This window comes from Arachis hypogaea, chromosome 9 (genome assembly GCF_003086295.3).
Source record: "Arachis hypogaea cultivar Tifrunner chromosome 9, arahy.Tifrunner.gnm2.J5K5, whole genome shotgun sequence".
Classification (NCBI taxonomy): domain Eukaryota; kingdom Viridiplantae; phylum Streptophyta; class Magnoliopsida; order Fabales; family Fabaceae; genus Arachis; species Arachis hypogaea.
In genome coordinates this window covers 3645366-3714698 of record NC_092044.1, presented here as the reverse complement: position 1 = coordinate 3714698, position 69333 = coordinate 3645366, and the positions used below count along the sequence as shown (strand labels likewise).

Here is a 69333-nt window from a genome sequence, read left to right as displayed (position 1 = left end):
TTACACAAATTTAATATTATCCTATTTTTTTTTTACGAAAGTATTATCCTATATTTAAATATAATATAAATAGTTAATACAATGAATGATGTGAATATTATAATTATTATTAATTAAATTATATTTTTTTTCATAAGTTAGATGAATATAATTAAAATAATTTTTTTATAATAATTTTTTTTTCGATTTACTTCTTATACGAAATTTCAAATCCTAGCAATAAATTATAACGCTCTAGAATAAAAATAGTTTTTATATTGGCAATTATTGGTTGATCAATTTTAGTTTAATCAATAATTATTAATTTTTCAATATGTGAATTATTTGTATTAAATTTAACGGTGAGACAATATTAAACTTGTTTAAAAATTTAAAACATTTTGAAATTAAAATAAAACGTTCATAACGTTATAGATTAAATTAGAATTTTTAAATATTAAAAATTAAAATAATACTTTATTTTAAAAAAAATATAAAAAAATATTAGAATTTATTTTTTTTATTATTGATCACTTTTAACTATCAATTTAATTCATTTAATTTAATAATTTAATAAAATATTTTAATCTATACTTTTAAATATTAATAACAAAAAATAATAAATTCTCATTGTTTTCAAGTATTTAAAAAAAATATCCATCATTATTAAATAAATACAACGACCACTAATCCTCTGATCGGTTATTTAATAATCTGGAGCTAATTATTTCTAATAATAAAATAATACTTCGCTATCCATGATTAAAACTAGCTAAGGCAATACCCTACAACCCAACCCCCCCCCCCCCCCCCCAACTTCTTAACTATATTTTGCATTCTAATCATAAATAGCCGCAAATCATTAATGGCATGGAAGTGATAGAAGAAATGCACTAATTAAAACTCTGTTGATCAATACTAATGGTTATCAATTACAGTAACGGTGAGATTTGTTAATCCATAGAATCTATTTTTTGTTTCTAAACGGTATCTCTCGATCCGACAAGTCAATCACTAAAGCTATTTTGAATAAACAAGTATCTTTCAATCCGACAAGTCAAGAACTAAAATTATATTGAATGAACAAGTATATAACTAATATAAGTTCCTAACTTAAAAAATGATATAAGTATGTGAAGACAGATGGTTGTATATATAAAAAAAAGCCCCAAAAAAATGACGTCATTGTATAATTCCATGTAAATAATAAAACAAGAATTTGATGAGTCCATGGTTAAGTGTTTATAGTCGCAAGAAAATATAACTTCTTCTCTTAAATAAATTAAACAATTAGTGATCAATTTATAATTTACAAGTGGTTATTTATTTATTTATTTATATTATTTAGTTTCTATCCAGGTGTTTACTAAGTTATATTATTTTAAATATTTAGATCAAAATTTTTTAAGTTTAATTACTTTCTTAATGCCTATAATTTTATTTTATTTTAATTAGGTCATTATAATTTATCTAATATATAGACTTAATTACAAATTTTTAAATTATAAAAATTTAATTAAAAATTTGATGAAATTATAACCATTAATAAAGTAAACATTTTTACATAATCTGGCCTGTAAAAGTTTTCACAGAGGACCATACAAAACAGAGTAATTTAATCATTTCAAGTAATATTATAAGTAAAATACCAAATTTATAAGTACACTCTTTGTGATTATTTCACAAAACCTCTTATTCATTTTTAACACAGATCATGTAACCTTACACAACCCCCTTAGATCAGAGTTAGGGAGACTGAATTCACATGGCCCCATATGGGAAGTCATATGGCCATATTTGCAAGTTAATCATTTAACTTGTAGTGTTACTTTAAAAAATTTGTAGTATTTAGCAAAAAATTGTAAAATTTGTAAGGCTCTATTATTTGTTTATAGAGATGAAATACTGAAACAGAAATACAAAAATACAAAATCGTATTTGATAGATAAAATATGAATAAAGATATTGTATTCAAAAACATTGAATTAGTATTTTTGTGTTCATCCTAACAGAAAGAACACAAAAATAATAAACTTATTTTTTTATTTTTTTTATTATTTTTATTAATTTTTGTAATTATATTTTTTATTATTATATTTTTATCTTGAATTTTTTAAATAAAAAAATAAAAAAAATTAAATTTTTATAATTTATTATAATTTATTATTAAATAAAATATAAAATTACAAAATTTTATATTTATTTTTTGTATTTTATTTTCAGTATCTTGTCCTATTATCCTATAAGCTAAAAGTTTGTGTTCGAAAATTTTTATCTACCCAATGAACTCTGATGTTAAAAGCATTTTGAAGATATGTTTTTGTTAAGGTTGGGTAGAATTGAGAAAAGTACATCCGGCCCATTGAACTCCACAGAAGGTACAATCTGGTTTGCAATTTAGCCCAAAGTGTTAGCTGGATCGAGACCGAAAAACAAAAGATTCAACGTGTAGATCATTGAACTCCAACAGCTAACTGTCCCAAAAAGAAAATCCAACAGCTAAGGTTTTAGGTGAGTAGTTTCATCATCATGCACTTTTCTTTTTGGTTGTCCATATACTCCATAGTATCGCTGAATTAATTCGATAAGTTAAAAGGACTAATCCATCACAAATTTAAATTATATTTAAAATTGAATTTAAGTCTCGTTAGAGACCGTGGATAAACTCTCAATAGAAAATGATTTAGGAGTGAATGTAGATCAGATTAATATAATTAAAATTTTGATTCGATCTGCATTAAAATTATTGGATTAAATTTAATATCCGTGATTTTTAAATATGGATCTGATCCGTACATTTGCAGATCTGATCGGATATCGAATATATCTGTAAAATACAAATATTCTTAAAAATTTATTTAAATATGTTTACTTTTAAAATAATATTAAATATATATTTTTTTAAATAATAAATTAAATAATACAACATATATGATAATTATTAGTTGAAATAAAACAAAAAAATATTTACTTATTTATTTCTTTATTTTTGCAAATACATGGATATGCGAATACTTACACAAAATTCGCAATCCAATTTAGGTCCAATTTGAGTAACCAACTTAATTAACATTCTTTTGATAAAATAACTTAAACAATAAATAATTCTGTTAAAAAGTAACTTATAAATAAGTTATTTTGTGTTTGGATTTTTAATTCTAAAAGTGCTTATTTTATAGAAATATGATGAAAAATAGAAATATTATGAAAGAAGTCATTTCTTTTAACTTCTCTATAAGTTCTTAAATAGCTTTTTAGAAAGTTACAATTTGATTTTAAAAATTATACCAGACATTAATACTACTATTTTTCATAAGTCAAAAATTAAAAAAAGTTACTTCTAAAATTTCTCAAATGGACCCTTATTAGTGTGTAGATCAGATCTATATCTACAATTTTCAAATCAAATTTAAATAATTATCGCTGATATGCAGATCAAATTCGATTCATGAATACTTATCCAGAGTGTGTGTATCTGAGAGTATAAATGGGTGTGAGTTGTATCACACAAAAAATATCTCGGAAATATAAGATCCAATAATAATATAAAAAAGCTAAAAAAAATAACTCATAAATGGAAAACAAAACACGAACAATATGCAGGATCCCGTTAAAGGGTAAAAAAAGAGAGGTTAAAGGCCTATTGTGTTATATTTTATAGAATGAGATTAAGCTCCTCTAAACTCTAATATGAGAATATTATTAAAGAAAAAAAAATTATTTTTAAATTAAAATAGTAAAACTTATATATGATAAAAATTATAAATTTAATAATAATAAAATTCTCAGCTTTTTATTTTACTATGTTTTCACTTAAAAGAATATTCTTTTACAAAATTTGATAATTAATTAAAGAGTAATATTAGATAATTAACTTTTTTTAAGTCAATATATATTAATTTTTTTAAATTATTTTGTTAATCTTAAATTTAAATTATAAAATTAATTAATATAACTAATTAAAATTTTATTGTCTATATTTTTTAATTAAAAATGTATGTAATTTATATTTGAGAAAATTTTATTTTCTTCTTTTAAAAGATACTAAAATGACATTTTTTATTTATAAAAATATACAACCTTTTTTCTTATAACTTTTAAAAAATTTTATTTTTAATTTATTTTAATTAAATTTTTTATGTTATCTAACATTAATTTTATCTATTTAAAAAAAATAAATTATTTTTTACAAAATACTTTTTAACAAATTTATTATTAAATTTTATTTACCAAAATATTTTTTAATAAATTATTTTTTTCTTAATTAAATTATATTTATACCAAAATTTTTTTTAAAAGGTTTATTAAAATCTAAAAAGAAAGCCATCTGGACAAAGAGAAATATAGATCCTGTAAGGAGCCTTAAGAAATAAGGGTAATTGTCATTTGTGTTTTTGAAAAAAATAATTTGATCATTAAAAAAATAATTTGTTATCTTAAAAAGATAATTTAATCATTAAATTTAAAAAAAATTTGTAAAAATATAATTTAATCAATAAAAAATAATTTATTGTAAGGTATTTTCATAAACAAAATTTAATAAAAAAATAAATTTTTTGTTAAAAGATATTTTTTAAAAAATATTTTTTTTAAATGAGTAAAGTTAATATATATTAGTCAACATAAAAAAATTAAAATGAATTAAATAGGAGATTTTCTAAAAGTTATAAGAAAAAAGAATGTATATTTTACAAATAATAAAGAAAAAGTGTCATTTTAGCATATTTTAAAAAATGTAATTTTTTTATGTTTTAGCAGTAATATTGAAGGAAAAAATGTTTGTGGGACTAAAGTGTAAAATTTAATTTTCTATAAATAAAATGTTAAACTCAAAATATGTATATATAATTAATCTCTTGAGAAAGTGTCAGAAAGGGAACAAAATATATGTTTTAAATTACAATAAAGTTCAAAGTCCAAATAATTTAACCAATCAAATTTAACTAAATCTTTTAGATCTATCCACTTCTTTTTTATGTTTTCTTCTTCTTTTTTTTTTAAATTCACGCATGTATATTCTTTTTCACCCCTAATGTTATGTCTTTTTTTCGTCTTTTTTTTCTTTTTTATTATTTTTTAATTTTGTTGTCGTCGTCACTAACAGTATCTTCTCCTCCTCCTCTTTATTCTCCTTCTTTTTTTATTGGAATTTCCTCTGCTCCTTCCTTTTCATCTTTCTCCTCCATTATCATTGATGGAACTGCTTGAGCTTGAGAAGTGGGGTTGAATCAAATTGGCTCAAAATTAACTTTTCAAGCTCTATTTTTGCAGAAGCTAAATATACAGGAGATTTTTTTGTTTTGTCTCATGCTCAGAAATGAAACAGAGAAAGAAAGAAGAGATAGAGACCAGCATGTATCCTGATTCGGTTTCTAAGTGTCGTGAAACCTACATCTAGTCTCCACCACAACCATGGTGGAATTTTCACTATAATCAAACAGACTACAAACACAAATACTAATGAATTACAACCCAATTCATCTAGTATCTTCCACTAAGCTTTTTACCCGAAAGCCTAGCAACCCAAGTGCTGTCCCAACTTGGAAGGGGAACCTAGCCAGATTCAGAAACACCAAGTAACCAAATTACACAGAAAGAATTCATATGGCTTTTTCATGCATCTCTCTTGCCTCTTCTCTCGTGCCTTTTTCAATTCTCGTTCTCAAGCCTTTTTCTCAAATACAGAAAGATGCATTAGATAGCCATAGCAAAGAAAATCTAAAATGAAGCACAAATTGAAGAAAAATTATTTCAGCTCAAATGTTTTGAGATAATGCTCTTGTATCATTCTATTTTCCTTGCTTTCAAATGTTGAAATGAGGTTGTTTTATATCTTCAGCTTGCTTTCCAATTTGCCTCTTCTAATTCCTTGTCCATCAACCCGTTGGAGCTGTCTCTGCTGGCATCCAGTCCTTTTTCCATCCTGCTCTACTAACGCTGCTTGTTGGAGGGTCTAATCCACCAACTTCTGTTGTCCTTGGAGCTGCTGTCTTCCTTGGCATGCAAAGCACTTCCAATTTTGAGTCATTTCCACTGCTGTCCATAGCTTTGTGTTTTTATTTTGCTCTTCTAAATTTTACTTGTGATCTTCTGCGTTTTGATTTGCCGATGTCCTTTGTGTAGTGACATTGTCCTTGTGTGATGTTCTTTTCCTAGAGCCACAACTATCTATAATAGTGCCAAATGTCCCATTACTTTTTTTCTTATTTTTTCAAACCATGAACTTTCGGATCTCTCTCTTGACTCATAGGTTCTGATTAGTTTCTTCATTAACATGTGATGGGCTAAAGCTTTGGAGTTGTAGCACTTGAAGTTGCTGAAGCAACATTAACTTGTGCTGAAGCAATATGTAAATGGGCCTACATCACTTAGCACACACATTAAATAAACTTGGGCTTCAACCCAAAGAATGTTTGTCATCATTTATAAAATCCAAAATCAAACTTAACTCAATAATCGTCATGATCATCATCGTTATCGTCATTGTCTTCTTCTAATACGTATCGTCGTTATTGTTATCGCCGTTATTGCTATCGTTATTATCGAATTTTTGCCATATTGATGACATTGTCTGATCCAAAATTGATTTGGATGTATTTTTGTTCAAAATTGACTTGGTGTGTGCTTGTTTTGAAATAAGTTTGTTTGTGCATCATCATTATTAAATAATTTCGCTTCATTTGGAATTTAATTTTCAGTTCATTTGAGAATTAATTGGGATTCACTTGATGTCACTGTTAACTATTGACCAAATTTTTTATTTCTTAAGAAATTTCGGTTCATTTCTTAGTTTAATTTATGTTTATTTAGTTTTGTTTTGCTTCAATTTGTCGAACTTGTTCATGTGTGGTTGTTTAGTTAGTTTTTGTTCAAATTCGAACTAATTTCGGTTCATTTGTAAATTAAGTGAGGTTTACTTGATGCTGCTGTTAAGTATTGACCAAATTTTTTATTTCTTAAGAAATTTCGGTTCATTTTTTAGTTTAATTTATATTCATTTGGTTTTGTTTCAGTTGAATTTGCTGAACTTGAGTTCATGTGTGGTTGTTTAGTTAGTTTTTGTTCAAATCAGAGCTAATTTTGGTTCATTTATGAATTAACTAAGGTTTGCTTGATGCTTCTATTAAGTATTGACCAAATTTTTTATTTCTTAAGAAATTTCAGTTCATTTCTTAGTTTAATTTAGGTTCATTTAGTTTCGTTTCATTTGAATTTGCTGAACTTGTTCATGTGTGGTTGTTTAGTTTATTTTTGTTTAAATCTGAACTAATTTCGGTTTATTTAATTGAGGTTCACTTGATGCTACTGTAAGTATTGACCAAATTTTTTATTCTTTAAGAAATTTTGATTTATTTCTCAATTTAATTTTGGTTCATTTGTGAGTGAATTAAGGTGGTCTCGTTAATTGTTTTGTACAATTCAAAACTCTTTCTTCTTATCTTCTACTGTTTTTTTTTTCATTTTTTTTCTTCTTCATCTTCTTATTTCGTTTTATTGTAATTCTTCTTATTTCATTCTATTGAGAGGAATAAAATCAAATAAAGAAGAAGAAAAAACACATAATGATACAAAATCATCAAGGAAACGAGTAGGAAAAGAAAAAAAATATAGCAACAATAGTTAATAACAATAAAAGAATGACGATGAAGAGAAAGCACGCAAAGAAAAAAGAACACAAAAAAAAAGGAACGCAAAGAAAAAGAAGACGACGACGATGACGATAACATAAAATTTCTTGTGTGAACTTAAATAACTTGATTATAAAATTGACAAGTATATATATATATATATATATATATATATATATATATATATATATATATATATATATATATATATATATATATATATATATATATAATTACATTTTTTTAACAAAAGTAATTTTTATTAATGTTGAATCTACTTAATTGGTTGAGCTTTGATAATAATAATTCTTAGATATATAGCTGATTTTTTTTATTTATTACACTTTTTCGATTACGAAGACATCCAAATTGTGAACATGTGTGTATGTATATGGAATTTGTCATTACATAGCATGACATATGTCTGGCAAAAGTAACCTATAATATATTGTATTAGATTTGAGATTGACTCGGTCTTATTATTTAGAGACTTATATTTTTTAGTGGATCTGTAATTAGTAATACGTTTTTTTTATCTATAATATATTGTATTAAATATGTTTTTATATTATATTAAAATTAAGATTGGATAAGTCTAATTTAATTATTTCAAAACTTAATTTATAAGTTGAAAAATATTTCATACTTATAAATTATTTAGAGATTTTATTTTTGAATGACGTAAAATAATTTGTAATATATTGTATTAATGATTTTAAGAGAATACTCATATAATAATAGATTTAGATTTTATTTTAGAGAGTAAAATGTAATCTTCTATTCTTGAATAATTTCTCTTTCATATTTATTTTTGGTCCTACCTATGAAATTAATAGTAAAAGATCACACTTTACTCTCTAAAATAAAATTCAAATTTTAGAGAATTCAAATCTCATAATAATATCTTCATATAAAAATAATATTATAAATTTTTAGATTATTAATTAAATATATTTACTCAAATATATAAATTTATTTAATAATCTATAATATTATCTTAATATAAAAATATTATTATAAAAATATCCACCATAAATTTATACCTAACAATAAGATTTTTCTACCAAAAAGGATTGATGACTTAAGTCAAAAACTCATTAACTGTTGAGGAGAGAGATGAGAAGGTACACAACACTTTCCCCTAAATTCACCTAACGTATACATTATATTGGTACCATCTTAATTGGAGATACACTTCTTCTTATCCATAGAATAAAGTTATGGGTAATACTTGGTAATTAATGAATTTTTTGAATAATATAAATAATTATTAATTAAATAAAAATATATTATATTTTTAAATTATTTATTTAAATTTTAATATTAAAATAATTATTCGTATCTAATAAAATAAATATCTAATATATTTATTATTTATATTATTTAATATTTTTATTGTTTATTTATATTTTTTCTAAAATTATTGCAGAAACGTGTATTGTCTAGCGTTGACCTAATAACTAAAACCCTATGCATTGTGAATTATTCTCTCATGGTATTTATTTGTACTTTCAATATATATAGCAGCCATAATTAACCATGGGACTAGTACTTAACTACTTATCATGGATCTCTACACAACCCCTTTCCTTCACACTAACCTTTCCTCTCCAAATTAAAGAGAATGATTTATATTCTATTTTTTTAATAGAGAAATTAGATAATATAATTATTTTACATGAAACATCACTTATATATTACAAAAAACTAAAAAAAATATAGGTAGAGACACATAATTATATCCTCTAACATTTATGTTGAGCTCTGATATATGAAATTGATGGGAGTAAATGCTTTCGTTCCACACACTATTGCATCCATATTTTGTTTATATATATAATTTACGCTAACAGGATAAAATAATTTTACACGTTATTATAATATCATATCAATAAAAATAATAATTTTTTATTAATAATATAAATAATTATTTAAAAAATCATATATAATTATATAATTATATAAAATATTTTATATTATCAATATATCATGATTAAATTCCTATATAGTATATATCTAGCATCTTCATAAAAAGGAAACTGTGTTTGCTCCTTGATCTCTCTTTAATTTACTAATTAAGTAATCATAAAGCTTAAAGGGACTAAAACTTCTTTATTAAAATGTTAGACATATTGTTAGGTACATTTATTCTGTAGAGTGGAACTTTCTATATTACCATATCATCATTTTTATGTTGATTAGGTTTTAAGTATATTTTATAGATGTTTAAAGGATTAAAAATTTTTTTTTTAGATGTTAAAGACACGTGTAAGTTACAGGATGACACACAATGAATAAAAAATATGAAAAAATTGAGTTTTTGTTTTGTAGCAGATTATGAGTTCCACAAAATAGTACCTGTTGATTATTTACACACCTGTTTATAATTATAATATTAGATTAATTTTTACAGTAACTAAAATAATTAAAGTGTGTAATGTAAATATACTGTTCTGTAAAACTCATAATCTACTACAAAATAAAGACTTAATTTTCTCATATTTTTTTATTTTGTGTGTCATTCTGTAACCTATGCATGTATTTGCAGCACCTAAAAAAAAGAGAAGCTTTTAGCATAGTCCCAATATATAATATCAACGTGAGATGAATAAAATTAAGTAATCTATTTAGTAATCTAAAAGAAAATCGCTAAAAATAACCTCATGTTCCTTCACGAGACTTTCATTAATTATATCAAATTAAGCTCATTGAGTTTTTGATAACGTGTCTGTGATTCATTCGGAACACAAAAAAGAAATCATGGCACTACTATATACATATTTATATATTCATTACTCTCCTTTTATTTATTTCTATTTTTATTTTATTTTTTTTCACATGATATCTCCAATAATATATGAGGCACCATATATATCCAAACCCTATTAAAGTAAATTGAAAGGAACCAAACAATGTCTTGATAAGTCTGATGATGATAACAACTGGCACCGACTTCAATTCCTTTTTGGTGTCAATTCTTGGAGCTGGAGATAGATCCAATCTTATGATAGATCCACTACTCTATAAATCACGGCTTTAATTAACATCAATCCATCTAATTAATATGCCTATATATATACATACATTAATTATGCAAACTTGGTTCCAAACCATAATTAATTAATTGAAACTTTATTTTATGCTAGGGCACAAGTGGTAACTGATGATCATGCCTAATCAATTTGAGATGTTTAAGTTAATTAGTTTATTTATTATCAAAAATTTAAAATTTATTTTATGTATATAATAATTTAATAGTCAATTTTTTTTCCAACAAATAGAGATCCCACATCCAAAGGTGTTTGATTGATTGTGTGCTCATTTTTAGCTAAAACTAGCAAATTGGGCAATCAACATTGTCAAAGTAATTTAATTTCCAAATTAAAATGTAAAATAAAGAACAGTGTATATAGTAATAATAGATCGAGTTTCATTTATTTTCATGGAGCCCACCTAACAGCAAGAGTATAATTTAAAATTAATTAGCAAAACTAACAATAATATTTTAAGGATATTAGGTAAAGAATTAAAATATAAAATTTTAACTCTTGTAGTGTATTATTAATGCATTCATGAAATCTTAAAAAAGTTACTTTTTGTTGTTAAAATTTCTTATTTATTATATCTTCAATTAATACCTTTAAGACACAAGTTTATAACGCTCTATTTTTTTTTTTTTGCATAATATCCTCTAATCTAATAAAGTAAAAATTAATTTACCATTAATTTAAATTTCATATAAGAGAGGATTAAAATATTTTATACTTATTTAAACAGATAAATAAATTCATTATTCAACCGACCTAAATGAATTGTTTTGACTGCTATTTGTTTTGTAATCTAATTTCAATATCCAATTATATGACTGACTTTGGTCTTTTAATTCTAACGGCGGAATAATGAGTTGAGAACTAAACTGAATTATTATATTAAATTGAGAAAATTAAATTGATTTAATCGAAACACTAAAAAAAATAAATTAAAGGTTAGTTTGGTAAAATTTTTACTTCTTAAAAGTAATTTATGAGCAGTATTTGTATTTAATAAAATCAAATTAAAAATGACTTTTAATAACTACAAGCACTACAATTATGTTTGGTAAAACAGCTTTTGAAACTTAACAAAATTATAATAAATATGTTTATAATTAGGGATAAGTATTGTTTTGGTCAATTACGTTAAGGGTCAGAATCAAACCCGTTTCTAGTGTATATTTTGATATAAAATTGTCTTTAATGTTATATTTGGTATTAAAATTGTCCTTTTTGATCATTTTACCCTTGTATTCTCTCACCTTTCTAACTTCAAACCCTATTTTCTTCATTCCACCGTTACAACAGAAAACACGCAGCGCAACTCCTTCTCATTCTTCTTCTTCACACACAACAATCACTCTTCTTTTTCTTCTTCACACACAACCATCACACACCACCTTCTTCTTCTTCTTCTCCATCACACACAACCGCACACACACTTCACCTCGACGGCAACCTCCACCCCGACGGCACGGCGCTCCACTCCGATGGCGTGGCGACCTCCACCCGACGGCGTGGCGATAAGAGTAACAACAACGACCTCCATACTTTTTATAATATAAAGTTTCATTCTTTCTATTTTAAAAAGAAATTGAATATGTTGTTGTTGTTATATTTGGAGAATTTGATGTTGTTCATCATAATCTCTAATTTCCTAATTTTTATTGTTAGTTTTGTTTTTATTCTTATTTCTGGATTTTTGGATTTCTGGATTGCTGTTGTATTTTTGTTTTTGAATTTTGTGTTTCTCTCTAACTTTTGTTCTTTTTTCTTGTATTTGATTGTTCTTGGTAATTAAAATGATAGATTTTTTATTTTTATAATTGAAGATGAATTTGAGTATTTTTAATTTTTGTAATTGGATTTTGTTAACTGTATTAAGATTTGAAGTTTTGAATTTGTTAATGGAAGAATTTCTTCTATCTTCTGGAAGAAGAAGAACAAGAACATAATTTGTTCTCCTGGAAGAAGAAGAACAAGAAGAATGAAATGGTGAAAAAAAGGGTATTTTTAATTCTTGTAATTGGATTTTGTTAACTGTATTAAGATTTGAAGTTTTGAATTTGTTAATGGAAGAATTTCTTCTCTGGAAGAAGAAGAACAAGAACAGAATTTGTTTTCTTGGAGGAAGAAGAACAAGAAGAATGAAATGGTGAAAAAAAGGGGTATTTTTGTCATTTAGAAAAAAAATTTTAAAAGACGATTTTAAAATCAAATACAACATTAAGGATGATTTTAAATCAAAATATACACCAGGGATGGATTCGATTTCGACCCTCAACGTGAGGAACCAAAACAATACTTATCCCTTATAATTATAACGAAGAATTTTTTTTTTCAAATTCTTTAAAATTTTATATAATATTTTAAAATAAAATAATTTTAAAATAAAAAATTTTTTATATATTAACTCATCTTTACCGATCACAAAAAATTGGACACATATATCAAATAAACTACTCTTATGATTATATATCTATATTTACATATGTATATACATGTTATTATAATTTTGACTAATATTTATGCAAGAAAATTTTTATGAATAATTTTCATAAACCAAGTCAACTTCTTCATATTTCAAAGAATAGATAAAAAACAAACAAACACATCATAGATCTACTAAAAAATATAAAAATAACACACAAAAAAATAATATAAATAGATAGAAGTTCATATCTAATATGTGATAGAGATGTATTTGTGTTGAAATTTGTGAAGATTAAGTTAAAAAATAAAAATATATAAATATTATGTTAGAATTTGTGAAGGTTAAAATGAGAAGTTAGAAATATATGAGAATTTCAATGGCAATATAATAGCGAGAAATATGTTTAGAAAAATAAATAAAATTTGATAAATACAAGTCAACTTTAAAAAACTCCCACTTAAATTTAAAAATCACAAACACAAACACTTAAACTTTTAATTTACCCAATACAAAATAAAATACTTATATTTTTTAAAAATACAAACACCTCTTAAAAAAACTTTACCAAACCAAACTTAAATCTCCATAAAATTGGCCATAGCTACGGACCCTGGTCTTTTGCAAATATTTATCATGGTTTATTTCCTTTTATTGAATGATAACACCATAAGGTTGCATGTGTCAGTACGTAGACAAAGGAATAATTAGAATATGTATGTATATTCCATGGATAGTTAATTATTTATGAAAATACCATAAAAATACAGCTACTATGGTATATTTATTATGTCTAATTCAATGAGAGGTACAACATTTTGATGATAACTAATTGCATTCTCCTTTAGCTTCTTTGGGTTTAAAGATAGACTCAATTCACGTATTTTTTTATTTGTTTAAAATTCGATTCTTGTTTTTTCTAAAAAGATAAGTAAATAATTAGAAGAATGCATGTATGTAAAAATTTACATAAATCCAAAAAAGAAAAATTTACGTAAAAAAGTGCTAAAAATACAATATGCATAGAAGAATGGTATCACGACAACAATCACTATTAATAAGTAAATGGGAAAAAATCTTTGTTTATTAATTAAAAAATAAATAAATTTTCCAAAGAAAAAAGATAAATATAAAAATTTTATAAAAAAATTCATATAAATTTTAAAAAATTTTATATTAAATATATAATTATTTATGCAATTTTTTGAGAAATAATATTATGAGAATCGCCGTTAGGTTAAACATTTCTTTTCTTGGTTTATTTATTTAAAAAAAAAAACGAGAGAGCATGCAAACTCAAAGGTTGACACGCCAACTTACATGTAATGATGTAAATGTAATTAAAGCGAAGTCAGTGTACGAATTCAAATTTTTGTTCTAATGAACAACCGAAATAATTCCTGCACATGCAACTCTAGCAGTGTATGCCACCACATCTTTTACCTACACAAATCTCAACTACTCCGAAGTCCAAAGTAAATGAAAGAAGCTAAAGTCAACATATAATTGTTTATTAATTTATTATTTATTTTTTTAAAGTGGGAAGTGAGACTCGAATTTAAGACTTCTAGATAAAAATAAAAAATTATGTCATTTAAACTATTGTTCGATGTCATTTATTAATTTTTTTCTCTAAAATTATGAATGAGATTTAAACTCAAAATTTTTAAATAATAATAAAAAGACTATATCATTTAAACTATAACTTATTAGCCATTTATTTATTTATTAATTCATTTGATATAAGCTTCGTTCATCAATTTTATGTATATAATTTTTAGCTTTTTTTAAATAAAATAAAAAATCTTAAAACTATTTGATTTTTTAAAATTAATTTTCAAAACACAAATTTTTTATTAATATATAAATCGTTCCAAAATAATGTGTTTTGAATTATATGTTAAACGTTATATTTTATAATGATTATATTTGGAAGTTCTTTCAAAAATTGCTTATAAATTGTTCTAGAACAATGAATTTTTTAAATTGAACATAAATTGTTTTATCCTGCGATGATTTACACTTTTTATTCTTAAAATACAATAGTTTGAAACGATTTATGTTCAAATTTAAACTTTAGGAACCTATGACGATTTACGCGTTGGAGGCTAATCCTCAAGATCCTGTGACAATTTACGTGCGGATAGATAAAACTCAAGACTTTGTCGCTGATGTGTGAGCATCTTTTCTACATTTTTTAATGAATTTGTTAAGTTTAATCAAGATTTAAGTATTTTTGAGCCATTATGAATGCTACTTTGAGTTGTGTGCAATTTGATTAATTTCAAGTAGCATTCGGACGGATTTGACAGAGTTTGTGTAGAAGAAAAGGAAGAAAGTGGATGATGCTATTAACCTTGACCTCCTTGCACTCCAATGAACATAACTTGAGCTACAGAGGTCTAATTGACACAGTTCTAATGGCATTGGAAAGCTAACTTTCAGAGATTTCCAACGATATATAATAGTTTATACTTTTCTTCTGAAATCACTGTCTTGGTGGCGCCAAACTTAAGATTCTCCAAATTTGAACGTCAAAACTCCAATTTCATGCTGTCTTGGTGGCGTAAGTTTGACGCCAAGACAAAGAAAAAGTGAGTATTTCATGCAATTGAAGTGGCGTCAAACTTAGTCCAACCCAAGTTTGGCGCCAACCTTAATGAACTTGGTGGTTCCCACTTCCTTCAGGAGCCAGCTCGAAAATCTTTTATATTTTAGTTAAACTTTATTTTATTTACAAATAGAAAAAGATATTATTTAGTTTTAGAAAATATATTTTAAATTAATTAGAATTAGATATAAAAGGGAAAAGATTCAGCCTTTCAGGCTCTTCTCTTTTACGTACTTCATTCTACATTTTTCAGTTTTTCTGAATCCTAATTTTCTCTTGGAGTCATGAGCAACTAAACTTCCACTGTTAAGGTTAGGAGCTTTGTTTATTGTATGGATCGATACTATTACTCTTCTATTTTAATTAATATTTTTATTTAAATTTCAATAATTTGTTTTCGTTTTTCATTTTAAGGATTCGGGTAAATCGGAAGATAACCCTTATTCTATTTGAGTTCTTGTGAACATTGGAAAAGCAATCTACTTGAACAACAGTTTGAAAACAATTTCTCCTAAACCACTAATTTATCTGGACTTAACAGGATATGTGACATATAATCCTCTTATATTTGGATAATTAGGGTTTATGTGGCTAGTAAACTATAACTGAACTTCACCTTCTAATTGAAATTAAGTGACCAAAGAATTGGTGGTTAACTAGATTAGAGGAGACTAACTTGCTAAGAAATTAGGGTTTAGTCACTTATAGTTTGCCATGAATTGAATCTTGCATGATTAAAATAATTGATAAGAAAAGTTAATCCGGAAGATAAACAACTCCAAAATCTTAACTATTTTCTCATATATATTTCATAACCCATTTACTGCTTGCTTTCTAATTCTCTAAATTTACTGTTTAATGCTATTGAACTCTCGACATCATTTTCTATTTGTCTGACTAAGTAAATCATTCGATCATTGTTGCTTGATCTATCAGTCCTCGTGGGATCGACCCTCACTTATGTGAGGTATTACTTGGTACGACCTGGTGCACTTACCGGTTAGTTTGTGGATTGTAAATTTTGCACCACTCACGATTAACGTTGTAGTCAAAGAATCACCATTGTCGCCGTATCGAAGCTTTTGGAGAGAAAGTTGAGGAAGAAGAGGGATATCTGCAGCAGTGGATGAAAGGGTAGTAAGCTGCAGAGTGCGGCATATAGCGGCTAGGTTGTGTTACGTTGGAGTACGGTATAGAGTGGCCACTTTCTTGTCTTACCGCTGCCACTGAAAAAGATGTATCCGTACATAAATCGTTACAGAATTTTAAAGGAGTTAGCCTTCAACATGTAAATTGTCACAAACTCTTGAAATTTAAGTTTGAACATAAATCGTCTTAGACTGCTGTGTTTTAAGAGTAAAAAGCGTAAATTATCGTAATGTGAAACGATATACATTCAATTTAAAAAACTTATTACTCTGGGACGATTTAAAAATAATTTTTAAAAAAACTTTTAAATATAAATCATCTTAAAAGATACTGTTCAACATATAATCCAAAACACAGTACTTTAAAGAATTATCATCGGTTAATAATAAATTAATGTATGCGCAAAATAATAAAGCAAATTAATTGCTCAACTAACACATAGTTAATTTGCTGAATTATTTATTTGACATATAAAAGTACCGAAAAACTAAGATTAATTATTGTGATTAATTGAAAGAATATATATCAATGAAAATAATCGATCATCTGAGGAAGTTAGAAGTTTAAAAAAATTAATTTTAAATTTAAAAACTTGATCAAAGTTTCATTTAAATTAAATTGAATATGATAAAATAATATATTTTTTTTATCTAAAATTTATATTTCAAAAAAAATAGTTTGTTAACTGGCTTTTCAATAAAAAAAAATTACTAATTCAATCAATTTATTATTTTTTACCAACTTTTTTTGTGTCTAATTTTTTTATTTGAAAAGGATCAATTAGGTCATTAATTTTCGATTAATCTAATTCATCGACCATAGTATAATCTCATTTGTGAACTTTTAAGTTAAACTAGGTAAATGCCTGCGCATCGCCCAGGTTGTTTTACCAAATATATAACATTTAATTGTGTGTATATTTGTAAAGGAGAAAAATTTAAAACAGTTTTTGATAATTATCTCAAAAGATAACCAGATTTTTGATAAAAAAAAATATCAATTTGATTCTGAACTTTATTTTTATAGGACAGATTAATCTTGTATAAAAAAAAGTTAATGTTATTTTTTTTTACGGAAGCTAATCAATCCTAAAAAAAATATCAAGAACTGAGTTGAGTATTATTTTTTTAAGGTTTCGTTGTAAAGAGTAAAGACGCATTTTTATTATCCATTATTTTAAAAACTTAATATATATACTACTGTTCCTTAATATCTAAGAGCAATATATATAATACTATTCCTTAATGAATCCAAAGATATTAGTAGCATTATTGCTCCATCACAAATTTTCTTGTTATCATTTATTAGCACTTTTAAATCTCCAATCCAGCAAATTAAATTTCATTTTTCAATGCAATATATATATATATATATATAATGCAAAGCTACTTGCATTGAATCGACTCAACAAAATTAAACATTAAAAAAATTAACCTAACCAAAATGAATTGAGTTCTAGATTAACTTGGAGTTCAATTTTTCTTATAGATTTTTTTTTCTTGCTCTTAACCTTTTTCATTATTCATTCAAAAATAGTTTGAGCAAAACTATATATGCCTAATGCATAGGAACTACTACTACGCGTTCACATTTAATGGCATCTATCTAACTTCCACCCTCCTCCATGAATGTTCCAATTAAGAGCTAGCTAGGTCATTGTCTTGTCCATATAAAATTCCATTGCACAACAACAACAATGCTTCAAGAATACTATATACTGAGCTAACCCAAGCTCATTGCATTGTTAATTATCCATTTTGAAAAAAAAAATAATGAAGAACTTTGTTGTTGTGTTCTTTATTTATTATGTGTTGTTGATCTTGGCATATTCCGGATATGCGCAAGATACAACAACACTTGTTCCGGCAATCATGACGTTCGGAGACTCCGTCGTCGATGTCGGAAACAATGACTATCTCCCAACTATCTTTAAAGCAAATTACCCTCCTTATGGGAGGGACTTTGTTAATCACCAAGCTACAGGGAGGTTTTGTAATGGCAAACTAGCTACTGATATTACTGGTAAGTTTAAAAAGCGCTTTTAATTTTGGATTTACTTTGAATATTTAGTGATTAATAAAACTAGAAATTTAGCTGCACTTAATTTTATTTGAGGTTGATAAATGAAAATCGTTAAATGAGTTGACAGATTTTAACTAAATTATTATCTAACGACTCTTAACTATCAACTTCATATGAAATTAGCTGTACCTAAATTTTTACCGTTAATAAAACATGATGTGTTAAATACTTTTTTAAGGGTGTGTTAAAAAAAGTGTTTTTTTTCTTTCATGTGTTTTTTTAAATAAAAAATTATAAGTGACTAACATTTTTTGTTTAATTTGTTTTTGAACTAAATATTAATCAACTCTTCTATTTTTTACACTAAAAAAATTGGTCACTAACCTTTTCTTTTTTTAAAAAAAAAAAAATTGTTGGCTAGAGTAATAAATATTCATTTTTCTTTTTTGTTTTTTAATCTAGTGATCTTCGATCGGAATTTTGAATATGGAAGAATGTTTAGACAAAATTGTCCCTAGTGAAAAATATTATTTTGACAGATAAAAAGGTTCTTAAAAAAATTATAATTAGTGTCTTAAAATCAATTTTCTAAAAATGTTTTGTTCAACCACACCCATTAATTATCTGAAACATTAATTGTTGTTGAAATAATGTTTTTCCTTTAAATTTGCAGCTGAAACACTAGGATTCAAGAGCTATGCACCAGCATATCTGAGTCCAGAGGCATCAGGGAAGAACCTCTTAATTGGTGCAAACTTTGCTTCAGCTGCATCTGGTTATGATGAAAATGCTGCTATTTTGAATGTAAGCTAGCTGGCTAGTAATGAAAATATTTATTTTTTCTCTTAATTTTTTTTATTAACAATTAGGGACAGTTTAAATAATTCATTTCCTAGTTATTACTTGTCAAGTTAGTTTTAATTGTTAAAATAATATTTCTCAACTTTATATATTCATAATTAATGTGCATATATATTACATGAAAAATTCTGCTTTTTTTCTTTATTCTTTTTGGTGCAGCATGCAATTCCATTGTCACAACAATTAGAATATTTCAAGGAATATCAAAGCAAACTGGCACAGGTGGCTGGAAGTGCCAAATCAGCTTCAATAATCAAGGATGCATTGTATTTATTGAGTGCTGGAAGTAGTGATTTTGTACAAAATTACTATGTTAACCCTTGGATCAACAAGGCCTTCACTCCTGACCAATATTCATCTTACCTTCTGGATTCATTCACAAGCTTCATTAAGGTACATAATTAATTAAGCTGCCCTTGAAATATATGCATCATGCAGTGCTGTCATATTAATTAGAGTTGCTTAATTTCCAATTTTGGGTAGTTTTCTCTGGAAACTGGAATGAATTATTTATACCCTCTTAATTATTTCAAGGAATTTATTCTGTTAAGTGAGAAAACAAAGTTTAAGCTGTTGTTGAGGATTATTTGCTTCTAATCTATGATATTTACCAAATTGACCCTAATTATTAAATATTATATCATATAATTTAAATAATTATTTCTATGATTTTGAATATATTTATCATGCAAAATTGAATACTCAAACAAATATGCAGGGGTTGTATGGATTGGGAGCAAGGAGAATTGGAGTGACATCACTGCCACCATTGGGTTGTTTACCAGCAGCAAGAACTTTATTTGGTTTCCATGAGAATGGATGTGTGTCAAGACTCAACACAGATGCTCAAGGATTCAACAAGAAGATTAACTCAGCTGCTTCAAACCTTCAAAAACAACTTCCTGGCCTTAAGATTGTTGTCTTTGATATTTACAAGCCTCTACTTGACCTTGTTCAGTCCCCTGCAAAATCTGGTACCTACTCTGATCTAAATTAATATTAGGACTGCATTTCTTGCAACTTATTTTGCTAGAAAAAATCTTCTTTTTTTTTTCCAACTGAAAATATTAGATTTTTTTTTTCATTTTGGATTTTTTTTTTGAGAAATCTCTATTTTCTTAAATAATAAAATCACTCTTGATGTACACAAAAATAATGATGTATTTCCTTCAAATGACACTTTTCTTTTGTGATGTTAAATATATATAGGTTTTGTGGAGGCAAGGAGAGGTTGCTGTGGAACAGGGACAGTGGAGACAACAATCCTGTTGTGCAATCCAAAATCACCAGGAACTTGTCCTAATGCAACCCAATATGTCTTTTGGGACAGTGTCCATCCTTCACAAGCTGCTAACCAAGTTCTTGCTGATTCTTTGCTTCTACAGGGCATTTCTCTTATCTCATAAGGAATTTATATGTATAATCATTGTTACATTTTATCTATATATATCAAATTAAATGTTTTAGTGTTATACTACTCATCAATCATCATGTTTAAGTGATGTAAAAGTTTTATATTTTTCTGGGGTCTAGATAAATCTGCATTATATGTTCTGTATGTATTACAGTACATCTTATGAAATTTCTGGTAAGGTTTGTAAACCAATTTATAATTTTATATGATATAGAAATTTCTGTTATTATTCATGAATAATGTACTATTGTTCTAGTTATTTTTGGTATTTGAATTAGGACCATCCACCACCAACCATACAGATATAAAAGAAAATGCAATCATGGCAGAATCTAAAGTCAGACATGAAATGATCATAGAATAACCATATATGGAATAAATACATATGATGAATGCTGCATATGAGAAGTGATTTCTTTTTGAAAATATCCTTCTGAAATCTGAAGTGATATATTCTAAAGCATACTATACCCAATTACTGATTTACCCTTCCCAGCCCAAAACCTTTTCAACATTACTTTGCAATATAGTTAATATTTAGAAATTAAATTAATAATTGGAAGGAATAACAATAAAAGTTATGATCAGTACAAGTATAATTAAAATGATGTGATATATACTCTTAAAGTCTTAACTAAAACACTGTTCATGAATGAATGCATACAGCATACCAATCAATTTGAAATAATGCATCCTTATCTAATAGATGGTTACTATATGTTCTGAAATTTAATACTTAATAATATGCTAAATCAGGATTATTGTCTAACCTGTAATAATATTTACAAAAGAAAAGAAAAACCAAAATCTTTGGATTATAGGTTTTGTTTAAAATGAACTATATGTTGCCGATCTTCTATGTACAATGAGCCTTTTTGGATCGGCATTGGCAATGGCATTTGCATTTGCATTTCCAGGAGAATCTTTCAAAGCTCCAGCATATTTAACCAAATTGTTAGATTTCTCATTAACTGATGAAGATTCTTGTAAAGACTCATTATCTTCCTCTTTGGAATCTCGACTCCTCCTATCTCCTTCCTCCTTCAAACTCGTCGTCCTTTCTAAGTCCAGCGAATTTCTACCCGGAGTTGCATACTCACTTCTCATTCCGTCGGCTCCAGCCAAGCCGAAGTTCGGAGAAATAGTGCCACCATCTAGAGATTTAAATGATTTTTCTCTGGACGTGGCTCGGCTGAGCCGTCGTCGGTCTATATCTTTATCTTTATCTTTGTCTTTATCTTTACCGCGAATAAGCTTCATTAGCTTCCGATAGATCTTTGACTTGCTTACCGGCGGGTTTTCCAGACGAGGCGATAACTCGTCAAGCTCGCCGGAGTCCGTCATATAAGAAGCCTGGGAAGAAGACTCGGAATCAGCACAAGAAAGGTTCCCTGGTCCATCAATGCTGTTTGCATACTCAAGTATAAGCTGCTTGGCTTTCTTCTCTGACGTAGGACTTAAGCTTTTGCTTAAGTCACGCGCCACGGTTTTTCCCGCCGGCGGTTGGTAGTGCCTTAGTTCATGCCTTAAGCATGCATTTATCCATCTCAAGTAAACTAGTTCCTCCACATCTGAACATCTATCATGTTGTAACTGCTCTATTTCCTTCACCAAGCTCTCGTTCTTCTCTCGAAGGAGCTCGTTCTCGTTTCTATGGACATCTGCCTGTTCATGTGAAAGTAGTCACGTACTTTTTCAGAACAGGATTAAATGTCTGAATAAAACTTCAAGTAATTGAACAGGTAACAATAACAATGAAAACTCAGGGAAGTCGAATTCACGTGAAGTTGATATCTAAAAATCATTAGATGAAAATTTAGTCATCTAACAGTTCTCAAATATCAACTTCACGTGAAGTCGACTTGCACCTGAGTTTCCACTAATAATAATAGTTGAAAATTGTTAAATTATAAATTTGTCAAATATATTAAATAATTTAACAATTTTCATCTACACATTTTTTTAGCTATGTTAGCGGCACATAAAAAATCAGTCAGTTACATCATAAAAAATATTTAAAATTTAAAATGTATTGAAAATGAGTTAAATAACAATGAATAAGAATATTGTATTTACCTCAGGGTCTTCTAGAACAGCTTGTGCAAGCATCTGAGTAGATTCCAATCTGGAAGCTAATTCAGAATTTTCCATTTCTAATCGCATATTAGCTTCCCTCAACACTTGAGTCTCAGATTCAAGTTCCTTTAGCCTTCCAATTTTGGCTTGAATCTCGCGATTCAACTTGGATTCTTGATCTTGCAACTTGGAAACTTTCTGCTTAAGGTTCATGATCTGCTCCTTATTCTGTTCAGCTTCATACCTTAATTTCTTCTTCAACATCTTCACCTTCGCCTTCGACGTCTCAAGCTCGCCGAGAGCTTTCGCATGATCCGCCAGCTGCGCCTCCAGTCTCCGATTCTCCGACTGCAACGTCTCGAGCTTCAAATTAAACATCTGAGTCTCCATGTTACTTATCTTCAACCTGTTCTGGAGCTCCATAACCGCCGTTTCTTGCTCTCTGATACCGCAATACTCGTGCAATTGAAGTTCTAGGGTTCTTTCTCGTTCTTGAAGGACTCGGATCACGTTGCTCAGTTGCTTGATCTCTTGTTCGTGATAATCATCCCTCTCGGAACAGCTTCCATGCGCTGTTGATGGAGACGCAATTTCTGATGATCTTGCTGGAACTTCCACATCTTTCTTGAAAGAGATTCTTCCAGCAGTGATGATGGATCCGAATTCTGCAGATTCAGGTAACATAGACTCGTCTTTCTCTTTCTCTTTGTCTCCATTGTGTTTAGATCTTGGAGAGTGACCTCCAGCTAAGGAATTGGTACTGATCACCGTGGATATGCAAATTTCTTCCTGTTATAACAAAAAGTTTGATAAGATCATATAATTAACCTCTAATTATAATATTGGTAATAGATACATCGAACAAAATGTCACATTTAAAATATTTTACGTGAAAAATATAGTTATAGTATTTCAGTATGTAAATACGGGTAAATGTCATATTCGCTCTTGAAATATCACTAGTTTTTAAAATTAGTTCTCAAAATTTTTTTTAAATCAAATTCGTATTTTAAAGATTTTAGATTAATCATGTTAGTTTTTTTTTTGTTTGATGATGCCAAAATTTGTTAATATGACTCGCTAAATGATACTATAACACACATAAGAATTTTAATTGACTATTAGCATGATAAGTTTATGAAATTAGATCAAATCAAAACCTAATTGAGTTAAAAACTTGAAGTATTGGAATTCCTTAATTTGTGGTTGATTTAATATAATTTCATAAACTAATCATGTTAGCGGCTAATTAGGATTACTAGGTGTGTGTTGTGTTGTCACTTAATATGCCACATCAACAAATTTTGATGTGACAGAAAGACTAAAATGATTAATTTAAAATTTTTGAAAGACGAATTTGATTTAAAAAATTTTCGAAGACTTTAAAAAATGAATGATCTTTTAAGAACTAATTTGATCATTTACTTATATAAATAAAATTATAGAGTAAAACGATAAATAAATTTTTAAGAATTTATATTTTTGATATAATAGTCTCTTAAAAAAATTACCAATAAAGTTTTTTATGGTAATAAACGTGAATAAGTTAGTTTAAATTAAGATTTTTTACCCTAATTATAAAAATTAATTTAAAGGTAATGTATCTATATTTGATATCTGAAAAATTTTATTAGTATTTTTTTAAAGACTAATTTGTCTAAAATATAAATTTTAAAAAATTTATTTGTCATTTTATTCTGAATTATAAATTGATTCGCTTGAATTTATGAAACTATGTTATCGGTATGTCAGATTCTTCTGACATCGGTTGTTCTCTTAATCAATTTACGAACCAATTAAATTCCTGCTAAATCATGTTTTGTTAGTTGTTAACCCTAAGAAAACCATTGGCACTTTGGTGGCAGTAGAATCATGACACTCTTGACTGTGTAATGAATCTTTTGAAGGACTAATATAAATAAACATGGTACTCATTTTTTAAGGATTAATTTTGATGTTCTTTTCATAAAAAAAATTCTTAGTAATAATGTTTACCAACTTTCAAGCATTTGTAATTTTAGATATATTATTAGAGTTCTAAGTTCCAATTAAGTTATTGGAAATTGATATTTTATGGCATCAACATTCAAAATGACAAGGCCTAAACACACAACAACTAGAAAATACCAGATAAGTATTCTCTTTTTCAAGTAACTTACAGAATCTAAAGTATTAGTTCCCTCTGAATGAATATTGCAAGAATTGGATGATGACTTTATACGTCTTCCTAAATTAGCTTGACTTCCACGACCTGAAATTTCGCATTATAGATAAACAATATTAGTTATACTAAATTCATCTAAAAATCATCACTCATCATTTCTTTAAGAAAGGCTAATGTTTTATCTCTTTTTAAGTGATCAATGCTCAAATATCATTTTCAAATCTTAAGAAATAATTTTAGATGGAATCGGAACAGATATATAGTACAAAAGAAGAATGAGGGAAACGAACGTGAATGTAGGCACTTAGGGATAGAAGAGGGAAACTTGATTCTTTTGGTTCTGAAGTGAGAATAGAGAAATCCACCAAATGTAAGTGCCAAAGCCAAGCCACATTTCAGCATCAAAGGTTTCATACCCTTCTCATCTCCAATCATATTACTAAAAGTCCTTCTCATTGTCCTGTTCTCCATGATCATCACCTATTCACCTATGTTCTTGTCTTCATTATTATTATTATACTTCTTCTCATGATTCCAATGGAAAAAGAATAACCAAAACCAAATGCTCTTTTATATCTAAGAAACACAACAAAGAACAAAGAACATCATAAGAAGATTTAAGCAAAACAATTTAGTAAATCACTTGCAACATGTCATCAATTATAGTATTGTCATATTATTTTGGTAAAAATTTTGATTGTTTAGCAATTTTTTATTAAGTTAAATGTTTCACAAGATATATGAAAATAAGCAAAACCCTTATTACAAATCATGCAGATAAAACATAAGGAAGGAAGATATGAATGCCAAAAAGCCAACTCAAATTATCATTAAGATTAAAATGGCATTAGCAAAATCAACAGCATATGAAGCAGAGCAAGTTCTGTGTTTCAGGACATTACAGCAAAAAGAATTGGAACTCTACATTTATATAGAGGAACATGAGATGCACGAGTTGAACTTTGATGTTTGAAGGTGTCTTGGTAACAGTTTCAACTCAAATTCACATGAAAACCAAAAATTTTTGCCACTGATTTTTTATTTTACAGAAATAACGATTTTTTTTCTTTTATTTTTTGGGGAAGTTGATCATGAGAAAACAATAAAGAATGAAGATTCTGGTTCTAGATAAGTTATGTAATTAAACATCACCAATCAAATAGTAAGAGTGATCATTATGAGAAAATGCAAGTAATTTGGGAAAAAATAGGATAAAGGCTATTTTTGTGTCACATAGTGTTATTAGTTGTTTCAATTTTAGAGACATACATATAAGTTGTGGTATCAATTACCAAATCAAATATGGTAAATGGAGGCACCTAATTAATTCTGCGTACTTTCCCTCCATTAATTGCTTGCTTATTTGATTTGATCACTTTCCTAAAGAATTTATGAACATGATAAGGGCACGTTAGCTGTGTGATATACACTTGTTTTAGTTTCATTTGGAGAAACTCTTTCTTTCGTGGTTTTTTAAAATTTTCAGCTAAGAATACAAAACTTGTATTTTCAATATCAACACTATATATTAATTAAAAAATGATTAATTTAAAATTTTAATTTATTCTCTCAGTTATTTTTGTAATATTTAAATTAGTAAAAATACATAAGCACATAAAGATATATTGGTGTATACAGACAAAAAAAAAATGAGGCGTCTATTGGTTTTGAATAATATGGATCAACCCATTAACTTATGGATTTAGGCTCAATGGCCGTTGCAATGCAAATTGGTTCAAAATTCACGTAACTCTGACAAAAACAAAAAACAAAAAATTCACGTTACTCGGTTTGTCCGAGGCCATAATATGCGGTTGGTTGGTAGGTTAGGATTGAAAGACAAAAAATTTGCAAAACTCACAAGTTTGAATTGAATAGAAAAACCTTGTTAAATGTACTTAGCCCAAACCAACTTAGGTTGGTTGAATTCGAATCTCTTCCTATTCTGTATGCAATAATTCATTATCTACTTAACCCAGCCACAAACAGTGTAAAAACAAAAACAAAAACTACTAAACCCAGCCACCGATACTCTTAGACGGTGAATGATTCAGTGGTCCTCACTTGTTTTTTCACCAATTGTGGTGAAAACTTAAATCAACGGTTAGATCATTATTAAATTTGATCCAACGGTGGGTTATATTTTGTCAATTATAATCAATTTTTTTTTTGCAATTAGTGGTATATGAACTACGGCCCAATAGAATTTGTTATTTCCATAAAAAATTTTACTGAATCCTAAATTTCACCCACACACAAAATTGAATTTCATAATTTCCAACTAGTTAAACACACAATTGTCTCCTTCGTCAACATCAACATCATTATCTTCTTCTTCACTCTAATATTAATTCTGTTGATGTTCAACTATACATCTCCTAAGTTTCATATTTTACACCCTTACAATCTTTTTTCTTTATCAAATTTACAGCGTATATCTTATCTCTCAATCCCTGCGAGGAAGTAATCTGAATCCCAATGTCTAATGAGGTAGGTTTTTCATCAATCTGAAACCCTAAGTCACACTCTTAGGATTAATTTTGATAGATTTCTTGCATCATGCCATCAAATACCTAGCCTAAATTAATTTGTTCATGTAGGATTATGTAGATGACACCAATAATGTTGACGGGTTTCACGGGAATTTGGAGAATCCCTTGAGAAACAGTGATGAGCTCCTGGACGACGATATCTTCATGGATGCTAACTTGGCAAATGCAGAAGTTGGTGCTTCTGAATCCAATGAAGGTACCCATTTTGATCAATTGGATGAATCTTATAAGATTGACGGGTGGGAGGACATAGGAAAGACTGAGTTCTTGAATATTGTAGATGTTGATATAAAAAGATATCATTTCAGTGATCTAGGAGTGGCTTTTGATTTCTACAATGCATTTGCCAAGTCAAAGGGATTTAGTGGTCGAAAAAGTAAGACGCGAAAGCACAATGGGATAATCTGAAACCCTAAGTCACACTCTTAGGATTAATTTTGATAGATTTCTTGCATCATACCATCAAATACCTAGCCTAAAATTAGGTTATTTCTAGCATTATTTACTTATTTAATTAGATTATTATTTATCAACTGCAAGCAATGTTAAATTATTAACGACTTTAGATAAGGAGAAAACTGTCGAAACTGTATTCTTGTTGGGTGCATAGCATCGGTGGAAGACAGTCACCTATATGGGGACGATAGTGGCGACGAGTATTGTTGACTCATTGATTGTTCTAGAAATGCTCTCTTTTGCACTACCCGTTCCCATTATCTGAATGTCCCCTGTTCGATTTTGGCACAAAATTTTTTAATTTTGTAGTTTTTGTTGTGGTGGACGAGAAGATAGTTTTGCTACATTGCAGTGGTGGACCAAATCTAGCAAACTCCTCTATCTCCATGACTTAGCAGTAGACCAAAAAAAGCTTCACCTCTATGAGATAACATTAACCCTGTTCTTTGTATTTTTCATTTTGTCACTTCATGTTTAACTTATGATTTTTATTGATTATTCTATTTGTAATTGTGACTTCAACTGAAACTGGTTTTGATTTTAAAGTAACTACTGCAACTTAACTTTCTGCAATAATGTGTTGAAAAGGATAAAGATTGTGTGTTGCTTATTATGCTGCAAATTGAAAATTAGTTCCACTTTATCGAAAAACCTAACTAAGAATACATTATGCATTCATATATATCTTCAATTGTTTTTGAACTTATACAAATCTTGAGGAGGGGTTGGCTTCAAATCTCCTTGTGCATATAATTATCAGCTTCGCTGAAGTACTTTACATTAATTAATGCATTCTTCTTTGAAGGTAAATGATTCTGAGTTTAGTGAATTGATGAAGTAAATTTCGCTCATAATACTTAACATTCATTGTGTTAAAGACAAATTGAAGGGCTTTGGTAAAATTCTTTTGAATTGCATAATATGTAAAGCTTAAATGAGCTTCCTTTTAATATAAATAAATCAATTTAAATAAATATTATATTTTTCTTAATGCTATAATATAGATTATCAACACTGAAGTTATATAACATCTGATTTGAAACTGTTACATTGTTCTTTGTGACTTAGATTTATGTTTCTAAAATCTTTTTCTTTATCTTCTTTCCCAGGTTGCACAGTTTGAAATTTTGGATCACTAATGTAGATATTCATTTCTTCTACTAGTTATGAGTCTCAAAATAAAGGACCATTAATTAGAGCTTGATTAGTTATGTTATGCTATTTAATTTAATTTCATAATTCTGTGTAACTGACATTGTTATGCAGCCAATTAAGACTCAATAATTAGTATCTTTCACTTTATGTCCAACTTAAAGACCACAATTTCATGTTGCTAATACTCTTGGATTGTGATGTAATATCATGTTATGTACTATTGTGCATAAATTAATACTTAATGCTTTTATAATTATATGATTGTGTCACTGAGTAACATAAATAGTTGACAATCAATACATGTTTAGTTTTGTAAAAGTATGTTCATGAACTCTAAAAATAAATAGTGTCAGGACTTCACATACAAGTCTTTTAGTCAGTAAATAGATATAAATTTGGAGAAATGTCATATAATAAAACTACAAAATTAAAAGCATGCATTTAATAACATTTTTATGAAAGAATTTCTAAGAATAATGAATGTTGAGCAACCAATATTTTGACTGCCATAAAATAAAAGAAAAAGATAAATAAGTGATTCATCCATAATATAGATAATAATTAAAGTTAAGGCCTTTGTAAGTACACCCATAATATTCAAACTGGCACAAATAAAATAAAATTAGATGATAATTAAAGCTTGAAAATAAATCTAGTTTATAATTAAAGCAAACTACATAATACGGGCTACATATGCCACAAAGAAAATGCTTAGGTATTGGTCCTTCATGCTCCCACCTGGTGCTTCTCCCACTCAATTGCATCTTTAAGAATCTCATTCTTCAACTGATTGAAGGGACTAGTAACCAAGTCCACCGCTAACTTAGCACGAAGCAAGTTGTGTTCCAACTGTTTCATGAAATTTATATTTTGTTAGAGTTTGGTTATCTATTAGTATATATATTTGATTGGATAAATGATAGGATAATTTCTAACATTCTTAATGTCCTCCCCATTGCAATCCAATGAATAATGTTTTTCTTTACACGAGAAACTCAATTATCTTTTTAAATAAAATAATAAAAGAAATTTCCTTGATTAATATAGTGATAAGAATTAGTAATCAAAGCCAAGTAGCTCACCATGCCTGGGAGATCATAATCAAACTGATTTTCCATGTTGATCCATGAAATAACCCAGCTAGCAGAATTGGTACTGCAATAATAACAAACAATTATTATACAATGTTATTTAATTATACTATCAGCTAAATATTTTTTGGTGGCTTAACAACTACCCGCTGCGACAATTTGGTATGCCCTTTCCATCAATAATTGGCCAATCCGGTAAGTCATGGGGTAGAAATTTCTCATCCGTGTCAAAGCATTCAGTTGTTATTTTGAACAACATTTTGGCCTACAAATTACCAAGAATTTTTGAGTGGTTAAATTATTTGATAGCAAACACCTAATTTGTAATTTTTGATCTTATGAAAAGAAGCCTTACAACATCGCGCATCCGAGCCTTTCTATCTCTAACCAAGTACGGTTGTGGATTAGAGTCAAGGTAATATAAAGCCTCTTGGTGCATTCCAATTACCATCGCAAACCAATTGGCACCGAGATCCTCAATTGGCACATAGATCTTGAAATTTGGATTAATTAGATAGCATATAGAATATTCACATATCATAATTACTCTTAATACACAGGGCCTTTAAACTTAAAGGTAACAATAAACAATACTGTATCCAAATTAAAGATTTTGTAGAATTTAAAGGAGAGGATCATTTTACATATTGCAGTTGTGTTGATGCTTTGATCCAAGTGTCCATATACTCCATCTGCATGAGTGCTTGACTCTTTTTCTCATGCACATCCTCCTATCAATCAAAATTCATGTTAAATAAATTATTGGAGTATAGTTGATAAACTCTATTAAAATATGCTATGTTATGATCACAATATTCATAATATTTCATGCAATTGGACTAACTAACCGCAAAAGTGGGAGGAAGACACCAAATGTAGGGGTCAGGGTAAGCAAATTGAGCGAGTGTCACATTTTTGCATAGCATTTGCACGACCAATTCGTCTATATCATTTTCAGGAAGAAGGCTATGCATGATTTTTCTTGTAGCTGTCATTTCGCCCATCTTCACCAGATACTCCCTTTGTAGAGTCAACAAGAACACATGGATTAATCAATAATTATAATTTGACTATGTGGTTATTGTCTTTTTTTATGATATTGCAAACACATAAAGTTTAGATTTTTACTCTTGATACACTCCGCTGTTGAAGATGTATGCAAATATCCTAGCTTGCACATCATTGAAGTCCATTGCAGGTGTTACCTTGAACTTGTTTCTCCCGCTCTGCACAAAAAATATATTTAATACAAGTTATGGAGACAAAGTAATGCAACTATATTATTGACTGTGATTGAGTTTAGCACAAAATTAAACAAGGTACCTTTGTGGTAGCATTGGTCCGACGAGAGCCTTGGCCTACACAACGCCTCTTCAATGGAGGGCTTTTCCTGGTTGGCCCCTGATTACCTGCACTGTTAACTGTAGCTAAACCTGTTCCCTTCTCCTTTTTTAGTTTTCTAGTAAAAGGGGTCCTGAACAATCTATTCCTTATGATATTGGTGTAGGCTGGAGCTTGCACTAAATTCTCTTCAGTATTGGGAGCTATAGGAGAGATGTTATGAATTCCAGAAGGAACTAAGTTAGTTGGGGTTTTCTCTTCCTTGTTTGTGTAAACCAAATTGTCATCAGAATCAATATATATTAAATCCTCTGCAGGCTTCTCAATAAGATCATTTTTTGGTTCTTTTTCAGCCTGTAATTTCTCAACTGATCCCTTCAGCTCTTTAATTTGAACTTGTTGCTCCTACAAGACAATGAAGCATTTGGCTTGATATAAATGTTTAAAAAACTTCAGAGAGCATTGTGAATGACAGGCCATTAAATCATAATAATAATAATAATAATAATAATAATAATAATAATAATAATCTTATTTTGAATTTTTTACCTCAAAGAGTCTTATCAGCTGTCGCATGAATTGCCTTGTCTCCATATCCACTTGTTGGCACGTCCCAGTGGCCAAACTCTCCTTAAACATCTGAAAGCCGTGTTGGGAAGGATCCAGCTGTTGCGAGCCTACGAAGAGCATGTTTTGTCCACCTCCAACTACTTCATTCAATTGTTGTGCATCATGCGGGATCTCAATCGAAACTCCATTAGAATTGAAGTTTGCATGTGTCCCTTATTTAGACTCTCCACGCAAAGACTCTGTTCCATTGGTGTTGTCAACTTGTCCAACGTCCACCAATTTTTCTGGGACAGCATGGTCATGGTTGCTTTCAACCTTGGCAAAAGCATCACTACAAGCATATGGTGAACAATATAGTTAGGTAAGTTAGTATACCTGGACCCAACAAATGAAAACTTATATTAAAATACACACTGAAGTTGCAATCTTAATGTTGTTACCTGCCGTAAACTTGTGAAACAGAGCCGGTGATGTCAAATGCCTCCAAGTTCAGGAATTCCATTGAAGAGTTTTTTCTGTGACTGATTTTCCTTCTGTGTGTAATACTGAATTGTGAAACATATGTTATATAGGGAATAATATGGGATATAGGAAGTTGTATGGACTCATATTGGCGCCAAAATATGGTTGTGCAGAAAATTTCTGGACAAGGCACGATCATGTACGAATATCGAGCAATGCAGTTGGGAGGACAAATGCGAGAGATGGTCGCATGAGTTATGGTTGTCATAGTATATGATTACATAATGAAAATAGCCTATTGTTTGATTATAATAGTTACTTACTATCGGATTACTATACAGCCTATGTGATACCAGTATCCCACACATCTGATCCTGTCTTTAATTGAGGGAGTATTAAATGAAGATCAAATAAAGTAATATAGAAAAAGTTTGCTAAATCTTTCTTACTAATAAAATAATATCATACAAGAATTTATTTTATAAGTTTATAATTTAAAATTTAGTATTTAAGATTTATAATTGGTTAAATATTTGTTTAAAATGGTAAATTTTGATTGTCATTTAGTATTTTTGAAAGGGTTCACCTCTTGCCAAATTGTTTACTGTTAATTAATCTAATTTTATTGTCTTATTTTAATGTAATTTTATCTAATGTCTAAACTTACTATTAATTAAGCTAACGACACCTTAGTTTATACACTTCCACATAAGCTTTTTTAGGTCATTTAAATTCTTTAATTTCACTACCATACACAGTTATTAGAATAAATTTCTAAGAAAAGGCATGATTTTTAATCAAAAATTCATATCATCACCACCCAAAGCTTATATGTCAAGGACAAACCAGACCACATATATGTCCACAACTTTGCCAATACAGCCTGGGCGACTGGTATACAGGTACAACCTCAACAAACACACTTTAAAAAGAGAGAGCATGCAGTACTATTTGCTAAGACTCACAAAAGAGACAAAATTATGTCACACTCGTTGGCAGTGGTAGGACATTAGTGTCTACATATGTGCTTTTCTAATTTGGCGAATTTGTGTAGCCATGTGTAAGCAAATAAGGTGGCTGAAGTCAAAAAGACACATACACTCCTCAGTAGTAAATCACCCCCACAAAAGAATGCGTACGCAATAGAATGCAAGGATCATCGATTCAGCCATTTTCAATATGGAGGGGAATAACACATTGATGGATATTCTGCTGTCTGAGATACGACTACTCCGGGAAAAAGTTGACGACATTGAAAAAAAAATTGATACACAGATAAACGCCCTGGCTCACGTTGAGTCTATCCTTCTTGCCAACGGTGACTCAAGTAGTGGGATCAAAGGAGGGCAGAGGAAGAAACAGAGAATGAGGTCACCTCATCCAGGTGTGTTCAGTGAAGGTGTCACTGAGAGGGTCCAACAACAACTAAAATCAGCATCTACTACCAAACTCAATGCACAGGAAAAAAATTTTAAGCTCACGGATAAAGAAACGGACCTGATTACCTTGCTTACTGATGTCGATGAGGACCCAAAGGAAGTTTTTGAAGTCAATACAGTTGATATGCCACCTCCAAAATCCATTAACAGGGTGGTAACTCCAAGGAGTCACGTGATTACAACCATGTCTCAGCCACCGCATAGGATTAAGCCAACCCAGAAAGCTCCCGCTGGCAACAATTCTAAGGGAAATTTAGTGGCAATAGGTAGCACGGCAAGATTTCGAACACCGGTAACACTTTGCATCTCATGAATTTTCTGATTTGTAATATCATTTTTTATCTTGTGATATGGTTCCATTACTAATGTTGATGGATGGGGAAAACATAGCATATGCTGTCAAATGAAAATGCCTCAAGCACTGTCCCACCAAAGAATAACCATCGCAGCACCCTCGGTGAAACACTAAGTACGCAACTGCATCTCCAAGCTGCTGCACCAAGAGGGAAAATCCTATCAGGGAAAAAAGTCAATCATGATGTTGCATCGTTAGCGGGGTTATCATTCACTTTCAAACCAGTCCCTGAGATGAATTTAAGAAAAGAACATGAGAAAATCGGAGCATATATCTTTTGTTCATCACTTGATGGGGAGTAAGTTGTTGCTTTTTAAGTGTCTCCATGAGAAACCTTACATGAAGATGACATTGAACTAAAATTTGTTTATCCAATTCACTGAACTCTATTGCAGAGAGGAGATCATTAAGCATGGGGACTGCAGAATCTCTAGAGCGCAGCTAACATGCATGTGCCCGGGGCATGAGATTTCAGAAGAGGTTTGCATTTAAGAATTAAAATTTCATAAAATTAACAACACTAACTCATTAATTCTTCGGTGATTTACATATCGAAACAATAATATAAATTACCTTAAAACTGCAGGTGTTTACACTGATGGCTATTAGAACAACACATGAACAGAGTAACAAAAGGATACTGTGGAGCTTACCACCATTATTTGCGGTAATCTCAATTATTAAGTATAACAATTCTAAATATGTGTAACAATGTAGCATATAGTAAGTCTAATATGAGTGTTATGTCTAGAAACTTGTACAATTGTGTGAATGATTAACTGGATTTAATACAATTTGAATTGACTAGTCTCATATTTTGTGTGTTATGCTATACATTATTTATCAAATTCCAGTAGGACATCTTTAGAGATAAAACACTGGATGACTTGCTCAGAGACTATGGAAAAGATTTTATGCAACCCAACAAGAATATTAAGTGGGTATGTCCACTGACCTTAACTAATTTAAATATTTAAAATTAGAGGACAAAACTAATTTAGGTATATATATCATTTGTTGTGTACATGATATTTAAATCAAAGAAATTTTCAAATTTTAGGTATATATACCAGTTAAGGAGAAGGTTGGTCATTGGTATCTTATAGTCTTTAGCATCATAGACAAGGTAACCTATTATTTCGATGTGTTATCACCAAAACATGGCGAGGAACAAAGGCTCCAAGACATGAAAGTAATAGTAAGTATCTCAATATAGCAAGTAACATGATATGCTAAAACAAGGTCCATTGTGTCTCATAAAGCCATGGTTACAAGGACAAGTGCTTGTTCAAATAATATTATCAGAGGATTATGTCAAACATGGAATGCCAAGTAAGAACCATTTTGAAAAATGGGATATACTCAGAGGATATGGATTACCGCAACTGGAATCAAGGTAGACCATTTATTAGTATGTTTTCGCTTCTCTTGTCAATGCACATCCTTCCATTCAGGTTTTAATCAAACTTTAACAATCTGACACAGTGAAAATTCTGCTTGTTGGGTTATGCAATGGCTGAATATGGAATCTCACTTCACCCCATCTGTCCTCGGAGTGGTAAGGGTACACACCTTGAGTTGTCTTAGCTCTACTTATAATCATCGTATTATTAAAGTGCCAATTTGGTGAATATGTAGCTCAAGGATGAGAAGGTCCGCATGAGTAGCACCTTGAAGCTTGTATTATCTGAGAGCAACGAAAGGAAGCGAGACGTTCAAATAAGCACAGATCGATGGTGGAATGCAGTTGTGGCAAAAAATTAACTAGATATTTAAATTTGAGTGCAAAAATATTTCTATCATATAGTTATTAACTTAGGTATTTGAATTTAAGTTCCAAAATGTTTATTTTGCTTATGGATAAGATAATTATCCATGCTTATGATTTAAACTATTTTAATCATATTTAAATTATTTTTTACTCATTTTTCACATTGAATTAAACCGATGCACATAGCAATCTTACTGCAAGGTGCAAAAAATATTAAAATTTAACTAATAACTAAAAATCTTCTCATCATTAAAGAACAATGAAATGAGAGCACATAGTTTAAAGCACTATGTTATTAACATAAAAAGAAACCTGTCATAGAAATAGTCACAGAGATGATGATAGAGGATAACAAAGGACTATTTTACATTATTTTCTTCTATTTTTAGAGACTTCAATGTGTGAAAAAATAATTAACTCATCTCAATTTCTCAAAAATTGAGATGAATTAAAAAAATTGAGTGACTATTTTTTACTAACAGGATGCATTTTTGTAAGTCTCTTGTGTCTCATACTAGTGAAAAAGTAGCACTTTAAAATAGAAATATAATCATAAAACAGCAGACAACTTAGAATAATGAATTTAAAAGAGTCCATTGTTGTCTTTGTATGATCTATCACTAACTAACCTGCATAGCATAACTAATGAATGAATTGAAGTTAAAAGGATTGAGTTTTGCCATTGTATGATCTACCACCAACTAACTTACATAACATTACTAGTGCATGAATTTGAATATCCTTGTTATTATATGAAGAGTAATATAAGATCCAAGCATTCAGACTTATGAAACACTAATACCCAAAACAAAAGACAAGATGAAAAAATCCCTCAAATTTTAACATAAACACCATATTTATTCCCAGCTTTCATCTTTCATCTTTCATCAATGTAGCTTAAAATTGGTAATCAGTAACTACAAAAACTCAATTAGACATAATTAAAAGTTAGAACTTAAACCCAACATACACCAAATTAGACAGGATTAGTTTCCCACATTTGTGATGTATTTAAATAGAAGATATCCATATTTCAAAAAGACAAAAAAAACTAAAGGTTAAATCAAAGGTAATTTGAGCTGGAACAAGTAAATAATACGTAATACACATTACAAATTAAATGAAACAAAAATAATATAGGACTAATTAATTTCATTGGCTCCATCGTCCTCATTTCCAAATTCATAATTAGAGTCATCTATCTCCATATCCTGAAATAACACAAAATTTATGAGCAACACATGAAAAATCTTAAAGTAGTCAGTAAATAAAATATCAAAGTTGAGAAATGTCTCACTTGATCTCTGCTAGATTCAGAACTAGAATTTACCGCACATTCACCTTCATCTTCCTCATAAATGAAGTCTTCTTCCTCATCCCACATAGCCTCATATGCATCATCATCTGTAGGTAGACTATGCCGTTCATGTGAACCCCTATCATACTTACTCCGATCTGGACATGTAGTTTTGTTATGTCCGAGCTCCCGGCATATACTACACCGTTGTCCGGCACGATCCTTAGCTCTTCTACGAATTGGGGGGTCACGAGGATCTGTATGAGTGGCAGGAATTGCACTATTAGAAGCAACTGCACTAGCAGTATCATCGGCTTTCATTTTATCCACTGTGTTTATCGCCCAATCCCTCATGCTCCTGAACCTATCATCTTTACCTGCTGATAGTGTAGCCACCAATCTAAACCAGTCCATCAAACACCAGTATTGGGTAGACTTTAAGCAATCCCAAGTGAACCCCTTTGTATCTTGTATTTGTTGTTTCACATTTTTGGTCCACCTATCTAGAACTAAACATTTTGGCAATTCACAAATGTCAAGTGTAACTAAAACAGATAGAATGTGTTCGCAAGGAATGCCAAATGACTCCATCCTCATACAGGAGCAAGTAAACTCCATTGGTAAATCACAGAAAGATACTTGCCATGTATCGTTAGGACTACCATACTTAACCACCGTGTATAACATATAAGAACCAACATCAATGCAATCTAACACTTTCATTGAACCAGACCTTATAATAATAGGGCGAAATAGAAAAAATACCTCTCTTGTATATAAATTAGCTGCAGACTTCTCCAATGACAATAAATGAGTTTGCATCACAGGTACTCCATGTGCACATTCAAAGTCTGCTAGACTATCTTTGAAACGAATGTAGGCAACACATCTATCAAAGTGCTCTACAAAATCTCTTAAATTATACCTGGACTTGACATACTTTGCAATAACTGAGTGCAACCCCTCACATCGAGAAGTGGTCCTAAACCCAGCAAAGAACTTCCCACGGATATGTGCTGTTGCCCAACTATGACGGTTATCATACATATCAATTATCCATTGCTTGTCTTGCACATCAAACTCTTCAACCATCCGATCCCACTTACTACGGAATACACCAACCTCGTAATCACCCAGCATGCACTTCTTAAACTGCGATGTGAACCTAGGATTACCTACATTACTTGTGGCATTGCGAATAAGGTGCCAAGCACATAGGCGATGATGTGCATTAGGAAAAATTTTTTCGATTGCATTTTTCATTGAAAGGGCACCATCTGTGATAACTGAAATTGGGGCCTTCCCCTTCATTGCTTCCAGTAAACTTTTTAACAACCAAATATATGTTTGCTTTGACTCATCACACACAAGAGCGGCCGCAAAGACAACTGTGCGGTTATGGTTATTAACACCCGAAAAAACGACAAGCGGACAATGATATTTGTTCTTCTTGTAAGTAGCGTCAAAAGCCAATACATCACCAAACAATTGATAATCCATTTGGCTTATTCCATCACACCAAAATAAATTCTTTATCGAGTGAAACCTATCAACCTCATATCTTATAACCATGACAGGATCAATGGACTTCATCTTCCTCAAAAATTGAAGAGCTGCACTAGCATCACCCTTCAATCGTCGACGTTGCTGTGCGACTTGATTGTACAAGTCCCTGGGCAAAAAGGGAACATTGTGGTGACCACCAGATTGGCTTGAGAGTGCTGCAAAAATATGTGCAGTGCCTAATCCACCCTTCCTCATTATATTTATTTGCTCAATATCTGCAGCAGGTATTTTTCTGTGACCAGGAAGCATTGCAGTAAAAATTGGAGGAAGAAGGTCATGATTGTGCAAATCAGAAAATTTTGAAACAATCCAGCGACCACTAACAACGTCAAATGACACCTGAACCTTTGCCTTACAGCCACATCTAGTTTCAGCTCTAGGCTCTTGTTTTCTGGTATGCATATTATCTGCCTTTTTTCGTCGGAAGCCCTCGCGACAACAAACAAAATTCTGTCGATTGATTATCCCATTGTGCTTTCGCGTCTTACTTTTTCGACCACTAAATCCCTTTGACTTGGCAAATGCATTGTAGAAATCAAAAGCCACTCCTAGATCACTGAAATGATATCTTTTTATATCAACATCTACAATATTCAAGAACTCAGTCTTTCCTATGTCCTCCCACCCGTCAATCTTATAAGATTCATCCAATTGATCAAAATGGGTACCTTCATTGGATTCAGAAGCACCAACTTCTGCATTTGCCAAGTTAGCATCCATGAAGATATCATCGTCCAGGAGCTCATCACTGTTTCTCAAGGGATTCTCCAAATTCCCGTGAAACCCGTCAACATTATTGGTGTCATCTACATAATCCTACATGAACAAATTAATTTAGGCTAGGTATTTGATGGCATGATGCAAGAAATCTATCAAAATTAATCCTAAGAGTGTGACTTAGGGTTTCAGATTGATGAAAAACCTACCTCATTAGACATTGGGATTCAGATTACTTCCTCGCAGAGATTGAGAGATAAGATATACGCCGTAAATTTTATAAAGAAAAAAGCTTGTAAGGGTGTAAAATATGAAACTTAGGAGATGTATAATTGAACATCAACAGAATTAATATTAGAGTGAAGAAGAAGATAATGATGTTGATGTTGACGAAGGAGACAATTGTGTGTTTAACTAGTTGGAAATTATGAAATTCAATTTTGTGTGTGGGTGAAATTTAGGATTTAGTAAAATTTTTTATGGAAATAACAAATTCTATTGGGCCGTAGTTCATATACCACTAATTGCAAAAAAAAAATTGATTATAATTGACAAAATATAACCCACCGTTGGATCAAATTTAATAATGATCTAACCGTTGATTTAAGTTTTCACCACAATTGGTGAAAAAACAAGTGAGGACCACCGAATCATTCACCCTCTTAGACACTAGTATTTTTTTTTTTTCGGTTATCTTGACATTTTTTTTAGTTCAAAAAGTACTATTAAGTACTAACAAAAAGGTAATACAAATATCATTTTTTTTGGAAACAAATTATTTATAAGAAAAAGAAACTATATGCAATTGAAAGAAAACGAATCCCAATTGTTGTAAAATTATGTTGAAAGTTGAAAAACAGATGTAAAAATTTATACGAGAAAAAATTATATTAATGATATTCTCATAATATAATATTTAATAATTTATAATATAATCTTCTTATATTATGATATTCATTTTATTGCATAAAAATTAATCTACTAGTAAAGCTATGTAGCTAATAATTTATTATTCTATGTTTATAGTCTGAATAAAACTTTAGCTCTTTATTTATAAATAAAAAATTAAATCAAACAATAATAAACTATTAATGACGGTACAATTGTATAGAAGATTTGGTTAGTTTGGAATGCACTGATATTTGAGCAAAAGCTTACTAATAGATTAGAAATTAAATTTATTCCTGTTGCAACTTGCAAGAAAGTTCTCGAGAATATAATTGAAAATTAGACCATTTTTTGTGTGATTTGATTTAAATCGAATCATAAAAATTGAAATTTTATTATAAATCAAATTTGCGTTACTTTTTACTACTTAAGTATAAAAAACAATTCTAACACTAGAATGAATTAAAATCAGAATAGTATTATTCATATTATCACTACATCTACAAACAATACTAAAATAGTATAATATTCTTTATGTCTTTTTTTTTTAATTGAAATAATTATAATTTACTTTAAATTTTATAAATACTTTAAAAATAATAAAGATGATCGTTTCTTTTTTTTTACACTAAATAAAATAACTAACAATTCTTTATATTCACGTCATTCTAATTATATGTTGCTTGTGTATCACGCCTGTATCATGCTAGTTAATATGTATATTTTGATGAAATCATTTTTCTGTTATTGTTGTCCAACCAAAAATCAACTTTTTTTTTTATAAATCAATAAAATAACTATTTTTGTTAAAAAAATTGACCTAACTGACTTATTATTTAGTAGAAATATATTTTAAAATCTTACTAGTACTTGCTTAAAGACAAAGTCTACTTTCACTAATTGTTTCATAAAAAACACACACACATATATATAAAAATATATTATATATAAATTATTTTTATAATTAAATTTAATCAAGTCTTTTTTTTATATGTCTCATTTTTTATCTTTAATTAACTTTTATTATGTCAATAAATTATTTGATTAATTTAATTAAATTTAGTTACTAAAATATCTTTTCCATGTAGCTTTGCAAATATTTATAAAAGGAATATTAGAGAAGAAGAGATTAAAATGTAAGAATTAGAATGGTCCCAATACTTGCTTAAAATTCATGTCTTTTTTTTTCTTGGTCAGGAAAAAAATTCACGTCTATTTGATTTTTTTCAACTGAAACTCTCAAAAAGTCAAAAGTTAAAACCCTCCACTAGGGTTTATTTTGACGAGCTTCAATCCATGCAAATCCAAATGGCTTCCGTGCCCTTCTTCTCTCGTTTCCATTTGCTTCCTTCAAACCAATCATCATTTCCACATTCAACCTTTCACCTTCACCTTCACAACCCACAACACCCATTCATCACCAATGCAAACCCCTCTTCTTCTGATCACAAAGCTCAAGACTTTGCCACAAACCCAGTCCAGGGAATCGGTGGCTCTCCGAAGAAGAAGAAGGCCAAGGAGAAGGTTCACTGGGTTTGCAGCAATTGCGGCTACAGTGCAGGGCAATGGTGGGGTGTGTGTAGATCATGTGGTGAAGCTGGAACCATGAAAGAGTTTCATGAAACCAAAGGAAGTGACAACAAGGTGAGTGGTTTTGCTGTTATGGATGGTGCTGTTGGGCCATGGCTACCTCACCAGGAAGAAACTCAGTTGCGTCCATTGAGATTGGCTGAGGTCAATAGAGGTCTTGATCAGCTTCATTGGAGGATTCCATTGTAGGTTCTTTCAAAAAGATACAAGCTTTAAATGGATCATTTGTTTGCACTTTACCAGTGAAGAAACAATGTGGCAAGTGTTAACATTTTTTGAGGTTTGCTTTGATTTCAGAAACGGTCCTTGTGGAAATGAAGTTTCTAGAGTGCTTGGTGGAGGCCTTGTACCAGGTTCAATTCAATATTTATGCTTATCTTTAGACAAACTCTCTGTCTTGGCCATGATTTGATTTGTATGTTGATGGGTGAGGACTAGTTCCAAGGAGTTACTACTTTTGCTTTTTCCTGTGCTCCTTATTTGAATTCTGTTATGAATTCTCCAGCTGATTGTTTTAGTGGTTACCATATCTTCTGTGATTCATGTTTCTGAAAACCCATATTGCAAGAGTGCTCATGGCTTAGTAATTTTGCTTTTGTAATGTTGGGTTTGAAGGCTCTTTGACTTTAGTTGGTGGCGATCCTGGAGTCGGGAAAAGTACTCTGCTGCTGCAGGTATGGATTACTTTTCAGATAGTGAAACACTGAAACTGGATCTACAAGTTAGATGGCTAACATTCTTTTGAAGACTTGGCCAACCCATGGACACTTACTTTAATTGTGACACTTGAACTTGCAGATTGCTGCAATGATCACAGAAGAGTGCAATGATAGCGAAGCATCTCCAGTTGTGTACGTCTCTGGTGAAGAGGTTTGGCTTTTGCTTGTTGGTGGTTTTCAAAATTGTAAACTTAATTATCATCTCAAGTTCCTGAAAAATCTCGTGGAGCTTTTATAAAACTTATTCATTTCTCAAACTAGATATTCAGGGGAAAATAACCTCATTTAAATGTAGAAGAAAGTAAGCCTGTGAATAATATAATAATTAATCTACAGAAAAATCGTTAACTTGGACAGTGTAGTATATTCTCTGATTTACAACTGTTGTTTAATTCTTTAAAATACTTTTTGATGTAGCTTTTATTTATCTTACTTTGTTCATTTATGACAGAGTGTTGAGCAAATAGGCAATAGGGCGGATCGCCTTGGCATTACAGAAGACATTTATTTATATTCAAGTAATGATATTGAGGTGATTTGTGTTGGATTCTTCTGACTTGTTTTTACCATTAGTCAGTTGTGTGTTATTTTTTTAACACGGTTTTAACAATTTCTTGATACTGCCAAGAATTTTGTTTGCCTTAAAGGTATTTTTAATTCGCTAGAGTAGAGCGTTGTACAGGAGTCTAATTGATGTATTGTTTGCTATTGTATTGTGTCAGGATATATTGAAAAAAGTTCAGTATCTCTCCCCTCGGGCTCTGGTTATTGATTCAATACAAACTGTTTATTTGAAAGGAATAATGGGAAGTCCTGGAGGGATTATGCAGGTTGGGAATCTATCTTGCTAAATTTCCTTGTTAACTTGCATCTTATTGAAAAGGATAACATCTGTGGTACGATTCATAGGTTTTCTGTTGCTTGAAATTCTTTGATTTGTTCATTGTTTCTGAGATGAATGGCCTACTTTATCATTCACACCATATCTTCCCTACTCGAGATTCATTTAATCTACATTACCAAAACTGTCAAATGTGCATTGGCTATATCTTTTTATACGGTGAAATGACATGCTGGTTCCCATGATACATGACATCTCATAGGTGTGTGACAGGTGAAAGAATGCACTTCAACTTTGCTGCGATTTGCAAAGACAACAAACATCCCCGTTCTTTTGGTGAGCAAGCATATGTTCATCAAACTTATGCATTGTACCTTTCCTGTTTAAGTGGCATGAGAATTGTTGGCTTAACCATTGCAAATTTGCTTTTTTTTTTGTTCTATATTTTAGATTGGCCATGTGACTAAATCTGGAGACATAGCTGGACCTCGTGTCTTGGAGCATATTGTAGACGTTGTTCTGTATATGGAAGTTGGTACCTTGATGTATCTTTCTTTCGTTGTATAGTTGACAAATTCTAATTCGCATATATTCTTTGAGACTTTGACTGTATATTTTTACTTAGATTCAAGTTATTGTTCAGTTGCAAGACATGGTTCATCCTATTCCCTTAATCCCTTTGCAAAATTATTTTGAGAGTATATTTTTGAGCTAAAATCACATAGTTTTGTTTTTACTGCCTAATGCATTTTTTGCATGTTACTTATGGAATGGTTACCTTGCTGAAATCACTTCATTTTCTCTATGTTAACTGCTCATTGTAATCCTCAGGGGGAGAAGTACTCCACCCATCGTATGCTTCGAGCTGTGAAAAATCGATTTGGATCCACTGATGAGGTACACCACTACAATTATGTTGTGGATCCACCATATCTTCCCTGACTTTATTTATATCTAAGTACCAACAACTTCAATAAATATCTGTTTGTAAGTTGCAACACTTAATATTATGAACAGATGTCTTGGCATTGACTTCTTTCTTTAGTTTAGTTTGGTACGTTTCTGGTAGTGTTTTTATATGAATATATGTACCTTATTTGCCTCTCTTTAACCATATAGAGAAGTGGTATCTTTTTGTGTAATCATGCCAATTTCTTTTACTTATTTGGTTTTGGCATTATTTCCTTTACTCTATTGTCACGATGATGCAGCAAAAAAATTATTTTTGATCTTTGTTGTCAGCTTGGAGTTTTTGAGATGTCACATTCAGGACTTCAGGCTGTTTCAAATGCGAGTGAAATGTTTCTCAGTGAGCAACATTTAGATTCGGAAATATTAGCGGGGCTAGCTGTTGCTGTGATAATGGATGGCTCCCGAACATTCCTTATTGAAATTCAGGTGATTTTCTTTTATTTCTGTTGTGGGTAATTTCACTCCCCTTTATTGTGAATATATTGCAAGCAATTGTTAGAAATGATGATGTTTTCACTATGTAAAATTTTCTTTTTAAGGAAATCAAATGCACAAAACATAAAATTCATGAGCAAATCCATATACATTGTTCCAGTAGTCTAAATTGAGTTAGGCTCTTGGTGCTCAGTTGTTGGTTCACTGTATCATTGCGTGAAAATACTTGGAAGTTGGAACATAATAATACATAAATCAGAATTCTTTCACACATCTTTTACTTTGGAAGATTTAAGCAAATTTCCATATGCGTGTTGCAGGCACTTTGTCTTTCTGGCTCAACTGGTTCAAGGCAAGTTAATGGGATCCATGCAAATAGAGCTGATATGATCATATCTGTATGTTCAAAATTTTATTAACATGCTTTTGTATCATATCTTCATCTTCTTATCTTCTTTTTAGTCTTTTGCATATCCATTATATAATCTTCAGTGTTGAGAGGTGTAGAGTAATTCCTTGATCATAGTCTCATAACTCAAATGTAGGTTCTTATAAAGCAAGCAGGTCTTCGCCTACAAGAAAATGTAAGCTGATCTATAAATGCAATATATATTTTGGTTTGTTGGCCATTGTTCCTTGATCAGTTCTAAAGCCATTCATCTGTATTTTTTTCGACTTAACTGCTTTACTTGTTTTCTTCTTGACTCGTGTTGATCAAGTTCTGTTTTGTACAACAGGCTGTGTTTTTGAATGTTGTTAGTGGGTTGACACTTACTGAGACTGCAGGAGATCTTGCAATAGCAGCTGCGATTTGTAGCAGGTTTATATTTCTAAATTTTATTCAACTGTGTTAAAACTTGCTGATCTGAAAATGATAAATGTCATGTGAAGAGGATTTGGGAGCATATGATTGAAGTTAGATGCACATGCTACTTGCTTGGACTTGGAGGAATAATTTTCTGGCAGTTTATGATAAAAAATCAAAATTTTGGTTACACTTACCTCCTTTCTATTTATAAAATTAAAGCATTGATATAACTATATAAGTAATATTACACGTGATATCTTTATATTTTCTAAAATGTGACACTTAACATCCTTATAAACATAACACCAAAGAGGTCAGGTAACGATGAATTTTACTAAATCTCACGAGAGGTTAATGAAATATGTCCTTTTTTCGCCTTCCCTTATTGTTAGATTTTAGTGTCAATCTATGATGTACCTTTTCTTTTTCTCAGTTTCTTGGAGGTCCCAATACCAAATGACATTGCATTCATCGGTGAAATTGGACTTAGTGGCGAGCTTCGCATGGTAATGATGCTTCACGAGAATTGAACATTTGCTAATCAGAATTTACCATAGCATTTGGATTATGTATTATTTATGTGATGATGATGATGATGATGCAGGTTCCTAGAATGGAGAAAAGGGTATACACGGTAGCCAAATTGGGTTACAGAATGTGCATAGTGCCAAAAACAGCTGAAAAAACTTTAGGAAATGAAGGTCTAGAAAAGATGACACTTGTGGGTTGCAGGAATCTGAAAGAAGTTATTTACACAGTCTTTCCCAAGGTATTGAAAAGAATCTAAACTATTTGAGCACTTTGTGTATTCTATGATGCAACGGTTGAGTTGTTTCCGTATGACCTCAAGATCACAGGTTCAAGCCATGGAAACAGCCACTAATATAATTATCAGGTTAGGCTGCGTACATCACGCCCTTTGGGTGTGGCCCTTCCTCGAATTCTATGTTAACGCGAAATGCTTGTACCACGGGCTGCCCTTTTTTTTATGATGCAATTAGGCCTCTAGGTGCTGGGCGAGCAAGTGCTCGTATTTCGTGTTGTTATATTTCGATTACTCTGGTCGAGAATCCTCATGTTTTCAGCACTGGTTGTATACTATTAGAAAAAAGAGAAAGTAGCCTATGATGTAATTGAAAAGAAACAGCAAAATTATGTATATATCTCATTTGTGTATGAATAACCTGGTTTCATTTGATGAAGTTAGGTTGGTTGGTTGAAGATATCAGTCTTGCCCACATTTTGTCTATTATCACCAGTTCACCACCTTCTGCTTCTCATTTATCCTCTACACAAAATTTGAGCCATAAGATGTTACAATCTTGTTCAGTGATAAAACCAAACAAACTTGCTTCAAATTACAAATTGGTTACCCCAAATGGAATATATGCATGTCTACCATTGACAGGGCCAACTATGAAGCCTGTGTATGAATGAATGGCACTATGAGCTAGCAGAGTGCAATACACATTAATCAATTGAATGTTAAAAAAAAAAAAAATCATTTTGACCTCATACATTTCAAGCATGGTTACCGGGATATCATTGTCAATAGTTTTTGGAATTCCAACCACTGAAACCTTTTTTTTTTTTTGGTCAGATGGATTAGACAGCCCCTAATCTTAGACATTACTCATATATTATACACCCACATACAACACACTCACAAACACTACATGAGTTCATTTAAGAGTTCATTTTTCCTCTCCTAGGACTTCAACCCGAGTGCAGCTACTTGCGAGGCAGTAGATCCTGCCACTAGCACCAAGCCTCGGCTGCACCACTGAAACCTTAAAGCCACGTATAAATACAATGCTAAAATACACTAATAATTTAGTGGTATACACAGGTAATATAATTTTATGTTACTAATTTCTATTAAATTTGCACTATTAAAACCTCAAAAATGAGTTCCGTTTCCTCCAATAATGAGTGAACGGTGATCAACGAAACTCGAAAGTAAAGTGTTTCCTCCAATAATGAGTGAACGGTGATCAACGAAACTCGAAAGTAAAGTGTTGACAACAGTTTAATTATTTTACATATTTTCATTTTGTATTTTAAATTTTTATTAATAATTAAATTTTAATATATACACAACATAGTTATATTTTTTTTAAAAAAATATTTAAACAAATTTAATCAACCATCTATTTTTAATTAATATGTAATTAACGACTTCATTTCTTTTTTTTTAGACATTGACTTCATTTCTAATTTTGCCCAGTCGTATTCTTTTATTTTTTGTCATTTTAAAGCTTTTATCCTCATTGGGCCTAAGTGGCCCAACTAAGTTACCAAGAATTTAACCTTTACAAAATTTAATGGGCCTTGACAAAAAATAAATAAATGGGCCTGACCCATTCCCCATTGTCTTGTCATCTGGAACCGAAAGCCTCTCTCTGTGTTTGTGTTTTCTGGTTCTGTGATCCGCTGCTTCGTAGGAGCATCGAGGTTTGCTGATTTGCACTCTCATATAACATCGAAAACAATTTGCTTTTAGATTTTAGCGATTCATTGCGTATTCTCATTGTTAATATGTATAGAGCAGCATCTTCTTCACTCAAGAGGCATCTCAAGGTCACTCTCTACTACGCTTCTCTCTCTATTTCCTTTTTTCTTTCTAATTTGTTTTTTTAATACCACAAATCAAATAATGAAGTTTTCAATTGATTTGAGCTAAACCCACATGAAAAAAATTGATTTTGATTCGTATTTTTTTTATTGATGGGGTTGTATATAGAAAAGTTGTTTGCTTTTTTATTTTATTCATTAAATTTATAGTTGCCCATTTTGACAATTCCTAGATTACTTTTTCATGCTAGAAATCATGTGACAAATAGGGGAATAGAAAATTTAGCTCTTGTTGTTTGTGATATAGATTCGAATTGGTGAAAGTGGAATGGAATTTTATTTTTTTTGTGGTAATTTTGTTGCAAAGATTATGTGTGTGTTGCTGTGTGATGAAATGGAACCTTGTAATGTGTGATTAGGGCCATGGAAGCTACTTAGGAGCCACAAGGTTTGCAACTTCAGCTGCAGTAGCTACAAAGCCTTCCTCAGGTGGATTGTTCAGCTGGCTTACAGGGGAGAGTTCTAGTCAGCTTCCTCCGCTTGACACTCCGCTCGGAGGCATTGCCCTCCCCGATCCACTGCCGGATTTGGTTGAGCCAAGCAAGACCAAGATCACAACTCTCCACAATGGTCTCAAAATAGCCTCGGAGACCTCATTGGTATGCGCATAGTTATAGTTCTCTTTGCTTGTGTTTTGTAAGTGCACAAAAAAGGATATGTCCTGGGAGACCAATACAGGTTTCTCTGTATTTTTATTCTAAGGTGGTTTACCAATGGGAGCCACTATGTTGATATGTTCAATGACAATGCTACTTTGAGTGATAATAGTCTATTTGAGGTGATTGGTTAGCATAGTGATTATGTTTTTCATTTTGGTTGTTAATTAGAACCATGCAGCCTCAATTGGATTATACCTTGACTGTGGTTCCATATATGAGGCACCATTGTATACTGGGGCTTCTCACCTGCTCGAGCGAATGGCTTTCAAGAGCACAACAAACCGTAGTCATTTTCGTATTGTAAGGGAGGTAGAAGCTATTGGTGGCAACATAGGAGCCTCAGCTTCTCGGGAGCAAATGGGATACACATTTGATGCTTTGAAGACTTATGTTCCTCAAATGGTGGAATTGCTGGTTGATTGTGTAAGGAACCCAGTCTTCTTGAACTGGGAGGTCAATGAAGAGGTATTTGATTCTTGTGATTACAAAAGGATTGAATCTTTTTAATTCGTAAGGTTAAGTATCTGTCTTGTTTGTTTCACATTTTCATTTTCATTTTCAATTTGTACTTTTTCATTTTAATTACTAGAGATGCTACTCATGTCCTGCATCTGAAAATGAAGACAAGAAACAAACAAGCACCCTTAGTTAGCAGTTTCATTCTGTCATTCATCAGTATATGCAGCAAATGACATTGTTCTATTGTCCATAATTAAAATTTAGGTATTCCTGTGATGAATTATGAGAAAATGAGACATCTAAAAGAGTGAGTGTTTATATAGTATTTATTTATTTATTCTTTACAAGTTTAGTGACAATGTATTTATCAAGTAAAACGAAAACGAAGACAATGTTATTCCTTGCAAGTGTTAGGGCATCTTCCGGAGAAAGTTTGAGTTAACACAGCTAGCTCAACTTTTGCATGGTAACATCAATATTTAGTAAAGTCATAGGTTGTTAGAGTGAGTTAGGTTCAGTTACAAAGTATGAACAGTTAGAGAGAGAATGCAATCCTTGCATCAGAGATAGCCTATTACATCTTGCTATAACTTTACTTACTTTCCAGAACAGATCAAAAGAATAATTTTTTGCACAAAATAGAGAATTTTCAACTTATCTGAATCCCAAATTCTCTCATTTTACTGTCATAATTTACTAGACTCCATTGCATTGAGAATGGAATTTAACACTAAGTACTATACCAACTCATGCACTGAGATTGGAAACGAATATTTTTTAGCTCTGACTTCTGATTAGTTTTGGCCTTTTGGGGAATTAAACATAGTATGAATTGGTTGGTGGAAAATTGAACTAGGAGCTAGCGCTAGCAATCTATAGGATAATTTCCTTTCTAGTTTTCTTGTGCACTGGGAACCCCAGGAATTGTGGTAAAACCAGAGCATTCCATTTTGATAATGTAGTCTCTTTCTTTTATATATGTAATCCCGATGTGAAGACAAGTTGATTAATTGTTCAACTTTGGCCATTGCTGAATTTGTCGAACCATGTATTGATACAGCTCCAAAAGGTGAAATCAGAGCTTGGAGAACTTTCGAATAATCCCCAAGGCTTGCTCTTAGAAGCAATTCACTCTGCTGGTTATTCCGGTGCATTGGCTAATCCTCTTTTGGCTCCTGAAACAGCATTGAACAGACTGGATGGCTCAATTTTAGAGGAATTTGTTGCTGTAAGATCTTTTACCCTTTCTGATATTGACTGAATATTGTTGGTTTTCGGCTTCTGGTGATCTATATGTGAATGTGATTGTTGTCTAATGCGAAAATCAGGAGAACTATACAGCACCTAGAATGGTGCTTGCAGCATCTGGGGTTGACCATGAAGAACTTCTGTCTGTTGCTGAGCCTCTTCTCGCTGATCTACCAAATGTTCCCCGACCTCATGAACCAAAATCTATGTATGTTGGGGGTGACTTCCGTCATCAGGGTGAATCAGGGGTATGTGTAACTTGGTATAGAATACTACTTAGATTTACTTCATTCTGTTTAATTATCCCATTTAAAAGACATATCTGTACTTACCTACTATGGTATGTTGCAAGTGCAGGCTACACATGTTGCGATTGCCTTTGAAGTGCCCGGTGGATGGCAAAAGGAGAAGGATGCCATAGTTTTGACTGTTCTGCAGGTGCTCATTTTGTCCTATGCCTTCAGATTTTGCTTCTTTTCTTCAGTTCTCAAAAACAGAAGGAAAAATGATTTTATATGGAAATAACGATTCTGATCATGCAGACACTTATGGGAGGGGGTGGCTCATTCTCAGCAGGAGGGCCCGGGAAAGGGATGCACTCAAGGCTATGTAAGTTTTACCGATATCTTCTGGCTAACAGTTTAGTTTGTTCCATAGTTGCCTTGATTCTTTCATTTACTTGCATACCAAATTCTCTCAAAATGAACACCTGCAATTTAATTACAAAAAGTAACAAATTGCATAATTTCATACTGAAACAAACTGCATAGCGTTCCCTGTACCAGCTCTCAAGTAACCATGGCTCTATGATATGCTTTATCTTGATCACAATGTTCTCTGTTTTCCCATTTGAGATGACTACAACACCTTATGCTGCCCTTGAGTCCTTATATTTGGTATATATTCTCTAATGTTTCAAGTTGTATTGTGTGTACAATTCAATCCAGACCTTCGCGTGTTGAATGAGCACCAACAAATTCTTTCTTGCTCTGCATTCAACAGCATCTTCAACAACACAGGACTCTTCGGCATTTACACAAGCACTGTAAGACTCTCTTTCTGAACTTCCTTTGCATTCATCTGCATGGACAATTCCCATGATTCTCATCTAATAAGTAAATAAAGGAGTTATCTTATAGAGATTAGCCAAGAAATGGTTAATTGACTCTCGAATTTGTGTAGAGCCCTGAGTTTGTGGCAAAATCTGTGGATATAGCGGCCAAAGAACTATTAGCGATTGCATCACCTGGACAAGGTATTACTTCTCTTTCTCTTTTGCTTCTGTAGTACATTGGTAAGGACCTTGATTTCTGTCTAATAAATTTACGATTCTTGCCATGGCAGTTACACAGGTGCAGCTTGACCGTGCCAAAAAATCCACAAAGTCTGCAGTTCTAATGAATCTGGAATCTCGAGTATGGTCTCTCTTTCTCTAATGTGCAATGGGGTTCTCTTTTGGTTTGACTCCCTTGTTTAAATTTTCGAAGGGCGGCACATTGTGTCTCCTTCTGAGAGTCCGAACCTCTAGTTTATTTTTTTCCCCTTTCAATTTCTTAATCCTTGATACAAATAATTTTCCTCTTAGCCTTAAGAATTGCCCGCTTTAATTACAAATTCATGCTTAGCTCCGCCATTGCCTCGTCGACCACTAAAACAAATATGTGATTATAGTACCTGCTCGATTGTTTGCCTTGTTCTTTTTAATCTTCAATTCTGAAGGGGAAATGGGATTTGGTTAGATTTCATATGATTCTTGTATGCTTAAAATAAAAGATCATTGTTTTTTTGTTTCTTTTTCAGATGATTGCATCAGAAGATATAGGGAGGCAAATTTTGACTTATGGAGAAAGGTAAGCAAGAATTTCTTATTAAATTTCTTATTAACTAGTAATGAGCCCTCTGCAAATTGTTACTTAAGAACTTTGTTATGATCATTTCAGGAAGCCTGTGGAGCTGTTCTTGAAGGCAGTTGATGAAATCACGTTGAACGATATCACCAAAATTGCTCAGAAGATTATTTCCACTCCTTTGACTATGGCATCCTATGGCGACGGTGATTAACTAGTTTTTCATTTAATTACTTAATTATGGCGCTTCGAGTCTTAACCAACGATTAACAAGATGTTTCCTCTTATCGCCGCAGTTATAAATGTCCCCAGTTATGAATCCGTCAACAGCATGTTCCATGCAAAATGAGAATTCCTGTATCATCATCATCGTCATCATCATCATATGTAACATTTCCAAGAGCAATTCTGGAAAATAAATTGCAGAGAAATTTTTGCGTGGATCTGAGGAGCCATTTGTTCAGGTTCCAATTTTTTCCCCCATCTTTTGTTCAAATGTAACGTTTTATATATTAGTGTATGGTCTCATGATTAACGTGACATTATTTTTTAAAAATTATAAATTAACGAATTATTTCTCTATATTCTTAGCTTATGAGAACACAAGGGTAACATTCTTTTTTAAATAAGTACCTGATTTTCTATTTAGTTGTAGAGTTTAAATAAGTACCTGATTTTCTACTTATGGTATCCTTATGGAGTGTCTTAAAAACATTTCTTATCAAAACCAGTAAAAATAAGAGTTTAGTTTTAATGCAGGGATAGCATAAAGAATTTTGTGCTGTCATTCAATTAGATTTATGCATTTAGATTATTTTTACATCAAATAGAAAGAGCAAGCTTGAAATACAAAATTAATTCATTTTACATTTCAAGTCCTAATAAGTTCATCTTCCTTCACCAACGAACTGTAGCTCAAATGGTAGTCTCTTTGTGCTCATCTAAAGATTGCGGGTTCGAGTTTCACTTCTAATTTATTGTTTTTTGTCGTCTTCAAATATTGGTCTCCGAACTTTAGGATTTTTTGTATTGATACCTATTATAATTTTATTTAAAAATTTTATCAAACATAATTATTTGTTTTTTATACAAATTTAGACTTTTATACCGTGTGAGATTAGTGAAGGAAGATTATTTTACACCACCATCTTGATTTTCTTTTTCTCGATAATTTTTAAGCTTTCGACTAAAGTGGAACATAGTTTGAAGCATAGAATGCTAGTTCAGTTTCTAAAAATTTTAAATTTATTTTAATATTTAATTTTATTTTATTTTTAATGTTTGAAATAAGTTTCAATTATATATCTGCTGTTAATTTTTTGACAAAGCTAAACTTAAAATAATTTTGAAAATTTTAAATACATTAAAGAAAAAAAAACATATTTTATCCTGAATAAATCTAATGAACTTTATCAAAAGGAACCATTATTGATATGTAGTACTCTAAATATAATAATGGTTAGGTAAGAAGAATCTCGTCAGATAAAAGATATCTCAGTAAAATTCAATTCCAACATCTTTTTGAAAGTTCATAATTTTTACATAAATGCAATTCTCAAAATTTAATCTTAAACTTATTTCAAAAAAAAAGGTATAAGATCTATAAACAATTGAGTATATATTAAATAGATTTGGTCGGTATTTAAATTTATGCTATGATACATAAACCTTTTTAATAAAGAGTAAAGATTATGCATGATATATAATAGAACCCAGGATGAGATAAAAAAAAAAGAAGAATTTTTTATTTCAATTTGATTTTTTAATATAACAGTTAAGAGAATTATTTTAACTTTTTTGTTTATATCTAAGTTTTTTTAAAAAATTTTCATTCATAAAAAATTAAGAAAAAAAGTGGTTATAAGATTTTAGAGGTTTTTATATCTTTTATGTTTAAAATTCTAACTCATACACTCACTAAAATAAAAATAGGACAAATCATAATTTAATTTAAAATAAATAAAATAAAATACATATAAAATAAATTTTAAAATAAATACTAATAAAGTGATGTCTATTTGATTCAATTTGACTAAAAAACTTTTTAATATAACTTATAAATAATAAAATATTTGACTTTTCATAATTACTAATTATTATCTAGTCTAATTCTTGATATATTTTTTAAATAAATAATTTAACCATATTTATAAAAACAATTAATTCTCTTAATTTTTATTCTTATAATTAGATTAATTGGCACATCATAATTCTCAGTTTATTTGATAAAGTTTGTATTCATAATAAAAGAATTTCAATATGCAAGAGTCATGGAATGAAGCGGTTCCCCTCCCCAAAAATAACTTTATTGGTAGTTGAGAAACAGATATAAAACATTGAAACAAAAAATGAAGTAAAAATTTACTCACGTTTAAATCCCTAGTATATATGAACCCAAAAAAGAAAAAAAAAAGGTTCAATGACTTTATGGGGTTCATTTCAAAATAATCCAAAAATTAAATAGTATACCTCAACGAGTAGCTTCATTTTATAGAAAATCTCACTAAAAACGGGCAGATAAGAACAAATTAACTAATAAAAAAACGTGAATAATTAACCTAAATTAAAGTGCTAAATGTAAGATATAAAATTGAATAATTTGGACAACTATATTAAAAAGGCTAATTTTTTTTTATATTGGATTGTTATTGGTGTTTTTCATTAATATTATAATATTTTGGTGTAATACAGTATTATGGGATAAGAAGAAATCGTGAGTAACGATTTTAAATAAGACAAAAAAATTAAAAAAGTTAATAGAAATCGTGAATTACGATTTCAAGTAAGACAAAAAAAAAAAAGAAATCGTGAGTCACGATTTCAATTTTTTAATTTAAAAAAATGTGATTTATGAAATCTATATTAACGATTTTTTTTGTTATGCAAATCGTAAATAACGATTTGTATTATGCATCACACTTGTGAAATACACCTATTTTAACTCATATTATTGTATTACACCATTTCATTCATCATATAAAAAACAATTAACTCTATTAAAAATACATCAAAATCAATCACTAATATATATAAAATATATATTATAATATAAAATATACATAAAAAATAAATAAAATGATATATATTTATAAATAAATATAAAGTAACTAATTTTATTGTTCACTTAGGTAGGGTTTGTTTTTAGAGACAAGACACAGGGATATAGACGATACATGTTTAAAATGTGTTTGAAAGCAGAGACATGGATACGGAACACATTGTTTCTAAGACCGTTTTTTATATTTTTGTGTCCACTCTTTTACGAAGGACAATGATGGACACGGAATTTGGAAAAGTGGACATGAATTTTTTTATAAATTTTATTTTTCTTTTTGTCTATAGATATTTTTTATTATTTCACTATTATCCTTTCTTATTTTTTCTATAATTAGTCTTGAAACTTTTGAAAGATAAATATTATTAAAGGTAAAATTGATCTTTTAAAATGTTAAAAAATAATTTATAAGTTGTAAGTGATTTTATATAATTTAAAGAAAAATCAGTTTTTAGATAAAAAAAAATTAGTTTTATAAATAAAAATAAATTTTTATGTGCAAAAACTATTTTTTCCATGTAAAAACGGATTCTTTTTTAGAAGTGATTTTTTTATTTAAAATTAATTTGACTTATTAACCTAAACAAAATTTTTTATTAATCAAACTCAGATCTATTCTTTTATTAATTTTAATATATGTATTACTACATATTAATAATAAATTTAAAAATAAAATAAATATATTTATAATTTTTATTTTAATATAAATACTATTAAATTTTTTTATTAAAATTTTTAGTCTCTTCAAACATTTTTTCAAGTTTCGTTTATACTCCTACGTATTATCATTTTCTATTAAATTAATTTATATTTGATTTAGAAAATTTAGAATCATATGATTATTTTAGTTATTTCATCTATTATTTTAGTCTTATTCATGTATATCCAAACATAATACTAAATATTACATAGGGTCTTATACATTATATCTAAACATAATACACAAATAATAATTTTTAGTATCTTCGTCTTATTCTCTATTTCAGTGTCATGTTCTATAAAACAAACGCAACCTTAATATTTTTTTTACTTTGACATTTTTCAAGCTATTGCCTCATGGAAAGCATGCAAACTTGAAGGAGACGGCCATAATTTGCCCTTTCTCCATGGTCTTACATGCATGCATATGATAAGATATTATATTAGTATACTTTATAGAATTAAGTAGACAAAAATACTTAAAAATATTTAATTATTGGTTGCTATCGCTATCAAATCAATGTGTTTGTTTGGGTGATGTTAAGTTAATAAAAAAATATTTTTTTAGCATATGTAATAAATGTTTAATAGTAAAAATAAAATTATTAAAAAATATATTTTTTAAAAAACTAAAATTTATATCTTTATTTAAAGATTTTTTAAAAAAATATATTTTTTACATAATAAGTAAATAAAAAAATAGTTTTATATTATTATATTTAAATATAATTGATAAATAAAAAATATTTTTTTATATGAAATATCCAAACATAAAATTATTTTTATTTTTTTATAAAATTTTTTAAAAAAATAACTCAAAAAATATTTTTTTTTAAAAGTTCACCTAAACAAACTCAATATCTAAATTTAATATCTAAAATAATGCATGCGTGGATCATGTACGTAATATTTTATTCTTCAAAAATTCAATGCAAGAATGATTGAATTATATATTTATTAGTGGTATGGTCTCATTTACCAGCCTCTTTGTCTTTTAATCAATTTGATATAAAGTTTATATATATATATATGGAGAGAGATGAGTTTTGAGAAATTTTAGTATTTTACTCATAAGGTTTGAGAGTTTGAATTTCAAAAAATTATTTTGAGAGGATTGTTAATGAAATTGAAATATTTAATTCATGCACATCAAGTTAAAATGTCTGGAATGAAATTTTAAATTAAAACTTGGCTTCAAGAGACATTTATGTGTTTATTTATCTTTTTACTTTCAATTTTTGTATGGTATATTAGGAACATGAATTTGATCTTAATTAGTATCATACATATTACTCAAATCATTTCATCATTACCACTTCTATTTATAGTTTATTTTGGTAAACATACATAAAATAAACTAGAAGTTTTTTATTTCCTCTATAAGTTTTTTTTTTAACTTCACAAATATATATTAATCACACAATCTTTAAAAAAAAAAGTTTGTGAATTAAAAATCTTCATTTAGGAAATAGGCCTTCTCCCAAAAAAAAAAAACTTTTAATGACCAGAAAAATAATAAATTATTCATACAATAATGTATTCTTTCATTTTCATGCTACCCAATAAATTATTCATAATTTTTTTTTATTTTCTATATAGACACATTTTTCTATATAAAGAACAAAAGAGTCACACATAAAACCATCACAAAGTTTTTCTTACCTACCTATAGCTACAAAGCCAATATGAAATTAGTAGCACTTATTTTCTCTCTTTCTACAATAATCATATCATTAGCAACACCATCATCATGCCATAACTTAGCATTAGAGCATGGATTAACGTTTTCAATATTCCCTCTAAGATTAAAATCAGGGTTAGGGGGTCACTACATTCCTCAAACATCATGCTCAAGTTGGAGGCTTGGTGTTGAAGCACACAACATCATTGAATGGACATCAATTCCTAAAGAGTGTGTAGATTATGTTGGAAACTATCTTTTAGGGAAGCAATATAGAGAAGACTCAAAAGCAGTTACTGAAGAAGCTTATAAATATGCTAAGAATCTCAATCTTGTTGGTGATGGTAAAGATATTTGGATTTTTGACATTGATGAAACTTCACTCTCTAATCTCCCTTATTATGCTGATCATGGATTTGGGTATACTCTCTAATTATCTATGCATCTACACTGTTTTTTTTTTTTTTACTATTATTATTTTTAGTTGTGAAATTAGTGTTTTTTTATTTTTCATGAGATTAGATTTTTTTTTTAAAAAAAAAAGAGGTCTAACAATTGAAAAATATTATTCATATACTAAATACTATTGACACCCGTATAAAAATACAATTGTTACTAAGTAATTGTTTATTTAAATTATTTTTAACTAACAAAATAAAGAGAATGTGTGATTGTTTGTTAAGAAATATTGATGTCAAAGCAATGTTTATTATAAAAGATGTAGACTATAGACATAACAAAATCCTTAATAATTTAATTTTAAACAAAAGCTACAAAATTTAGTCTTTGCAAAAAAATAATCTTTGAACTGATTTTTTTCTTTAATTTTAAGAATTAATTAATTTGTATTTTAAGTGCACAATTTAAAATTATAATAATAGAATATTTTTAATATTTTTTGTATTCAATTATATTAAAAACGTCAAAAAAATTATTTTTTTAATAACATTTATAAAATATTTTTGTATAGTGTTTTTAATCTATGTCTTCAGAATATAAGTTAACAAAATCCTAATTTTAATTAGACAACCAAAAAGTTGTTTATTAACAATTTTTTTTAAGTGTTTCAATAATATATTTTTTTAAGAGAATGTGTATATATACAACACTAATACTAAATTGCAGTTGGATCCGACGGTTCTTGTAGTGAAACATTAAAAAAAATTGTACATAACTGACTATGACTGTACACGGATCGAATCGGATTGGATATAGTCTAAAATTTTATTCGATCTGCATATACTCATCGAATACGATATTCGCATTTTTTGCAAGTCGGATCGAATCGAATATCGGATATATCTATTCGCATATTCAAAAAAACTGTTATAAGATCCGTTTGACTGTTTTTACAAAAAAAAATGTTCAAAAAATTTATTTTTTACTTGTTTAAGTTAAAATATTATCAATAAAAAATTTTTTAAATAACAAAAAAAATAATAACCTAAGATTTAAGTTTAATTATTCTAAGTTGAAGTACAACATAAAAAATTAAAAACAAGCTATCATAAAATTCATAAAACAACACACTAAAATTCATATTACATTAGAATTGCTTTCTTAAACTATGTTATTTATCTTATATGAAATGTGTGGATATACGAATTTGTGGATTGAATCTGCAGATATTACTACCAAATCTGCAATACAATCATACCATAGTACGGATCAGATCTGGCTCTGCGGATCGAATAATATATATCCGCAAAATTTAGATCGGATGCGGATGATTACCACGAATATACAGATATTATCTAATCCATGTACAACGTATAACTGATCTCAAAACTATATAGCATATAGAACTTTAATTATTTGTCTATTAATTTTTGTTTTGTAGGGTAGAAAAATATAACGCAACGTCATTCAATGAATGGGTTGATCTTGGAACAGCACCTCCACTTCCAGAGAGTCTTAAACTCTACAAAAGATTGTTGCGTCTTGGATTTAAGGTTGTGTTCTTAACTGGAAGGCCACAGTCCCAAAGAGATATTACTCTTAAGAACCTCAAAAATGCTGGCTACACCACTTTTCACACTTTGATTGTCAAGTAAGCATTTTAACTTTGTTTATAATAATAATTGTTCATGGTTCTTGTGATGATTTATGGTAAGACTACTATCACAAATTTCATATCTCTTAAAATTAAAGATATTATCTTTGAATGATTTATAAGCGTGAAATATCTCTTATTTTATGAATTAATTTTGAAGTTGAATTAGGTCTATCTCAATTATAATATAATATCAGAAGTCTATTTGATATTATTGGGTCACTTGCATTATAAATAATTTATAAGTGAATTAATTATGATTTAAAAAATACTATTCATATATCAAACATTTTTTATATTCATATTAAAATATGATTGCTACTAATTAATTGTGTATTTAATTTTTTTAATTAACAAAAAAAACACGTATTTAATTATTAAAAAACTATTGATGTCAAATCAGTATTTATTATAAAAGATGTAGACGTAGATTGTTTTAAAAATATAAAATGTTTTATTCAAAATGGATAAATAGAAAATAATAAGTTGGGACAACTTTAGTAATATCTTTGGCAATTATTTCAGAGGTCCATCGAATACTTGTCCAATATTAATAAAGTATACTTGTCCAATATTGTTATAATTGAATTATTTTATGACATGTATCATGTTTATACACACAAAAAATAGTTACTAATTTTTTTATTAAGAAAAAATATAGGATATTAATATACTATTTGTCAATTTATTATTAACAATAATTAATTATTATATTTTAAACACATGTTTAAGGAGACACATCAAGAAAATATATATAAAGACATTTACATTAGACACAGCCATAAAAAAGATATTTTTGTTAGACACATTCACAAAGATACTTCTGTTAAATACAGTCATAAACAATAATTGACAGAAACTGACAGAAATACTGTTGATAACGTAGTGGGATTATTTTATTAAATATCAATCATTTTTGGCTGTTATTGCAGGGATTCAACAGAATACAATGGGAAAACAGCAGTGACATATAAATCATCAGAGAGAAACAAGTTAGAGGAAAAAGGATATAGAATAGTTGGAAACATTGGAGACCAATGGAGTGATATCTTGGGAACCAACATTGGCAACAGAACCTTTAAGCTACCTGATCCTATGTATTACATTAGTTAAGCTTTCACCATCTTTATTTAATTTTCTACTACTATTTCTTCAAATAATAAGAAATATGGAGTAACCTAGTACTCAAGTTTGGGTGACAAGAAGTCACACAAAGAGACACAACATGTTCTCTCTTTTGTGATTGATATAATATTTATTATTATGTATGTGTTGGTGTTAAATGTAAGAGGAAATCATGTGAACATTTTTCCTTTAATAAACTCATAAACACTTTTTGTCTCTATGAGACTCGTGTAATTATTTTAATATAAAGTTGTTAGTTAAGAACTGTTAAATAATTGAACATGTTTAACTAAATTATTATCTAACAATTTTCTATTAACAATTTCACATAAATACAACTACAGGTGAGTGTTTTCACTATTCGTCCACTAACTAGACACGTTTTCAATATACTAACAAAATAGTAGAGAAACAATGATAGATGCAATGCAATTCACACAAAACATCACAATCATGGTGAGATTAGTAGCACTAATAATTTATCTCTCTTGCTACAATTTTAATAGACAACCGTATATCTATTGAATTGAACATTCGACATATTTATTGTTCACATTGTTTAATATTTTCATTGTGTACCTATATTTTTTCTTAAAATTAAAGGAAAAGTATAGGTAACCAACAATATTGGTGAACAATGTAAACAATAGAGATATCAGATGTTCATTTTACTAGGTATGCGAATGGTTATTTTAATATTAAGATTTATGTGGGTGATTTGGAGGTATAGTGTATTTTTATTTGAGGAGTGTTAAGGGCCAGCAACTTTTGTGATTTGTAACCATCAAATAGCCATTAATGATGATTTTAATAGTGTGAGATTGGTGTGAAATTTCATCCAATGACTCACTTTTTTTTGCTGGTTACATGTTGACCAGAATTTAATAAAGTTACTGGCCTCTAAATTTTTTCTTTTTATTTTATTAGTAGTTATTCATGTTGTTCAAAAAAATCATTAATTACCTAATATAACTCAAAATTAAATCTTTGGTTTAGATTTTTTTTTAAGAAGGGTAAATTGAACATCTTATAACTTTAAGTATTATAATATCGCAATACTCACGGACACAATACACTCACACCCTCAACCATAGTTGTCAGAACCGAACCGGTGATCAAACCGGTCAGGCTACTGGGTCACTGGATCACTGGTTCAACCGGTGGGTCACTGGTTGAACCGGTTAACCCGGTCCCACATAAGTAAAATGTATAAAATAGCTAAAAACTTAAAAATTAAAAGTTAAAAAACATATCTCCAATAATATTTTAATAAACATTGAATCTCAAATCCTAAAAATAAGTAGTAATACGAGAATAAACATAAAATTTAGTACTATTAGTCTATTATATGAACAACTCAATTTAACATAATGAAAACAACAATTCATGGATTATATCCAAGGAGTAACTTCAAAGTCTGGAAATCTTTCTTCATCTGACAAATCTGGAGCTATATCCTGATTGATTTCATTCTGATTTGCATTTTCCACAGAAGTATTATTAGCTTCACCATCATCTCGATCATCTTCCAGATTCAATTCATCTAGCATTTCAATAATGTTTCACAAATCATAATCAATAATACGGCAAAACATTTGGTTAAAGCATTACAAAATCATTCCTAACAACAACATACCCAAATCATCTAAAGTTGATTGAAGAATGAAGAGACATATTTGCAAGATCATTCCGTAAAGCGTCAACTTCTTCAGGAGTTAAAAATGGTGGTGAATCTTCCATTATCCATTCTGAATGATCCTCAAATGCATCAAGACAAATTGGATCATAACTTTGCTTTCTCATTCGGTTCCTATATTATCAATTAACTTGATTATTCTTATTATGACTAAAAATTTTAAATAATGCCTTCAAGAAAGAATAATAAAAAAGTACCTTTGTTGTAGCCTTAAGTTGTAATGAACATAAACAAGATCATTAAGCTTTTGATGCTCTAACCGATTCCTTTTCTTTGAGTGAATGTGTTCGAAAATGCTCCAGTTACGCTCACAACCTGAAGAACTGCAAGTTTGACTCAAAACACGAATTGCTAACTTTTGCAGGTTTGGTGCTCCACATCCATAAGATTCCCACCATTGATCTTAACATAAAAAGAAAACAATCACAATCATAAAAATCAAATCTTAAACATATCACAATCATAAAAAACTAATTTTAATACAAAATTTACCAGGCATCACAGTGCTTCGCTCACGTATTGCAGACTGTCTCCCAAAGTCTCCTTCAGCATTCTTAACTATTCTCTTCTCACTTGTCAATTTAGTAATCAAATCAGCATCACCGTAAGCATACCTCTCAATCACATCTAGTAGGGCAGAAACTGTGTCTTTGTGCTTGTCAAATTCTGCATAATTAAATCGAAAAGCTGGATTTAACCAATAACCAACAACATGAAGGTTTCTTTTAAGTTGTAAATCCCAACGTGAATCTAAAATCTTCAAATAAGGTTCAACAACCCTCTTTCTTTTTTGAAACCTCTTCACCATGTCTTCCCTAGCCTTATACATAGCTTGATAAAGGAAACCCATTGCAGCTTTATCTTCACTATCCATAATACGCAATACATGAACAAGTGGCTCCGTAAGCTTAACAATATCAGTGCATTGATTCCAAAATTTAGAATCTAAGACTTGATCCACAAACTTTTTTGCTTTGGCTTCTTTAGAGTAAGCTGAACTTGTCCATTCTCTAGATGTCACCATAGCTCTCAATGCATCCTTTTGAGCCAAAATACTTTGCAAAGCAATGAAATTAGTGGCGAATCGAGTTGGAGCTAGACGAAGTATTTCTCGGCCGCCTGTGAACTGCCTCATCAAGTACAAAGGATGGCAGTGATTATAGATATATTTCGTAATCATTGAAGCTTGTGACACAGTTTCAGTCACTTCCACAAACTTCCCAATATCCTGCAACATCAGATTAATACAATGTGCCGCACAAGGAGACCAATACAATCTAGGAAACTCCGATTCCAACAACCTTCCAGCAGCAACGTAATTTGCAGCATTATCCGTCACTACATATACAACATTCTCAGGACCAACAAATAACACAACATCCCTAAGCAACTTAAACAAAGCCTCAGCAGTTTTCGAGATATGAGAAGCATCAACTGACTTTAGGAAAACATTTCCTTTAGGGCAATAAACTAAGAAATTAATTAAAGTACGTCTACAACGATCAGTCCATCCATCAGCCATGATAGTACATCCAGTTTGTTTCCAAATCACACGATAACCTTCAATCATCTTCTTTACATCTTCAACCAATTTACTCAACAAATATCCACGAACTCTTTGGTAATTAGGCCCTTTATACCCTGCACCCATGTTTGCAATAGCATCAATCATCGGCTGATAATAAGCTGAATTAACCGCATTGAATGGCACAGAGGCATCCATCATCCATCTTGCAACAGCAATATCACACTTCTCCACAATTTCTTTGCTTTGGAGAACACTTTTAATACTTGGTTGAGCTCCAGGTGTTGCTGCCGGTGAAAAAAAGATTGTAATCCCTTGACTTGTTTTCCAACTCCCTTTCTAGAGCTAGGTGCTGGAATTCTTGATGCTTGTTGTTGTCGCATCTCATTACGTTCAATCTCATCAAATTCCCTTTCAACGTCATCACAAGCACCATAACTTTCTGCATATTCTTCTTGAGTTTTCCTTTTCTTGGTTCGAAGATCTTCAATGTTTTGATTGAATTGGTGTCTCACCACAGCTGGCACCTTTCGACATGCCTCAATATCTCCGCCTTTTCCAGCCAAATGATGCTTAACCCAGTTAATTCCTCCACCTCTAATAAGCTTCTCGCAATAAATACATACCAAAGCAGTTTTTTCTTTATCCAAAACTTGTTTACAATGGCCCCATGCAGGATCAGTTTTTCCTCTGTTACTATTTTTTTGGGTTCCAACTGAAGGATCAGGAGTTGATCCTTGTTCCTGAGAAGTTGGTGTTTCTGATGGTGTATTTGATGAAGCCATCCTAAATTCCTAATCAACCAGATCCAGGACTAAATGACTAATCTCCAAGAATAATACACAACAATCCACTAAGGCACTAACTACTAATTAATATACAACAGCAACCAACAATGGATAATCAACAAACTGAACAGAAATAAAAAAATAAATCAATAAATGAGAGATCAAACAGAAAAACATGTGGTCTTGTTCATGTTCTCATCTGGACAGAAATCAACAATCTAAATTAAACAGAAATCAACAACCTAAAATTATTTGAACAACCAACAATCTAAATTCTAACACAAATCAAACAGAACCAAGTAACCAACATACATAATCAATCTACAATAATCAATTAACTTCAAAAAATTAAAAAATTAAAAATACTTAGTTACTTACCTGGCTGGACGGCTGAACCCTGGAGCTGGAGGAATGGAGCGACGAGCAGAGACCAGACCAGAGAAGAGGGAGACCGGAGCGACGAGCAGAGACGAGGGTGACCGGAGCGACGAGCAGAGAAGAGCGACGAGCAGTAGGCGACGATGGACCGTGGACGGGCTTCTGCCTTCTTGGCGGTGGTGAGTGGCGCACTGCTCTGGATGCGGTGGTGAGGTGAGTGCCGCGCTGGTTGAAGCTGAACGGGGCTGAGTAAGTGGCGCACTTCTCTATCTCTCAGCTCTCAGCTCTCATGGTGATGGTGGTCTCTTAAAGTTTGGGAATGGGAAGGAGAAGTGTGAAACAGGGGATGGAGGCTAGGGTTACGGCTTACAAGTTACAGCACTCAGCAGCAAGTTTTTTTTTTTATTTAATAAAGAAACGGCGTCGTTTCCAGAGTATAAAACAAAAAAAAAATAATTTTCGAACCGGTCTGGGTTAAACGAAACCCGCCGGTTCACCGGTTCTGATCAAACCCGGCCGGTTCAATACGGATCTTTCCGGTTCGACTCCTTGTCCGGTTAGATTACTCACCCGGACCGGTTATGGCACCGGTTTACCGGTTTTTCGGTCCGACCGGCCGGGTCGGTCCGGTTCTGACAACACTGCGCTCAACATTAAGTTTTTATTGATCGTCTCAACCAAATTTAGAATCTAAATACACCTATTACAAGACAAATATCATAATTACTAGACTATGATTTTTCATGTGATCTATGGTTTAGAGTTAATTAATCGTTTTGAACATATATATTCACCACCAGAAGCAAAGTTTTGAAGATCTTGGAAAGAATCAAAGCGGGCCCAAATTAACAAAAGGAAAAAAGATATAATCTTTATGACCAATTATTGACTATTGAGAATATTATATATATGTTGTCTCTTTCTTTAGAAAGTACAAGATAAGATATATATCATGCATGATGCATGCATGCCGCCACATAAGTGCAATAAGAATATAAGATTATAGTAAAATACTGTTTTTAAAAATATTATCTATATACTCATTTCAGATGTTAGTCCCAAAAAACATTTTCATATCTCATCAAAATCATATACAAATTTCTTTATATATTTAATTATGTACTTTTCTTTTTGAGAAAATTATAATATATAAGTGCCCACTTAAGCCAACAACAGGGTTTTTCCCTTTTTTTAATTACGTATTAATTTTTCCCTTTTTTTTGTCATACTTTTTTTGTTTTTTTCCCTTTTAAAGAAAAAAAAAATTTTATCAAGCATAAAAAATTTTAAGATACGTTTGGTTTATATTTTTATTTTTATTATTTTTTATTTTTTAAATTTTATAAAAATAAAAATAATAAAATTTTATTTTTTATTTTTATCTTTTATTTTTAATTTTTTTATAAAATTCAAAAAAATAAAAAATATTAAAAATAAAAACACAAATCAAATGCGGCCTTAATTTTCCAGCTTCAAGGATGTTTCCCATACCCCTATTGGGGGAATCTTTTTGTTGTTCTTTTTGGGTCATGAGGAAATGTTTTGGTCTTTATTACCCTGCTGTAGTGTTGTGGGCTTAAGTGGGTCCTTATATACACTATCTCATCTCCAAATAAAATAGATATAAACCAAGTTGGGTTGGTCTAGTGGTTAGCTCACTAGTCCGCTTAAGCAAGTGTCGGGGGTTCGAATCTCGCCTTGTGCATGCAGCAACCCATTGGCCAGCGGCAAACCCTTAAATGGAGCTCAGTACCGCGACGGATTAGTCCTTAACCTGTCGGGTTGGGGGATACCGTGGGAAACAAAAAAAAAAAATAAAATAGATATAAACTCAAGCAAGTTCCCGTCCAAAAAAAAAAAAAAACTCAAGCAAGTTGGTCAATAAATCTTGGACTGAAATAGTGTAGTAAGTATTTAAAATAAATACGTGTCTGTCCTATTTTAATGAATGTGAAAAAGTAAGAGTTACTATTCGTAGCAATGCAATCAAGTGTGAATTCTACCAATGCCAGTGGAGCTTTGACGATGTTTTAAGTTTTTAATTAATTATTTTTTAATAAATTATTATTTATAGCCATTTATGTTTATTGATTTATATTTTATCCTATTTTAATAGATAAATTATGGACTAGGCTATGTTTTTTTTGTTAGTAGACTAGACTTTAAATTGAACTGGTCCTCAATGTGAAATTGTGGATTCGAAATTAGAGTTTGTACACAATAAATATTTTTTACAATTTACTGTGTGAGCCGTGTGGATACTGGATAGTATTGTAATGACATATTGTAACTTAATTTGTGAGAAATTTATTTGAAAAATGAAGGATAAGTGAAATAGTAGCCAATAAACTTTTTGTGGTTGTTAAACAATGAAAAAAGTTTGGAAACAACAAATTTTCAATTATAATTAGCTAAAATTTTTTATAATTTACTTCATTTATATAATTTAACAACAGTTTTATTTTTTATTTCACTTTCATATCAATCTACTTATTATATTTTTATCAATTCCATTTATTAATGGCATTAATTATAATATCATATTTTTTACTATTAGACATTCTTATAATCAATACTTAATTTTTTTTATGATTTGATTTTTATATTTAAAAATACAATAAAGACTAATAATAATTATAAAGAACGGTAATGATAATTTGTATTAAATGAGTTAATTGTAATTGATTTTTTCTTTTTCTTAAGTCATTTATCATCATTCAATGGTGATACAAAACCTGAAAACTACTCTAATATAATTTTGTTTCGGTTAATTCAATTATTTTTATTCAAAATTCACAACTCTAATATAATACCATTGCAAGCACAATTAAAAATTTAGAATAGGCCAAAGAATTTTACAAGAACTCATCTTTATCATTGCAAATAGTATGGCGATTGAATTCAACCTTAATACAGTACTTATGATTGAAGGTGCTTATGAAGAATTTGAACAGCAGACGAACTCACCCGATAAAGTTGTTGTCAGTCAACTAATTTTTTAGAATATAAAAAATCACACTAGTTTTGATGAGGTATGGTAATAAACCAATTTATTTTTTGGGTGTGTTTTTATATGTATTTATAATTATATTGT

The 69333-nt window shown here is 30.0% G+C and overlaps 7 protein-coding genes and 1 long non-coding RNA gene across 8 annotated transcripts; 5 read left to right on the top strand and 3 right to left on the bottom strand.

The window, feature by feature from the left end:
* The first annotated feature begins 18116 nt into the window (after positions 1-18116).
* LOC112709980 (GDSL esterase/lipase APG) lies at positions 18117-21364 on the top strand. The gene is made up of 5 exons (XM_025762018.2): positions 18117-18852; positions 19526-19656; positions 19873-20106; positions 20432-20687; positions 20923-21364. Exons 1-5 carry the CDS (start codon positions 18603-18605, stop codon positions 21117-21119), a joined length of 1068 nt encoding a protein of 355 aa, XP_025617803.1. The 5' UTR covers positions 18117-18602; the 3' UTR covers positions 21120-21364.
* Positions 21365-21845: 481 nt separating this feature from the next.
* On the bottom strand, positions 21846-25146 carry LOC112709977 (protein CHUP1, chloroplastic). The gene is made up of 2 exons (XM_025762017.3): positions 23204-25146; positions 21846-22792 (listed from the first exon to the last, which is right to left on the bottom strand). The coding sequence occupies exons 1-2, from the start codon at positions 23885-23887 to the stop codon at positions 21956-21958; spliced, it is 1521 nt and encodes a 506-aa protein (XP_025617802.1). The 5' UTR covers positions 23888-25146; the 3' UTR covers positions 21846-21955.
* On the top strand, positions 23207-26553 carry LOC112709979 (uncharacterized). Its single transcript, XR_003156589.3, has 2 exons — positions 23207-23880; positions 26145-26553. It is a non-coding gene; the product is annotated as an uncharacterized lncRNA (long non-coding RNA).
* Positions 26554-37701: 11148 nt separating this feature from the next.
* LOC112712805 (protein FAR1-RELATED SEQUENCE 5-like) lies at positions 37702-40360 on the bottom strand. Its single transcript, XM_025765720.1, has 3 exons — positions 40349-40360; positions 37857-40238; positions 37702-37770 (listed from the first exon to the last, which is right to left on the bottom strand). Exons 1-3 carry the CDS (start codon positions 40358-40360, stop codon positions 37702-37704), a joined length of 2463 nt encoding a protein of 820 aa, XP_025621505.1.
* A 1885-nt stretch (positions 40361-42245) lies between these two features.
* LOC112709976 (uncharacterized) lies at positions 42246-47617 on the top strand. Its single transcript, XM_025762016.3, has 16 exons — positions 42246-42802; positions 42915-42970; positions 43233-43291; positions 43416-43487; positions 43788-43868; positions 44059-44166; positions 44451-44513; positions 44628-44708; positions 45009-45074; positions 45420-45575; positions 45905-45982; positions 46130-46168; positions 46322-46404; positions 46826-46898; positions 46997-47161; positions 47243-47617. The coding sequence occupies exons 1-16, from the start codon at positions 42324-42326 to the stop codon at positions 47273-47275; spliced, it is 1692 nt and encodes a 563-aa protein (XP_025617801.1). The 5' UTR covers positions 42246-42323; the 3' UTR covers positions 47276-47617.
* Positions 47618-48761: 1144 nt separating this feature from the next.
* Positions 48762-53821, top strand: LOC112709974 (mitochondrial-processing peptidase subunit alpha). Its single transcript, XM_025762013.3, has 13 exons — positions 48762-48972; positions 49386-49625; positions 49854-50150; positions 51205-51372; positions 51473-51640; positions 51750-51830; positions 51935-52001; positions 52340-52437; positions 52575-52647; positions 52737-52807; positions 53193-53242; positions 53333-53445; positions 53536-53821. The coding sequence occupies exons 1-13, from the start codon at positions 48931-48933 to the stop codon at positions 53586-53588; spliced, it is 1521 nt and encodes a 506-aa protein (XP_025617798.1). The 5' UTR covers positions 48762-48930; the 3' UTR covers positions 53589-53821.
* Positions 53822-58625: 4804 nt separating this feature from the next.
* LOC112709975 (stem 28 kDa glycoprotein) lies at positions 58626-62072 on the top strand. Its single transcript, XM_025762014.3, has 3 exons — positions 58626-59094; positions 60515-60724; positions 61660-62072. Exons 1-3 carry the CDS (start codon positions 58679-58681, stop codon positions 61838-61840), a joined length of 807 nt encoding a protein of 268 aa, XP_025617799.1. The 5' UTR covers positions 58626-58678; the 3' UTR covers positions 61841-62072.
* A 1171-nt stretch (positions 62073-63243) lies between these two features.
* Positions 63244-65858, bottom strand: LOC112712803 (uncharacterized). The gene is made up of 5 exons (XM_072203764.1): positions 65465-65858; positions 64041-65360; positions 63855-63950; positions 63746-63757; positions 63244-63395 (listed from the first exon to the last, which is right to left on the bottom strand). The coding sequence occupies exons 1-5, from the start codon at positions 65856-65858 to the stop codon at positions 63244-63246; spliced, it is 1974 nt and encodes a 657-aa protein (XP_072059865.1).
* Positions 65859-69333: the final 3475 nt, after the last annotated feature.

Bases quoted from the DNA above. Each gene is read 5' to 3' on its own strand.
- LOC112712803 (XM_072203764.1), bottom strand. From the start codon at position 65,858: ATGGCTTCATCAAATACACCATCAGAAACACCAACTTCTCAGGAACAA. The intron at 65,361-65,464 runs GTAATGAGATGC...TTTCACCGGCAG, and splicing joins GGAATTTGATGAGATTGAAC to CAACACCTGGAGCTCAACCA. The intron at 63,951-64,040 runs GTAAATTTTGTA...TTTTATGTTAAG, and splicing joins GCGAAGCACTGTGATGCCTG to ATCAATGGTGGGAATCTTAT.
- LOC112709974 (XM_025762013.3), top strand. From the start codon at position 48,931: ATGTATAGAGCAGCATCTTCTTCACTCAAGAGGCATCTCAAG. The intron at 48,973-49,385 runs GTCACTCTCTAC...ATGTGTGATTAG, and splicing joins CACTCAAGAGGCATCTCAAG to GGCCATGGAAGCTACTTAGG. The intron at 53,446-53,535 runs GTGATTAACTAG...TTATCGCCGCAG, and splicing joins TATGGCATCCTATGGCGACG to TTATAAATGTCCCCAGTTAT.
- LOC112712805 (XM_025765720.1), bottom strand. The intron at 37,771-37,856 runs GTGAGACATTTC...GTGTTATTTCAG, and splicing joins CTGAATCTAGCAGAGATCAA to GATATGGAGATAGATGACTC.
- LOC112709975 (XM_025762014.3), top strand. From the start codon at position 58,679: ATGAAATTAGTAGCACTTATTTTCTCTCTTTCTACAATAATCATATCA. The intron at 59,095-60,514 runs GTATACTCTCTA...TTTGTTTTGTAG, and splicing joins TATGCTGATCATGGATTTGG to GGTAGAAAAATATAACGCAA. The intron at 60,725-61,659 runs GTAAGCATTTTA...CTGTTATTGCAG, and splicing joins TTTCACACTTTGATTGTCAA to GGATTCAACAGAATACAATG.
- LOC112709976 (XM_025762016.3), top strand. From the start codon at position 42,324: ATGCAAATCCAAATGGCTTCCGTGCCCTTCTTCTCTCGTTTCCATTTG. The intron at 43,488-43,787 runs GTTTGGCTTTTG...CATTTATGACAG, and splicing joins TGTACGTCTCTGGTGAAGAG to AGTGTTGAGCAAATAGGCAA. The intron at 44,514-44,627 runs GTGAGCAAGCAT...TCTATATTTTAG, and splicing joins CAAACATCCCCGTTCTTTTG to ATTGGCCATGTGACTAAATC.
- LOC112709977 (XM_025762017.3), bottom strand. From the start codon at position 23,887: ATGTTACCTGAATCTGCAGAATTCGGATCCATCATCACTGCTGGAAGA. The intron at 22,793-23,203 runs GTAAATACAATA...TCACATGAACAG, and splicing joins CTGTTCTAGAAGACCCTGAG to GCAGATGTCCATAGAAACGA.
- LOC112709980 (XM_025762018.2), top strand. From the start codon at position 18,603: ATGAAGAACTTTGTTGTTGTGTTCTTTATTTATTATGTGTTGTTGATC. The intron at 18,853-19,525 runs GTAAGTTTAAAA...TTAAATTTGCAG, and splicing joins ACTAGCTACTGATATTACTG to CTGAAACACTAGGATTCAAG. The intron at 20,107-20,431 runs GTACATAATTAA...ACAAATATGCAG, and splicing joins CATTCACAAGCTTCATTAAG to GGGTTGTATGGATTGGGAGC.